Raw genomic sequence first — 72,089 nt, forward strand, 5'->3', positions numbered from 1 at the left:
TGTCTACTTCCTTTTAATGTTATAGAAAATAGGTAGGCATGCTGCAATTAGACTAACACTTAGTTTATAGGTTTCCTAGCTTAAGTAATACTAACAAGATATAATTTTTTTTAAGACTGAATGAAATTATTATTTTTATATGGAATTATATATTTTTATGTCTGAGATAATTACTGACTTTACCCTCTGGGTTGGAAGGGCAGATGGCAGTCGCTTTCGTAAAAATTAGTGCCTACGCCAAATCTTGGGATTAGTTGTCAAGCGGACCCCAGGCTCCCATGAGCCGTGGCAAAATGGCGGGACAACGCGAGGAAGAAGGGGGTCTGAGATAATTACTGACCCCCAGGTATGAAGCGGTCACCGTTGTATATAGACGCTGAGAAAGTCTTTAAATTGCCATTATTTCAAATCATATAAATCATAATAAAAAGACTACATTTACATATCATTTTGACATCAAAATGTATAGTTGAATTGGCCTCTAGCACAAAAATGGTGGAAAACACTAAACAATAAATTCCAATCTAATTTTAATAGACACACATGAGTTACTGAGGGACAAAGACCCTTTTCTACTTAACAAACCGAACATGTTTACAATTTAATTATTTCGGTTAAAGCTTCAAAACAATTTACAGCTTGCCCCGGATAATCCAGTTATTCTGGGCGGAATCGGTTTATGTAATAAATGAAGCTCATTTTACGGTAAAATCAATATGCTAGGGTAGCTATTCACTATACTATCTTCCGAGACCCTGCGTACAAATTTTCGTTCGTATTCCACAATCTATTCTGAACTTTTATGGATTAACTAAGAGTTCCAAATTCAATTTTTTTTATTTTATATATACTACGTCGGTGGCAAACAAGCATAGCCTGATGGTAAGCAGTATCCGTAGCCTATGTAGTATGTACGCCAGCAACTCCAGAGGAGTTACATGCGCGTTGCCGATCCTAAACCCTCGTTGAGCTCTGGCAACCTTACTCACCGGTAGGAACACAGCACTATGAGTAGGGTCTAGTGTTATTTGGCTGCGGTTTTCTGTAAGGTGGAGGTACTTCCCCAGTTGGGCTCTGCTCTAGATTTGGAATGACATCCGCTGTGCTGTGCCCTACCACACAGAGCGAGATGACATTCACAATGCCCATACCTCTCTTGTGGACGTAGTTTAAGGACGTACCCGGGTCCAATTACGTCTGAGTATCAGGAGGCTAAAATAGGTTTGTCTTTTGAATTTTACTTTGACACCACCGGTAAACATTTTATTATAAATTACTTAGTGTCTCGATGTGGCTATAGTTCGTTTTTTTTTAAGATAAACAATCTTGACATGTCTTTTTATTCGAAAACGCTTTTTAAACTACTATTACTTATGAAAGCAAAATAATGTAAATGATCGTATATCATTTATAATTGTTTCATATTTGCCGTAACTTAATTTTTAAGTGTTTTTCAATAAAAAAAAAACACGTCAAAACCTCTTACCTTCTTTCTAATGCTAGAAAAAACCGGGCAAGTGCGAGTCGGACTCGCGCACGAAGGGTTCCGTACCATTATTTATAAATACGGCAAAAAAATTATGTTTGTTGTATTGGAGCCCCCCTTAAATATGTATTTTATTCGGTTTTTAGTATTTGTTGTTATAGCGGCAACAGAAATACATCATCTGTGAAAATTTCAACTGTCTAGCTATCACGGTTCATGAGATACAGCCTGGTGACAGATGGACGGACGGACGGACGGACGGACGGACAGCGAAGTCTCAGTAATAGGGTCCCGTTTGACCCTAAAAAACGGAACCCTAAAAAATGGACTATAGAATTATTACCTTTTCTTTGGCGTGAAGCTATTTCATTGTTGGTAGGTTAGCGGATAAGGTGCTGTTATAGCCAAGGAAACCTTGATGTGTATTGGAGAAAAGCTCACCGACTCTTTATACATACTTTACATGACAATTCCCTTCGTATGTACTTAACCCCCTTACGCATACCTATAATGGTTTCTCATTCGCTATCAACACAACTATGATCCGAACACATTACATTACGATATTTGAATTCTTGAACACGTATTCCACGCACGTATTTAAGCAACATAAACATAAATACGAGCGTGGAACTTTAAGAACACGATAAGTAATCAACGGAACTCCGTGATGAGACTGAGTGTCTTAGCCGTGTCTTAAATTGTTGTTGCAAATTTGAAAGGCAGGCTTAGCAAGTTGTCAGTGTGCAACCACCCTTAGCCTGCAGTTAAAATTACGCTGTAAATTTCATTTTTATTTTCCGTTGCTCGTTTTATTTCCGTTTCGTTATAACAGTAACTCAAGCCTTAGCTTAACAGACAGTAGTAAAAGTCGGAATAATCAGTTTTTTTATGATCTTCATTACTTAGAATCCTGCATCATACCGGAGAAGCTATAACACATCGCATTTTAGTACAAGTACTAGATTTAATAATACCTACTGTTGTTACTTTTAGCTAAGCATCGTTGTCGTACATGGAGTTTATCTTTTATTGATTATATAATAAACACCCCTATAATGGAACAGGCACCAGTAATGGAATGGTATAGAAAAATCCTGTAAAACAAGTATTTACCATCAGTTTTTAATCGCTGGCAACATTTTACCATAAACAAGAGCCAAAGAGCTGCTTAAGTTTAATTTTTCACTGATATTTGTTATTTTGAAATTGAATAGCGCAGTATGGCGCCATTTAACCAAAAAAACACAGTTTTAATTGGTGAATAATATTGAAACCAATTGCTGTAGCTTTCTTTAAATACATAGAAAAGATAAAGGACAGCTTAGCGTAAAGCGGTAGAAATTTTACAGGTGTCGGTTAGATATCAAAAACACTCCAAATTTTCTCTTAAATGTTTTATGATTGGTGCCGTTAACATAACACTACTCAATAAGGGTAACGAGTAAGGGTATATGTAAGTACATTACGATACAAGTTCGAAAAGAAGGAAATTCGCAACGAATGGCAATAAATTAAAACACGACCGAAGGGAGTGTTTCGACACGAGTTGCGAATTGCCTTCTTTTTGCTCACGTTTTGGAGTACATATAGCTCTTTGAAATTTCTATATAGTTACATAATGTGCTAATTATCACACTACTGCAGTAATGTAGCACCACATTTACTGTAAATTATGTTGCGAATCAATGTAAATAATTGTTGGTGAAACCTCTTCTCTTCTTCAACCTGGCGTTTTCCTGGCCTAGCGCCAGGGTCCGCTTTCCTACTCAATCTTCCCAACTTTATACTTTTCTTCCATGAAATATGTTTGCTCATCTGATGAGGAAAGCAGAGTCGCCCAACTGCGATATTTGCGGCTCTGTCAAGGATGTACAGAAGTTCCTAATGGAATGTGTTCGGACTCGAGACAAGACGGCGCAACTATTTGAAAGTAGGAGTTATGCAGTAACTGATATTGGGGTTTTTCACTCGATATTGGTGGAACCCCTGTCTAAAACGGCGAAATTCGTGTACAGTTTTTTTGACAACTCGTAACACATTGAAACTGTAATGTAGAGGTCCAACGGAGCCGACATGTCTCATTGATAAAGGCTCCTTTTAAATATGTAGATAAAAAAAAAACATCTCAACTTTCCCCGGTCTTCGGCATCCTCAGGTGTGAGATTGTTCTCTTCCATATCCACTATCAGCTAACTAACCTAAAAAACCTTGGTCCTTGGAAAACGTTATTTTAAAAAAAAAACTACAGAATAAATGATAGCCTTAGAGCCGAAAGCAATTTATTTTTTCATCGCCACCTATCTCAATACACCTGATAATAATTTGCATACAAATAGTTTTCCGTCAAAAAGTGACAAAACCCTTATTTTATCCTGACAAAGTACACAGGACCCTAGGGACATTATAAATTTTGATTACGAAACCGTTACAAAAGGCTACCCAGTGCTGGTACGTGATAAATATTGGAAGCCAATCAAAATTCTCATTGACAGGATTATACAGTGTGTATTTTTGATATCACCGCAAACTTAAACTAGACGTAGGATGTAGTGTTATTAAACAATTCTGAAAGATTTTTTTTATTTAGTCTTAACTACCAGAACACAATTACTTTAATTTCATTTTTTACAAAACCTGTATAAGTGTGTTCATTGAAGCTTAAACTATTTAACTATGCGTTCCTTCATATATGCATTGCTTCAAAGTTCAAAATTTTTAATGGTATATAAGAATCAGGTTACATTGCAGGTCGAATATACAATTACACATTCCGTTACACTGAAATTTTACCTTTTCAGGTGTACATACATTTGCAACATATATATTTAAATATTTTAAAAAAGAATAAAAATACTTATGAGTAACTTAATTCATCATTATGCGTCTTTGATACGATCATTTAATCAAAGTTTAGCCTTAGAATGCATTGCGATTAATTTCATGCGGTTTCAGACTAATTTATTGCGGTTTAAGTATCATTTCTTGCGGTTTTAGTCTTATTTATTGCGGTTCAAGTCTAATTTCTTGCGGTTTCAGTCTGGCAAGTGCGTGCGCTTAAGCCGCATGCCGTATGTTACACTTTTTGTGGTTCTGAAACTCCCATGTCAAAATTGCAGCATTATAGTACTACTCGTAATTACCACTGGCTGAGACGCGGACGGACAAACAGACAGATAGACGAATAGACGGACAGACGGACGGTCGGACAAATGATGATATATCATTTGTCCGACCGATTTTGCGCGTGTTTCTGGCCGCGTAGCCAACATGCCAATCGTCGAACGAAACGCAACTGTCACTGTTGCACTAATATGGAAGAGAGATAGAGAGAGACTACGCTACGCTACGATTGGCATGTTAGCTACACGGGCAGATCAGAATTATCTGCTAAAGGATTGCCAATCAGGCCAATATAAACGTACATTAACATCAAAATGATATTTGAATCATGTTATTTAGTATGCATTGGCATATCGTATTGGAGCGGGCGAGACGCACGAAAACTATAGTAGATTGTTAACCAAAGGATGAAAGGGACTCATTTCTGTCGAGGTATAGTTTGGCACTCGAACGCAGAATGAGGAGATAAATATCAGAATATTCTTCTTTGCCTAGCCTTTTCCCATGTCATTTGGGGTCGGCTCTCCTCGTCATTCTTCGCCAGGCGTATCTGTTCTGGGTCGTCGAGACATTTGTTTGAGCTTTCTTAAGGTCGTTGTTTATGACGGACATCCAGGTCGTAAGGGGTCTACCTCTGCCCGATCTTTTGGAGCCGACGTTGATGTTCAGGACTTGTCTAGTCAAGTGATCTTCTGGCCTCCTCATGACATGGCCATACCACTTTAAGCGAGATTCAGAAAGCTGATCTTCTATGGGCCGGATCTTAAAACTGCCGCGGATGTGCTCGTTTCTAACCCTATCAAGTAGAGTGACACCTCCTGCCCACCTCAGCATCTTCATTTCTGTTGTGTGCAGTTTTGTGGTATGGGCCTTCTTCAAGGCCAACATTCAGCGCCGTAGGTGAGAGCCGGTCGGATTGCGGATTTGTACACCTTCCCCTTCACACGCACCGGCATTCATTCGTTCGCCATATTGTCATGTTTTGACAGTTTAGTCGAATGCACAGACCTATTCGACGTTCAGCCACAAGTGAAAATTGTGTAAAAATATTTTATACGGCTTCTAAATCAACCAAATTAAATATTTTTAAACATGAACTAAAATACTAAATTATAAACGTTAATAGTTTAAAATTAAAACTCTATTTCGTATAAATTAGTAACAACATAAAAACATAAGCTATAGCCCTAGGGAGTAATAGCCTTTTTGTTTTTACAATCCATAACCGGCGGGAACAATATAGGCATTTGTCCCTAGTGCAGAAACGTATCACTTTTTAGAACAACAACGACCATCTTTTAGAGAATGAGAAATGAAAAATAACATGATTCTAATTTCAATCTCATATCAGTGTACGTTCGAAATCGCATGGATATCTAATTACATTTTACGTAATTAAACCATCACTCTAGTTTCACGATTACGCTGCGAATGACAGTTTCAACCTGATTTCCCAATATCGACCGAACTCAGACAAAGGCGGCATTATCATATTAATTAACATTTATTAATTGAGTCGTGTCAATAAATATCATACAGGCCTCACTTTCAGTGTGGGTAGGACATCATTGTAAACTAATTGTGTGGTAGTTCGAGAGTTGATGTTCATTTTAAAATAATTTAAAGCTTGGAAATAAGTTAAATAGATCTTGTTTTCTGTTTGATGACCGGTCTGGATTAGTGGATAGTGACCCTGCCTATGAAGCCGATGATCCCGGGTTCAAATCCTGGTAAGGGTATTTATTCATGTAATGAGCACGGATATTTGTTCCTGAGTCATGGGTGTTTTCTATGTATATATTATATCCATCTACCGTATATAAGTACCCTCAACACAAGTCTTAGAGCTTACTGTGGGACTGAGTCAATTTGTGTAATAATGTCCTATAATATTTATTTATTTATTCTAAGTATTTCCGTAAGTTTGATTTCACGTCCGAGGAAACATGGTCTTTCCCATCGCGGAATAATGGTGTTTCGGACGTTTGGGAGGCGTGCGCGGAGCCGAAAGCCCGAAACCAACACGAGCCTTTTTGACACTTTAATGAAATATAAGGGGTACAGCGAGTGGATGCTGTCCTTGCCTGTGTCATGGGACACGCAGCACCCGCCTGGGTGTAAATTCTATTGGAAGTTGATAGAATCTAAAATGAACTATGCTATTGAATGAATGCGATGGACTAAGTACTGTGCTACGAGATAAAAAACCGGACGCCTGCTTAATAACCGGTGTGAAGTTAGCGGCCAAAGTTATCGGCCAACGATAACCCGACCAAATTAAAAAGTTAACACCCCACGTTTTTTTCTTCACCTTTGACCTATAAATATCCCACTTAAGCACTTTTTTATGGAAATATACATAGTAAAAGTGTTAACTTCTTCATTTGGTCGGGTTATGGAATAAAGGTTATAAGAACCGCGATTATGGCATAAATATTATAAGAACCGCGATGATGGCATAAAGGTTATAAGAACCTTTACAGTACATATAGTGCTACTTTACCGCACTAGTGCGCAAATTAGCATATTACGATACTGTGTCAAACATTTAAAGGGCCATATGTCTTGTAAAACGTTGTACGATACATGTGCAAATAGATAATTCGCACTTGTATCGTAATGTACTATTATGCCATCATCGCGATATTCAACGGCGTTTCCCGTTAGTGTGGCCACAGCATTTTAACACCGTCTACTCGTATTTAGTTTAGTTTGTGCTTATAGTATAAAGTATAACCACAAACTTTAGTACCCAGCGTACTCCAAGGGTCAAACCCAGTCCCTAAAGCCCCGAGGTCAGCTGAAATCAATGGCTCATCTGACCTCCGAGTTATTCCCTCGTTTTCTTGACCCTAATGCATTGTCATATCTGCTCGGCTGCTATTGTCAACGCTTAGTAAGTTTTGGACAAACCCACTAGTGAAAATTTGATCTCGAAATTCATGCAACTAATTAGCCTTTATACAGATATTTTATAATTTTACATAGCTTGAGTACAGTAACAGTTGCCATCTCTATACAATTTTGCGGTTAAAGAATTGTATGGAGAAAAAAAAATATATAAGCAAAGCTTGTACTATGGGTACAGGTGGATGACAGCAGCTATATTTTTTTACATTTGAAGGAGAACTGTGTCACTTTGTAATATTAAAAAAAAAAGCTTTCTTGGGGTTTGATATGAGCTTATCCTTTTATGAGGTTATCTGGACGAGCCCAAACTTGGTTTGGACAATGATTTGAAAATAATTTTTGTTTTAATTGAAAAAAATGGCTGAAATGTAATGATGTGGTATATTTTTAGAATCGCCTCAATACCTCAATACCGTACGCGATAGGTTACTGTTTTATTTTCCAAACAAAAAAATATGACTACATTTTTTAAGGACTGTCCCAAACAGCTAAACTGTACAGTCAGCATCAAAAGTAGCGGATCAAATAACGTTTCATAAGTATATACCATTCTGTAACGGCTTAACAAAAAGTGATGTCTTTAATATAGAACAACTAAGACTGTAAAATATATACTTTTGAGCGCGAATTTTAGAAATTTATCTATATTTGGAAAAGTTATCCTGAATATCAGATACTTTTGGCGCGTTGTTTCATCCGCTACTTTTGATGTTGACTGTACATCGATTGTTTTTCCTACACCTTCCACTAAAACCATAATTTTACCTTAAGTTTATTTTTTCAAGCAACTATAAATACTATAGCTGGTTTTAGACGGTAAAATATTTGCTTATGCTCTCTAAGCAAAAAGAACACAGTTTCTGACCTCTGAAGCAGGAAGATAACTTTTCTTATAAGATTATTGACGGACGCTGCTGTAACACATTTCGGGCTTGATGTCGCTTGGGACGTATTTTGCTAAGTAAGTTTTAATGTTTGCTGTTTTTTTTTCATAAATGTATCTTATTGCGTGAGTGAATGTTGTTATGTATTTTTCATGTCACTATATGATGTTACTATAAATGTTGTATTGACTTGTAAAAGAGCCCTTGAGGCCTACTTGCAGAATAAATTTTTGAATTTTGAATTTTTTGAGTGGAAATGTTAGGAGTGAAATAATAAAAACATATTTACAGTACATATGGGGCTACTTTATAGCACTAGTGCGAGAAGTAGCATATTACGTTACTGTGTCGAACATTTAAAGGGCCATATGTACTGTAAAACGTTGTACGATACATGTGCGAATAGGTAATTCGCAACTCGTGTCGATTTAAAACACTCCCTTCGGTCGTGTTTTAATTTATCGCCACTCGTTTCGAATTTCCTATTTTTCGCACTTGTATCGTAATGTACTATTTTACTCGTCGACTGTAATGGTTGAATTAAGATTTCGTATACCAAACTAGAATTGCGTACTTTTCATGTATGGGCTCCCACTTTTTTTATACTACGTTGGTAGCAAACAAGCATACGGTCCGCCTGATGGTAAGCAGTCTCCGTAGCCTATATACGCCTGCAACTTCAGATGAGTTACATGCGCGTTGCCGACCCTAAACCCCCCTCGTTGAGCTCTGGCAACCTTACTCACCGGCAGGAACACAACACTATGAGTAGGGTCTAGTGCTATTTGGCTGCGGTTTTCTGTAAGGTGGAGGTACTTCCCCAGTTGGGCTCTGCTCTAGATCTGGAATGACATCCACTAGTTGTGCCCTACCACACAAAGCGAGATGACATTCACAATGCCCATACCTCTCTTGTATCCCACTATTCCCACTCAACTATAAGATTATTTTCGATACACTGTAGTCAACTATAAAAATATTGACCGTGAAAAAAGGCGTGGGGCGCGGGGCGCGGGGCGCGGGGTGCGGGCGCCCGGTGCGGGGCGCGAGGTGCGGGGCGCGAGGTGCGGGGTGCAGGGCGCGCCTTTATGTCTAGGGTAAAGAAGTGTACAGTCGCTAAGATTTTTTCAACGGGCTATAGCACGAAAAGTATAAGTGCCTGAAATATTTTTGTAAGCACAAAGTAGCGATCATTATTATAGTTTTATATGTAGTAAATAGATTTCCAATTTCTTTTACCTTAAAAGTGATAGCGACCTTTTTAAAAAAAAATGGGAATCTAGCCACTGTGTACTACTCACACGTACTGTGTACGTCACATAGGTACACAGTGACTAGTACCCCTAGTACACAGGAATAAAGCCGCTGTGGGGGAGTACACATTGGCTCAGAGAATACCTACGAATTTTAATATACATACAATGACTGTTCTTGTAGGTTTTAAGTGTTTTAACTGACGCTACCCATGCAGAACTTGTCATTATAATGATACGCAGTGGCTATTACACGTTACTTCATAGGGGCGCTGTCATTTTTAGCAAAAATAAGAAACTTATAATATATGTATTTGGATTTTTTTTATTAAAATAATAATTCGTGACAAAAATAGTAAAATTCCAGTAGTTCTAGCAGCGTGCTTAATCCACCACTTAAAACCCTGAAGGGGTTGTTGTACTGGATATGAGCACTAATAGTTATTTGTGTCCCAAGGGAGGAAAAGTAGGAAATTGCGTGCCGCGTGTAAAATTGTTACCCGAGCCAAAGGCCAGGTTGGCAAACACGCGGGATTGAATGTCCTACGTTTCCTCCCGTGGGGCGCATACTATTTTCTGCTCGACGGAAGCGGAAAGCGGCAACTTCGTTTAGCGCAGCGGGAGGAAAGTTGATGCTTTCCGCCCGGAGGGCAGAAAAAGTATTTTTGGCGTAGTTGCTCCACAGTTTGTACAGGTTTTGGTAGTACGTTTTAAATAGTGTAATTTTGACCTCGCGAGAACAGCGTGCAAATTTATAAGGGTTCAATAACCCCGAATGAAACAATTTTTGATAACTACCTATGGTTAGTTAATACAATTTGTTGTTAACAAGTAAACTTCCTAACTTTAAAATGATGCCTTAACACGCTATTATATGAATACAAAGTAACAATTATTAATTATAATTATAAAGACCAGAACACACTGGCCGCGTGTGCATAGACGTGCATGGTCGCGTGGGCTCGAATTATGGAGCCGTGCAAGCACACTTCACGCAAACGATGTACAGTCTCTCATAAGAATCTATACCGGCTCGGCTCTGTAACACGAGCAAATAATGAAAGCATATATTGCACTCCTCAAACAATAAAATTTTAACAAATCTTAAAAATTCTGAAATTTATAGACTTTCTATTTTTCATGCATATTAATTATTTAACATATGTAATTGACTTTGCTTGTCATGCTTTTAACATATTAAATTCGCAATATATTACGCCTTAAAATAAAATTAGAAGCGTACTAAAAATTTAAGACAAGTTATTTTTCAAAAGTCGCTGAACAAATGGTGGTCAGTTTGAGGAGTACCTACAGTCTACAGTTTAATTTATTATACTACCACGCGCACGTGCATCGTGCACATGCACGTCTACCCGTACGCAACCGGTGTGCACAGGCCTTAAGATAAAATATTGGACTGTAAGGTGAGACTACCCAAACAACAATACATAATATTATTAAACAGGGCGACAGAGCTATTTTAAACTTTCCATTAATATCCTCTACTTATTTACTAGTGTATTCTAAATTTAACTTCAAGGGACCCAAAAGTTGTTTTGTATTTAAATTGGAAAACCGTAGTTACTCAATAAGAGTTGGTACAGAATATAATGTAAGGGCGCCCGCTAGCTGGAGCGGGTGCACGGTGCGGGCGCACGCGCGCGTGTGCCATTGTAGGTAAATTCCGACGCATTAGTGCGATTTTATCACGATATTTTGTACCAAAGTTCTATCGACTTAAATGACGTCACCACCAAAAACGTCAAATGATGCGCGAAGCTTCAGCCCAATATCAACCTTCATACATTGCGACAAGGTTCACGATGGCGCGCACAAGATAGGCGTGGCGTTCAAATGATTAAGGAACCAAAAATGAAACACTGTGTGTAAAAAATTGCATGACACATTTTATTCTTAAAAAGACGAGCTTACATATATAATGATTATGTAAAGTAGATGTCTTACTGTCCATTTTTATTTCATTAAAAATTATATGAAGTGAATATTGTTGGCGCCTTTTTTTGATATTTAACAAATTTACCACATATCAGTGAAAGAATAAGGATCAAAGTCAAATGGCGTTCTAAAAGTTTCAATCATGTGTCGAAAGATGGCTGTAAATTTACCGTCACTACAAAATGTTCTTTGACAATTCACCTCTATTTCAAATTATTTTTACTTTGACTAACCCTTAGCGTAGGCCTGTTTTTTCGTACTGCGTAATAGATCAATTCCTAAGTTCTAAGCAGATGTGATGTCCCTCCACGTACTTGAGCAACAAGTCGTACTTTCGCTTCACTTTGCTGTAGTCGGCCGTAATGCGGAACTTTCGGACCAAGTGCACTAGGTTGGTTTTGATTGACATCAATGCGTAGTTCTTTCCTGAAAATATGAAAATAAAATTTAAAAGAATTTATTTATTTATTTATTACATACACGTAACCATCGTTACAGGCTATCCTAATTCGACAGTATGGAATTAGACACAAAAAAGAAAAGAAAAAAAATCATAGGTACAGTCAGCATCAAAAGTAGCGGATCAAACAAGGTTTCAAAAGTATCTACCGTTCTGAAACAGCTTACCAAAATGTGGTGGTTATATATGTAGAACACTTAAGACGGTAAAAGATATACTTTTGAATGTAAATTTTAGAGATTTATATATTTGGAAAAGTTATCCGGAATATCAGATACTTTTGGCGCGTTGTTTCATCCGCTACTATTGATGCTGACTGTACATGGTACATAGATTATTACAAATTACAGTAATACAATACTTATAGCATGGTCATTGTTTGCTATAATTAAATACATATGTATATATTAACATTAGCATTAAGATAAAAATTTACACTAACACATAATAATCCAAGTTGGTCGTGAATAAATAATTTATATTATTATTATATTATATATATTGTGTATTCTTTCAAAGAACAAAAAAACAAATCTAACTCAATCGAGTAGCGATTATGTGTCCGCGCGTAAAGGGGGCCTGGCGAAGAAGTTGTATTCAAGGGCGCGGCTCAAGCGCAATTCCTGGTTTCAAATGCTCAAAATGCTTGGTTCCCCGAAACGGAACTTGATAAATGACAAATGAAATAAAATAACATTTTTGCATGAGTGACAGTAGCATATATATCTCGTATTTTTTATTATTTGATAATTTATATGTCTAAAACTCACCAATACAGTTCCGCCTCCCAAGGCTAAAGGCACCATAGCAGCCAGGGTTCTGAGGCAGCTTGGAGGGGTCCAGCCAGCGCTCTGGCTTGAACTCCATGCGGTCCGAGCCCCAGATTGGAAGGCGGTGGATGCCCCAGAGGGAGACGATGCATCCGCTACCCGCTGGGAGAGTATAGTTCTCTGGAAGAACAAATAAATAACAAGATTAATAATGTATATGGCTTTCTTATGAATAAAAAATATAATATAATAAATATAGTACTGTGCCAGGTATAATATTGCGTTCCTCATACTATTTTTCGTTGACCCGCTCACGCTCCGTGCAACCGCGGCCTAAAATGTAGGGAATGCAAACCGGTTTTAACCGAAACCGAAAAAACCGGTTAAAACCGGTTTTTTGACGGAAACCCAAAACCGGGTTTTTAGAATTTGTAAAAACCGGTTTCGGTTTTATTCGGTTTTTTTTTATTTACCTAAGTTGCATGTTTTATTCATTATAAGGGTATAAATCGGTCCTAAACCGGTTGAATCGACATCAAATCAAATAATGTGGTGTTGTGTTAGTTTGATCATTTGTAACGCTAAATGAATTTTTACGGTACAAAATACACAAATACGAAAGATTTAAATAATATAAAGTACTGGCAGTGGCAGGACATCCGTGCTGGTGTACGAATTGTATAGTAGTACTTTTTAATAAAAATGGGTATAAAAGGTCTTACTTATAATTTATAATTTTATTATGCGATGCACTGTAGAAAAATTCCACGTAATCAATTATATCAATGGCAGCTTTAGAGTCTTTTGTTGGTTCGGTGATAACGACTTACCGAGAACCTTTTTTTGAGATTAATAGTATAAATACTAATTAAAGTTGATTATGGAGTAAAAACAAAGCTTGTTTCATTTATTTCCTACTTTACAAATCCATAATAACTTAGCAAATATTTTATAAAGGAAGGTAGTAACAGTAAACGAATTAACTACTTGAATATATACTAGAAGACAGCGAAAAACTTAGAGCAAGATTTCGGATTGGGCCATTTGATTTAAGACAAATAACATTAAATTATAAATTGATATAGATTTAGATTTAGATTTATTTATTTCACAACATATGATTACAGTACAAATTACATCAATGTCAATTTATAAGAATCTATATTGTGATCGTCAGAAATAAACTTAAATAATAACAAGATAATCCAAATAAATTAATTTCAATAATAATATATATATATGAAAATTTTCACCTGAAAAGGATCGTCAAATAATATGAAGAATAAGCAAACACAATGTCAAATCATTATTCAATTATAAATTATACAGTTATGTCAAAAAATTCACTTATTGAATATAATGGGTTGTCCAGTAAAAAGTTTCTCAATAGACGCTTGAATGTTGTATCGGATGTGTCCATCCTTATTTCTGCAGGTAATCGCTCATAATAAGTCGGACCGATGACACGCGGGTTCTTAGCTGCAAGTGCCATGCGACGTGGAACAGTTCGTAATCGACCTGTAGTTCTAATGTTTATACCAGCTACCTCAACGCGTTTAAACAAAGATAGGTTATTTCTAACATACATAAGGATTTCGAACAAATATAACGAGTAGTGCGTCATTATTTTGTGCGTTACAAAAAGGCCCCTGCATGAATGTCTAGGCTTCGCACCTGCTAGTGTTCTTATTGCCTGTTTTTGCATGATAAACACTCGGTTAGCATGCGTAGAGTTTCCCCAAATGAGTACACCATACGTCATTAGTGAGTGGAAGTGAGCGTAGTAAATCGATTTTAATGTAACATACGAAACAAGGGGTTTCAACTTCCGTAACGCAAAGACTGCACTACTCAATCTATTGCATAGCTGGTCAACATGGCACTTCCAGTTCAGATTCGAATCCAACATAAAGCCAAGGAACTTCGTTTCACTGCACATTGGCATAGGGCAGTCCACTACACATGGGGGCGCAGTAGTCGTGTGTCCTGAGAATAACATGACGTTAGACTTGCTGACGTTAAGAAGTAACCCATTTGCAGTAAACCACCGTTTTAACTGCCTATATGCCTCATTGATATTCTCGCCAAGCTGTTTGTATGTTTGCGCGCTGATTATGACCGTAGTGTCATCTGCAAATAGTACTGACAGCCCGGTTGTGATGGCAGATGGGAGATCATTGACGTAGGCTAGAAACAGAGTGTTTCCAAGGGCTGATCCTTGGGGAATGCCTAACTTGATATGGCCAATGTCAGACTGGAATCGTTTGCCATTTGAGGACAGTTTAACCTGTTGTCTTCGGCCCGACAAAAATGAAGCAATTAAGCGATGCGCCTCACCCGTTACGCCATAACATTTTAACTTATCTAGGAGCATTGTGTGACTTATTACGTCAAATGCTTTAGATAAGTTATTGTCATATATTAAAGAAAAAATGACCTATCCCATCGGTGTCTAACCAACAAACCAAAAAAATAATTAAATTAAATTGGTGTGTTCCTACTCCTAGTTACAAATAACATTAAGTCATTTGACAATTCCCATACAATACAATAAAATAGTCAGATATTCTGTCTTTAATTTCGTGATAAAATCGTGTAACGTGTGTCGGTTTTAACCGGTTTCGGTTTTTTTGTTGGTAAAACCGAAGAAAAAACCGGTTTTGAAAAACCTCCGGTTTTTGCATTCTCTACTAAAATGACCGATTTTATCAAAAAACTGGCCGCGGTAGGTTCCTGGATTTCTCACAGACTAAATTATCTACCTCACAATCTGATCACTCTACCACTCTACCTGAGCTGAAGCATAGAGCCCAATTCAGGAGCTGTGCCCGATTCTCGCCATAATATTGACAGTTACCTACTTACAAGTAACTGTGTGAGCTGTAGACCTTTCAAACCCCTATGGCTCCACCATTTTCAAAAAATCCATCTTAATGAATCGACAAAAAATATATATATTAATTACATCGAACCTGCTCATTGCTGAGACGCAAACATATCGACGCTATCTGGCGCAAGAAAACGGCTTCGCTTTTAAGCAGGGTCAGGGTACGTGGGAACAGTAATAGCATCTTAAATATGACAGCTAATAAGCTTGATTGTCCTTTATTGTGGACACTTTATCAAAGGCCAAAATCTATGTTTGTTATTAAGTACTAGCGTAGGCTAGGATCAACTAACACTGATTGGACCATTTATTGTCTTTAATAGAATAATAATAAATACATAAATAAATTAAATTTCTGAAAAATCGGTTGACAAATGTTTTCTGTAGAGTAGACCAGCCGGAGAACATAATTGTACGAAGGCATTTTTTCCCAATTTGAAACGAAGACGCAACATTCAATTATGAACTTACTGTTGCACACTCTTTGCAGCATCAGGCTTATTTTTCTTATTTGTCTATTATAAATTCAAATTCAAAATTGACTTAAAAAGTATTTGTCATTCGGATTACTTCAGGTTACTTTTTTATACTTATTTTTAATTTATATTTATTAATATTTTATTTTTATATTTATTAAAACAATATCAAAGGTATATTCCTCCCTTTTATTCATACAGTCCACCATACCATCTTTTTTACTTACTAAGTTTGAGTTCCTTCTCAATATCCCTCGCGATGATGGGAGTCACAGGGCTGATGCGCAGCACTTCTTTAACGACCGCCTCCGTGTACACCAGCTTCGCCATGTCTTCTTTGCTCAAGTCTGCACTGGAGCCAAGGACTGCCATAATTCTGTAACAAACAGGGAATATTCAAACCTTAACCAAGGAACCAGGGTATTAAATTTTTTTGCTGTTTGTTTTTTTTTGTTCGTTGCTGTAGGTTTTTTGCGACAGTAAATGAGTTTTTTTATAAGGAGGAGTTTTGGCTGAAAGGTCTCAAGTTACGGCGGTTTCGCGGTCGGCTCCCTGTCATAATTTTTGGACATAGTTTTTAGTTTTGAGATATTTTTTTATAATTCCATGTTAATTTTAAGGTAACTATCTAGTTGCCTGAAATAAAATAAAATAAAACTCCACAGAAAACTGTTCGCGGAGCTCTTCAAATCAAAGGAAGTGGCATAGCTGTGGTTAATATACATCAAATTGTGTAAAAACGTTTCCTGTAATGTCAATATCACTATCCTCTTACCACTATTCTCTTTTTCTTATATCTTTTGACGACCGGTCTGGCCTAGTGGGTAGTGACCCAGCCTATGAAGCCGATGGTCCCGGGTTCAAATCCTGGTAAGGGCATTTATTCGTGTGATGAACATGGATATTTGTTCCTGAGTCATAGGTGTTTTCTATGTATTTAAGTATTTATAAATATTTATATATTATATATATCAGTGGCGGCGCGTCACAAATATTCGTAGGGAACCCGGAGCTACTTTTACTTTCCTTTTCTTCATGACCCGATCGTGAAAGTACTCAACGGTCTGAAATTAGACAAGCCGGTAGGAATCGAGTTCTTTGAACGATCCGCCACTGATATATATCGTTGTCTAAGTACCCTCAACACAAGCCTTATTGAGCTTACTGTGGGACTTAGTCAATTTGTGTAAATAATGTCCTATAATATTTATTATTATTATTTATTATTATTATTATTATTTATTATCCTCTTAATAACAATAATAACTTGATTGCGTGTGGTCACGTAGAAAATTCGCTATTGCTTTGACCCTGCATAATTGAGTCACCTATGTGAATCAGGTTCTACGTTAGATGGGAAGGCATTCGACTTGCCTTTTATGATAATTCGTGACATGATGAACAATCTTAAAAATGAGGATCATTCATTGGTTGGTTATACTGCTAAGTGTAGAAAGTTTGATACTAAAATAGGGGCCTCAAAGGGCCTTATAACCTATTAATGCCTATTTTAAATTTAAACTAGTTATAGTAATCCTCAGCCACGTAGCGAGATACACAGATAAAAAATGGACAAAAGAAGTGACTCTATGGAAAGACCCCGACGTACAAAGAAAATCAGGACGACCACGAAAGCGATGGAGCGACGACATAGTAGCCACGGCCGGTCAAAGATGGCTAAATAAGGCAAACGACAGAAACGAATGGAACAAATTGGAGGAGGCCTTTACCCAATAAAGTGAGGTTCCTATCAACTTTTAGTTTAAAATAAATAAACATAAATTTAAGTTTAAATGTACTAACCAATTAAAATATCTTTAAAAAGGAAACATATATTAGTTAAAATAAACTAACAATATTAATTAATTAATAGTATGTACCTAAATGATACCAAGTGTGTAAGTAGTTGATAAGAAAATAAAGAGGCTTTTTATTTATAGTAATCCTCAAAACATGTTTTACTTTTTTATCAATTTTTGAATAAGTATCGACAAACATGACATATAATAGTACGACATTACGATACAACTGCGAAAAATAGGAAATTCGAAACGAGTGGCGATATATTAAAACACGACCGAAGGGAGTGTTTTAAATCGATACGAGTTGCTAATTACCTATTCGCACATGAATCGTACGTTTTACAGTACATATGGCCCTTTAAATGTTTGACACAGTAACGTAATATGCTAATTTTCGCACTAGTGCGGTAAAGTAGAACCATATGTACTGTAATAATAATTTAAGTAAAACTTTTAAATATTGACAGATCGCTTTAAGATTTATATCCTACTAGTCTTGAATATTGTTTTGTCAATGAACTTATGGTACAAGTAAATATATCTAAATTTTTTACAATGTTATTATCATTAATTACGAAATTGCCAAAATCTGCAGCTTGAGATTGATTCGTAGGTATTATGTCTGGTCGTAGTCATAAATATTTTATATAGTATGAATTGCGAAATATGGCAGCCATGTCACAAGCTGTCGAGAGGCAAGATCGAATCGGGTTTTTAGTAAAACTTAACTTTTTACCGAAGACTATTTAACGGTCTTTTCTGTCCATTATGGGTATTTAGTAAATATACATAGGACATGCCGAATTTCACTTGCCAACCAACTTTTCGCCAACCAACTATGGGGTTGAAAATTAAATGGTTGCGAAATAATTATTTGGTAAAAGATATTCGGCCAAATGAAACGTCTGCGAAAAGTTCGTTGGCAAGTGAAATTCAGCAATACAATTTTCGGCGAAAAGGCAGGATACCGTACGTCTTCAACAACGGGCCTGAAGCAATCTGCAGTTGTCTAAGTCCAAATTGGCCGGGAAAGCGTAATAGTAGCACTTACTCTTCATAAATCTTCTCTTGGACATCCAAATGTGTCCCAGCGAGCACTAGAGTGGAGATGAGAGCTCGAGCCGATGTATCATGTCCTGCTGCGATGAGGGTATCCAGCTCCTGCTGGATCTGATCGTCTGTGAAGGAACCTTCTTCGGCCAGGTCAAGGAGCAGGTCCAGGAAGGCTATGAAGCGGCGAGCTACAAGAAAAAATAATAAGCGTTGTTGCTGTAGCTCTAAGGCCTAACCCCCTTTTTCCCAAAACTTAGCTAACTTAAATGGACCGGGATATGGACCGTGATTACCTTTTGTATTGTTTTTGTGCTCCCGATATTTCGACGCAGTTACATGCATGTAGTGAAACTAACCGTGAATCATTGAAAACTGTAAAAAATGCTTCGTAGAGGCAGAACGACAACGTGTCGTGATTAGCGCTGAATGGGTTAAGGTAATCAATTAGATGATGAAGACCTGTCAGTTCTACCATCTAGTCGTTAATTGTTTATCTCCGGGATCATTTATCTCTCAATAAACCAAGTTTTGTTATAAAATGTGCAAAATTATAGTAAGTTAAACTTAAACCTAATCTATGTAGAGGTCAAGTATCTGTATCAATCATAAATAAATAAAAAAATAGACTCACATGATGTGTTAGCTAGCCTTGCTTCTTGACGCTCCTTTCTTCTTTTATATAGAACCTGAACCGAACATTAATTGTAAATATTAAAATAAATAAATATTGGACATTCTTGCACAAATTAACTGAGCCCTACATTAAGCTCAAAAAGGTTTGTGTTGTGGGTACTTAGACAACGATATATATAACATACTTATAAATACTTGAATACATAGAAAACACCCATGACTCAAGAAGAATTTACTTCCTTCGGTAATGTTTTAATTTTCCGCAACTCGTTGCGAATTTCCTACTTTTCACACTTGTATCGTAATGTACTATTACATCATAGGGCATCTATGACAATTACAAGTACAATTAGTCTTAATGCTATTGTAATTATTACGAAATCCACTATGCTTGAAAATAATATTCATGGCATTTCAAACTGTTTCGTAAAGTCGCCTTTTTTCTATTCCCAAGTTTTTGCAATTTTGAATTAGGTACATTTTCCGCTCTCAAAAATCAGATGTAAACAATCTAGAGGTCACTACAGGTGAACTTGTCATAACACCAACAGACGAGTCATAAATTGCACGGGTGTAAATTATTAAATTTATTTTATTGCTCTGTTGTTGAAAGTTAAGTATGACGCATATGCACAGGCCAGACACAAGTTAATACGAATAATATTGTCATTCGATTCTAATGTTCATATAAAATTCATTACATTCTACTATAGACAATGAGAATTGAGTATAGAGGGCGTATTGTCAAAGTAAATTTTGTAGTCAACTAAATTTACTGCCATCTTTCGACACAGAACTTATGGCCGCGAAACGCACGATCCTGGCATGCACGCCCGACTCCAATCACCAAACATTGGTTAAAACGAGTGTATGGCAGTTGGCGTCAGCGTGCGTGCGCTTCAATGGGATCTTGTTAGGAAGTTGTATTTATTACAACTAACATTCGAAATTCCATAAGCGCGATGTAGAAGATATATGGCGCTTCATAGAAGATTGCAATATTTCTATAGGGAGCGGCTATACTAACGCCATCTGTTAGCATATTGTGGCGCGACGTTGAATGTCAGAGGAGACGCCACAGTTTTTTTACTTACACTTCTCGACATGTTGTGAAGGGTAGCCATAGCATCATCCTCCTTCTGCTTCATCGCCGTGAAGCGGTAGATAAAGTCGGGATGAAGCCAGAAGCTGGCCAGCCTCTGCGCTAGCACGTCGAACGCTGTTTCTACGGCCTTCTTGTATTTGGTGTCGATGACTGATCTGTCGTCCAGCGATATGCCCATTGCTGTTTCTTGAAATATGCAAGGGAGTTATAATAATAATAATTCAGCCTATATACGTCCCACTGCTGGGCACAGGCCTCCTCTCATGTGCGAGAGGGCTCGGGCTATAGTCCCCACGCTAGCCCGATGCGGATTGGGGACTTCACATACACCTTTGAATTTCTTCGCCTATTGCAGGTTTCCTCACGATGTTTTCCTTCACCGAAAAGCTAGTGGTAAATATCAAATGATATTTCGTACATAAGTTCCGAAAAACTCATTGGTACGAGCCAGGATTTGAACCCGCGACCTCCGGATTGAAAGTCGGACGTCATATCCACTCGGCCACCACTGCTTTTATATGCAAGGGAGTTAATAATAAATAAATATTATAGGACAATTTTACACAGATCTACCTAGTCCTACAGTAAGATCAAAAAGGTTTGTTTTTATATAGTCATTGTACTTATATCCTCGTAAATAGAAAACAAAACATCAACATTTAGGAACAAATATTTCTGATAAACACACAAATAAATGCCCCTACCAGAATTCGGACACGGGACCTGGCCTTTCGTATATAAGTTAACTACCAACCAAAGATTTATATAACTCCGTATAAGATAAATAAAGTCTCAGAAAAAAACGTGCATCGAAAAATCAAGAAAACTCATGCTCGCATAGATGGCGACATACCGCTGGCCTATACTCTAGTAGACGGCGACACCGCACATAGGGGTAATTTCACGATCTACGCGGTCAAAATTATATTTGTGTTTTTTGTTTATTTAAAAGTAAGCGGTTACAAATGTCTCTGTTACCTACAGCTTTCTCTTGAAAACTTCCTTGCGAAATCATGTCGATAAGACCGGAGGTGCTTGTTGCACGCTTCTGTGGCTTCTTCAGTCAGTTGTCCAATTGGTAATAACGCATTTTTTTTTATAATAACTGCGCCATGGATAAGAATTTTGTGCACCAATTGTGCAATCAAAGAGAATTTGGAATAGAAGGAGATTGTCAAAGGAAACTTAGTAGCCACAGTAAATTTAAGCCATCTTTCGACACATGACTAAAACTTTTAGAACGCCATTTGACATTTATTATCAAAAAATTTGACACGTTAAATATCAAAAAGTGAAAGAATAAGGATCAAAGTCAAATGGCGTTCAAAAATTTTTAATCATGTGTCGAAAGATGGCAGTAAATTTACTGTGCCTACAAAGTTTTCTTTGACAAACCACCTCTATTTCAATTTCTCTTTGGTATCAATTCTCATATAATTTAGCAGTTTCTTTTGCGTAACTTTCGTATTTTTCTGGTTCGATTTTGTGGCCACTTGAGATAGTCTGCGAAATTACTGTTTATCTATATATCAACTCGTAACTAACTCCAGTTATGTCTAATGTCATTTTTGCATCCTAAAAATATCTTCGGCTTGTGTTGCCATCTTTGGTGTTCCCGAAATTCGTCTTTGGCATATCTACTAAAGTACCAGTCTCGCCTGAATTTAAAAAAGTCCCACCCAGCCAAGAACGATTGTTTTTTTATAAATCTGTCTTCTTTATACTATGCTTTATCGTGAAATGAACGTAATTGCTTTTTAATATTTATATTTGGTCGATGTAGCCTTCACTAGACAAAATGTCGATCTTCCAAGAAACAGTTTTTCCTCCAAAGCAGGCAAATTTTCACTCTTCAAGAAATCCAACATAATATATAAAATGGATCGGGATGACATGTAACGAAAGATTCATTCATTATTTAAGTTTCTTTTGGCGTTTTTTGTAAACGATTATGAAACGAAACGACGAAACCGACCAATAAAAAGACCGGCAGAGGAAAGGACACGAAAGTCATTTGACAAAAAATAATAGGGTCCCGATTGTCACTTTTCGGGTCCGGAAGCTTAGAAATGACAAATTGTGTTATTCATGACACAGATATATTTATATTCTGTATAATTAATGAGGTCCCAACTTTTGTAGGTTGACTTTAATAAATAATTTTTTTTGTGCTTTATTTCTACTTCGCAGCGGTGGTAGCCGAGTGGATCTGACGTCCGACTCAATCCAAAGGTCGCGGGTTCAAACCCATAATAGTTTATGAATCATAAATCATAATTCAATTATCCTGGCTAGTAGCAGGTGCCGAATATCATTTGACCTTTTCGATAAAGGAAAACATCGTGAGTAAAACTTGCATAGGTACATCTGCGAAGAAAATTAAAAGTGTATTTGTCCCACCCCGCATTGGGCCAGCGAAGGACTAACAGGCGTATTCTTATTTTAATTATAGGATATGAATCCGATCTGGATTAGATGTGGATCGGAACTGTCAGTGTCATAAGTAACATTTCTTCAATCAAAAACGCCATCACCGTACCCTTCGTGTTTGAAAAATAGTATAGCAACTTTGCATGAAGAGGAGGAACGGATAGAAAAAACGAAAAGCAATGATAACTGACGGCATACGCTCTCCAAGGTCCTCTCAGTCAGATACTCCGTAGGGTCGAATGGACCTGTGCTAGCTTCAGCTTCCAGGTCTTGAGCCAGCAATGCTGCTTGCCGGTTAAATATGGCTAGGAACCCGTCGAGAACGTGCTGACTGAATGTAGGATTGAGTAGCTTGCGGTTCCGCTTCCACTTTGGCACTGAAAGAAAAATGGTTTTTGAGAAAGAAATAGGGAGCGTGCGTGAACTGTAGGAGGCAGCACAGGAGCCGTCAGATTTTTGGCGCGAGGCGTAAATGTGATGTTTTTTGTTCTGATGTAGCCCACAAGATGGCAGAACTTACTATGCACAAGAAAACACGTGACGTGTACATGTGCATGTTTATGGTTCCGATTCAGGCCACAAGATGGCAGACCCTCCAACGCGCACGGTCCCTATAGTTATTTTCACCACACCGGCTGGTAAAGGCTCTCTTAATACTTCAAACTGATGAGAAAGTTGCATTCTATCCACAAGAGGCGAAGTATTTAGATGCAAATTTTGAGTAGTTTCCTCATTTCGGCTGGTGGAATGGACTTTTCAGTGATGATTTTGGATAATAAATATCAAATTTTTGACCACTCTTTCTCCATTTTTGGAGCATCCCGTGAAATCGTCCCGGGTAAACGCATATTTTCTGAAGATTTGCAGGCACAAGTGTTTCCTTTTCTGTGACTAATGGACAAAAATATCCACAGAAAAATAATCGCCTGCTTTATACGCCGAAAAAAGTCGCAACAAAAAAAAAATGCGTCCATACGGAACAGCCCGTGGAATGCTTTGTTTTATGTCCCACTTTTTCATTGTTTTTAGAAAAAAAATTAACAAAATTCTCAGAACATGCGAAATGAAAAGAAATAATATTACTCACATATGCACGATTTCGCGCCAATCACCAAGATGATAGTCAAGGTCATATCAAAACTCAAACGCATAACAAATTGTGAAATTAGAATCGACAGTTAAATTAGTGTAGACAGCTATCATCAGTAATTCTTACCATCGGCAGTGATGAGGCCCTCTCCGACCCAACTTGCACCCATCTTGTAAATGAAGTTTTTCTCCAAACATGAATTCAGCGCTGTCATCGCATCGTCTGGGTCGTTGATAACTATCAATATCGAAATATTAATGTTACAGTTATTGTTAAATGTAGTAATGCTTAGTGTTTATAGTTGCTCAATTTTACAGTAGATGTCGCTGTTCTATTGGCTACTTCACGCTGTTAAGATTTTTCTGCAGCCCCATATAAGGTAAATTTGATTTCGGGTAAAGAGTAATAGAACCAGAATTCGTTCGGTCCACTCTATTGTCCATGTTAAAACGAATAAATGAGTATTAAGTTGTCAAGTGTACGTTTCATTACAAAAAAGTAGTAAGTGCAGTGCGGTGTAATGTGCGCTGAGGACCCACCGCGAACCACGTTCGACGTGTTGCCTCTCTGTCGCACTTGTAAATTCAAAGTAAGTGTAACAGGGAGGCAACACGTCGAACGTGGTTCGCGGTAGGGCTTCTGGTGGTCTAGCGGTAAGAGCGTGCGACTTTCAGATGGCAGTGAATTTACTATGGCTACAAAATTTTCTTTGACAATCCACCTCTATTTCAAATTCTCTTTGCTATTAGTTAGAGCAGGCATACTGCCCTGTATGGAGATTTTCGTCGATAAGCAAACTGACTTTGAATCCCGTCGACTTAAAAAGTAGATATCAGACGGGATGAGCTGAATGCCCGCCAGCGGCTACTAATTATAATTACGGTAATGCTGCTTTCCTGCGATTTCTGTATCCTGTGAATCCGATACACTGTGATTACAATAGACAGATATAGTGTATTAGATTATTTGCCTATAAGATCGGCTACGCGAGCCACACGCGAGCACTCGAACATATTCAATAACGGAGCTGAAATACCCACTGTAATCGAAAACCGCCGGGAGAGTGTAGTGTACTATAGTAGATAGGATATTTACTGAATGTCACGGTAGGCCCTGCCCAGATTGATATGACACCGCCAGCTTTTTCAGCTGCTATGGTGGCCTGTTGGGCATTCTCCCAGAATCCTGGAACAACCCATTATTATCATAATTCTTATAAGGAAGAAATAAAGCAAATACGTTTGTTTAACTGCTCACTCTGTACACATTATTGTGACAAAATATATCTCTACTGCCCTATCCTATCTGTCTGCCTATTTTAAACGTGGAAGTAACTATGTCTGTCTATAAACTTTTTACACTTTAACAGCCGAACAGCATTTAGTTAAATATGAAGATAGTTTAAATCCCAGGGACTAACAAAGACTAGTTATAACAGAAATTATCACACGACGATAACAACGTTGTGGGCATAAGCTAGTTAGAAATAAAAGAAACCATACTTCGTGTACTTGCGGTATCGTAATATCACTCAAAACAATCCCAATCCGAGCATTTACATTTCTCTTTAATTGGAAGTACATTATGTTTGTCTTATCGACATTCAAAACCATCCCATTAGCTGTAAACCATTCAGATATCCTTTGCATTGTTTTAGTTAGTTTTAGTTCCAGCTTGCGAAATCATCGGCTGCTGTTATTGTGCTCTTGACACAAGTAGTGTAATTTCGTATTAAAATCAAACACTATTAATATTAAATAACTGTTGAAAAACAGAACTTCTAATAATGAAGTCATTCTGGTTAGTAAAGCAAGTAATAAATTATAAGAAATCATAGTTATGGGATCACTTCGGACTTGCAAATGCGTTTTTCTCAGATACCGTTTGACGTAAATAGCTAAAATGTGGAACATAATACGACCGACCGGTTTGGCCTAGTGGGTAGTGACCCTGCCTACGAAGCTGATGGTCCCGGGTTCAAATCCTGGTAAGGGCATGTATTCGTGTGATGACCATGGATATTTGTTCCTGAGTCATGGGTATTTTCTATGTATTTAAGTATTTATAAATATTTATATATTATATATATATCGTTGTCTAAGTACCCTCAACACAAGCCTTATTGAGTTTACTGTGGGACTTAGTCAATTTGTGTTATAATGTCCTATTATTTATTTTTTTTATAATAGCAAGTACCACCACTAGTACCTTGAATAAATCAAGCTATTTCTTATTAAATGTAAATAATGGATAAACTTACGATCACTCCCCCCAATCAGCTTATATGCATGTCCCACTATCGGCAATCTCCCCTCGAACGTCGGCACCAACGCCGCTAGCTGGAAGTACCTCCTTTTCTGCACCACATATAAGGCCATTATGCAACTAGCCAACAGGGCCCCGAGCACAACGTATAACATGTTGAAGTCAGGTTGGATGTTTACTAGATGACTTTAGTGAGTTTTCCTTATATAATGGGTGTGAAATTGAGACCACGATGTTATTTACGTGACGGATCCTGTTTGAATAAAAATGTACCTACAGCTACACATTTTATGGCATGAGCAATATTTATTCAAATCGCACAAAAGGATTTATTAAAATGTGTCCAACAAAGAGTAATTAAATAGCAAAAAAATACACAAACAACGGGACAATCTAACACACACACAGTAAGCTCAATAACTTGACGTGTTGTGAGGACTAGACGAAAATATATACAATACAACAGACAAACTACTAATACTGTAAATTTCTACTAACTACTACTAACTAAATGTAATTTTTAATCGTAATGTAAAGTTTAATAACATGTATCCATAGCATCTTATTGCCAGTTAGTAAGTTACGTAGGTAAGAAATAAATGTTCTTACTGTGTTTTAACTTACCGTATTTACAGGGTTCATACTAGTGTGAACTTAACGTAATGTAATTCTAGAATTAGTGCGATAAGGACAACTGCAGCTATGTCGAAAAACCCTGCGGAAAAATCTCAGAAATCGACGTTTCGTTCTCGACAGTTTCCTTCTCCAAAACTTAACCAGTCGTAACGAAATTTTGGAAACAGAATGAGAAAGAAATTATCTACGTCTGACCGTTTTCATTTTTGCGTTTTTTTTTTATGCAAGACGTTTGTTTACGTCTTTAGCGCTTTTTAAAGTAACCTTGTTCTTATAAACACAGGAATATACACCGTGTTTTTATTGAATTCCGTTTAATTCGGGGTAACGGTAAGAACGTTAAGGGAAACTAAATGGCATAGTTAATTTAAAAAAAAAAAAAATTATTTTTATTTTTTATAAAAAGTAATTAAATGTTACATATAGCGTTGTTGTAACACGGGCATTACATTTAACTCAACCAAAAAAATGAAAACTGTGACATATCAATGTCATTTCGAACATCAATCGTCCGAGATAGTATTTACGTTTAGTAGCAAATGTATTATCTGATCCTAAACACTAATCAATATGTAAACAGGCCCTAAGGCAAGTGTACTCGTTCGTAAGGGCCTTATAAGATAAAAAATAAATATTGCTTATCTCCGAAATGGAGTTAATTAGAATACCGGTGTCTTTGAGAAAGTTATTTAATTTAAGCTCAGGGATGCACATTTGAAATTAACGGAAATCAAAAAAAACACAGTTTATAAAAAAATATATATTCATCTAGGGCCAAAATCTAGAGCGAAAAATGTCGAGAACGATTGTATGGAAAAAAGACCACCATGATCTTATTGATACGCGCGAAATACTCCGCGAGTCGTGTCACAAGGCATCTCGCTCGCACATCGCACATATCGCATCGCATGTAAGAAAAGTATAAACACTAACATATTGTCAAATCAAAACACTACTTCAATAATTTGTTCCCATTCTTCTTCTTCTTATTTGTACAACAGGTTAAATTCAAAATTAGACTTATACCCACTTAGCTATGCTGGTTGTAAGAATATTCTACGACGCGCCCTTCAAAAAATGACACGATGATACAGAGAACTTACTAATAGTCGTAAAATGATTTCTTACTGTACTTTGATATAGAATACTTAAATAAGTTATTTTGTTAAGGTTATCACCCTACCAGATTTTTATTGTGTACTATTTATAATTATAATTAAGTGAATAATTACAAATTAATTAATGTGGTCCTATTTTGCCTGAAACACAGGAACTCCTAGTTCAGGCATTTGTAAACTTTTCCTTATCCTTAATCCTTAGTCTTTAAGTGCTAACACTGTACTTATACTGTTTTCAATAAAATTATTTGTATTTGTATTTATTTGTATTTGTATTCACCTCTCCCTAAATTGCGCAAAAATAAAAACATTTAAAGCGTTCCAAATAAGTGAAGTTCTGGTGGCTTGCATTAAAATAAGGGCCGGCTGGTTTATTTATATGTTAATAGTAACACAAAGAGCATTGTGTCACTATTAAGATATGAATAAACCAGCCGACCCTTGAATACAGTCTCTAACTTCGAACTTAACAAAAGTGTACATCTGGAGCGTAGCATTATACGGTAGCGAACCGTGGACGATGCTTCAACGAGACAGAAAACGCCTTAAAGCTTTTGAAATGTGGTGCTGGCGGCGTATGGAGAAAATAAGCTGGAAAAGATATTATGCATTGAAATAAAGGTTGTCTGGAAGAGATCGCTTCTTAGCGATAAGACCGCCTGTTGTTACCTAACTTTTACGTGTTTTTTCATTTCCTGTCTATTTTTAAATGTATGGTGCACAATAAAGAATATTTACTTACTTACTTAAATAATAAACAACGAAATGTTGCATAAAATGTATTTTTGTGTGATAAATTTCATACACATTACGGGCAAATAATAATATGAATACGTTTCATGACCCTTTTCCTTATTTTATTTATTTGACATTAATTGTAATTCGACACGTATTTACAATTGGCCATATCAGCCATTACTGCATAATGAAGTAATAAATTGAATAAAAGTAATTTCCGCGGTACAAAATGTTTGCATTCCCATTATTTTCACGGCAGATAATTCGATATTGCGCTAGACTTTGAGGCGTATTCAGATTATAAAAAATATGGTATCATCATAACACAAATCTCTGATCACCAATATCGCAATATATAAAGTATTTTTAATCCACAATCAGAAAACAGAACTATACAAGGTGTTTATTTATAGCCACCTGCATGCTGAGCAACTTTTACTATGGATACAAGCCCGAAACATTTTACTCTCCCATAGAAAATGTCAAGGTCGGACAGCCAAAATGTATGAAACACACAATTTTTTTTTTCGCGATTTGGTTGGTTCTACCTATATATTCCCCCGTAAAATATTGCAGATGACAATTTTTTTTTTTTTAATTTATTGTTTATAAAAAAAAAACGAACAACAAGCAAAATTTCGCCAAACTGCATAACAGTTTGTTGGCGGTGCGCTCTTAACATTGTTTTATAGCTATTACGTATTGATTACTGTGCAAATACAACATAAAAAGTTACTTTGACTCATCAAGAAGGTAACTAATTAACACTCCACCTTCGTTGAGCGTAATAATTTTTAGCCGTGATTTCACATAATTTTCTCTTTTCAGATGACCTACTATTATAGTGGTTAACAGATCTCTCAATTTTAAAATCTTTGGTATAGTAACATTCTATGGCATTAAGATATTCTACTTTACATGAAATCGGAAGGGTTTTACAAGCTAAGAACAATTTTTCATAATTAGTTCTACATTAACAACCGTGTATTGACAGATTTTGAGAGAAATATTATTTTTATGAAAGTGTTTTAGTAAAATATTTTTTTTAATGATGATATAATAAATATAATATAAATTAAATTAATGAATCGTCCCTAATCGCATCTGGCTCAAATATCCCCATTACGCTAGCAGTGTTACCGCGCTGAATGGCCAATGAGAACTGTTGGACCAGGTACGATCCGGAACGGGGATCGCACCCCCTGTCCCTCAGCCGCTGACCCAAATCTCTCACAAAGTCCCTGGCCTCCACAGCCCAAGGTCCCGCAGTCTCGACTGTAAGTGGCACAAAGTCGTATACTGGTTCCAAGGCAGAGTACTTGGCATGCTTCATTTTGGCGGCATACTCCGCGGCTGACCCAGCAGACCTGATAGTGAGACTGAAGTGGGACGACGCAAATGTACTCACGGACGTAGCATCCCACAAGAGGCATCAACCCTTCTACCATGGAACCAATGTCAGACCATCAGGCCTCTTGCCATCCGCGCGGCACAATCCTGGAGGCTCCAAAACGCAAGGAATATTGGCCGACATCAAAGCCCTGCGGATAACATCATTGATGGCATGATGCCTGGAAAAACGGCCCGCGCACTTCATGGAGCTAAGGCGAATTGCGAGCGTCTTCTTCAACGCTTTTGGTAAATAAATTAAAGAATTGTAAACAAATTGTAAAATTACGAAATGTTTTCATAAATAAAAAAAATGACGAAATTCCTCTTTCTACTTTACTGTCATTTTGCTCCAAATCCTCACAGTAAACTACAAAGTCGGTATAATATTACGCAAATTCGGATACGCTTCCTGTCGGGCGTCACGGCCCGCCGGATTGGGGACACGACTCCAGTTGCGATTGAAATACGTTGCGCGATTGCTAATTTTGCGGGCTTTGTTAACCCCTCGCTAGTTTTGGTACGAGTATAAAATTGATATTTTATATTTGTATTAAGTACACAATATACGAAAGGTACGGATACGAAAGGTATTACGAATGAATGTGGAGGAATGGAACGGGAGAGGAAAACCTAGGAAAAGGTGGATGGATTGTGTGAGAGATGACATGAAACGAACACGAGTGAATGATGAGATGACGGGTGACAGAAAGATATGGAAGAAAAAGACATGCTGCGCCAACCCCAAATGAATGGGATAAGGGCAAGCGAATGATGATTAAGTACACAATATATTGGGCTAAGGGATGTATGGCGTCTTCTCGGTCTGTCAACGTCGTATCAGAAGATCGGCTACGTCAGTCACTTGCGAGCACACCAGAGACACGGCCCGATTCGAAGAATGATTAAGACACGTTTAAGATCTTGGAAAGATCTTTAAAACCTCGATAACTAAACGACATGTCAAAATTGACGTTTATTTCCATTCCGATGTGCTCCCAATAAGATCTATCTACGATATTTCTAACGTCAAAGTGATATTGGTTGCCCGAATCGAGCTGCTTCTGTCAATTATACGACATACAAACGATATGTAATTGAGAACTTATCTAAACCAGAACTTATCGATATCGTATTTCATTCTTCGGATGGGGCCGACATCGACAGTATTGGAGTTGATAGCGGTCGCCGTAGCCGAATCGGCCGTGGAGTTATTATTATAAAAAGCTCTAACAGTTGGCCTTGGAAGAGCCAAAGCCAAGAGTCTATTTTTTTATTTTTATTTACATTTTAAAAACATGGAGTGTTTCATATCACGAAGTCGGCAATCTTGATCCCTATTATAAGGTGTTAGGGTCTCGGTTCCGCTTATACCCGCCTTCGTGAAATGAGATATTCTAATAAGTGTGACATACATTTAATTATCTTACCTAAGATATGCGGCTTTCAATATTTGTTTACATTTATGTGGGTTGTTACTAATGTTATTATATAAAGTGGTAGTTTGGTAGGATTCTTTTAGTAAAACCATTCTTTCAAAGATTGCTAATTTTTAATTTTTCTTATACTATGGGATGGGATATAGTGGGTCGCTAGGCGGGTCCTCTGTTCGTAGGTGCTTTTCGCTACATACGCGTTTTTCGTCGCTACATGTGCGTAGCTTGCGCTGACACTGACGGCCCGATTCGAAGAATGAGATACGATAACGATAAGTTCTGGTTTAGACACGTTCTCATTTAGATATCGTTTGTATGTCGTATAATTGACAGAAGCAGCTCGATTCGGGCAACCAATGTCACTTTCATAATATGAAACAACCTCGCTACTGCAGTGCTAAGACCATGTTTGCTGATGCGAGAGTACATGATTTTTATGCAATCATGCGGGCTTCGGTCTGGGCAAACGTATGGCAAAACGCGCAGCAAAATGATATTCTGGCGATGTTTCCTGGCAACCCGAGCAATAAGATCCTAAAGCACTGGACAGCTTGCACCTGAACGAAAATGGAGAGTAATTATAATATTCGGGTATAATTTAACAGAGGATCTATTTATAGCATCCGCTTCGTGTATGAGTTTAAAAACTTGAAACAAAGAATAGATTTTTCAAAAAATAGAAAATTTTCGGTTAAAATTTCTACTCGGAAATACTTGAGTAGCCATTATTGTTAATAAAAGATTTCTAAGTAGAAATCATTCAAAACTTGTAAACTTCTGGAAAAAAAAATATTCTTATAAAACCTAAGTACCTACCTATGTTAAATATTCTTACATTATTAATTGGTAATTACTGGCATAATTATTGTATAGTTATATCGTTAATAAATACATTATTTTATACTTCTTACTTAAGTTACTCCTCTGGCGCAGCCACCCAAAGTGTGTCTTGGCCTCCAACACATTATTTTGTCTATTTTTTTTTTTAATTATCGTAAAACGTTCTTAATAACCTGAATTTATAATATCCTGCTCTATCATTACCTACATGGTGGCTCAAAAATATGGTAATGCAACATATTATCATTAAAAATTAAAACTACACTCATTTAACGAAAACGTTTGTTATAATAAACAAAATTATGCCGTAGTAAACACAGTAGTTTTGGACACAATTTTCTTCTTCAAAATCCTAACAAATTAAATTTATTGCCCAAAGCTACAAAATATTATATTTAATGTACCGCATCGCTCCTTACGTCCTTGCAATTTGTTTTATGTGAATTTCGCACGTACTAATTAGTCTAGATATACTTTTTTCAAACGAGTATCATAAACTATAATAAGTATTTCTGTCATCGATCCATGTAGGTATGCACTTTCTTGCTGCTTTCAAAGAACATTACGATATCCAAACTGTTGTTGTTAAAGTAAATTATTATACCTAATGTTTCACCTATCTCCTCTTCGCACAAACGCTTTTGTATCCTTTGATGTTTACATGTTTACCACAATGTTTACGTTTATGAACCTCCAGGTCTGTTTTTATAAGTGACACAGGTGACAGAGGTGACACAGCTCAGGTACGAAAGCACATCAAATATTTTATGAAGGTATTTCATAGCAATGTCTATTCTCATTTCTTTATTCATTTTATTGTCTTTTCCTTTTGTAAGTTTTCGATATGTTTTCTGAAAGAGCTACCTACGTATTTGTATGATATGATCATATATACTTTTTAATCAAATTTCTATTAAGAAAAGTAGTTAAATCTGTTATGTCAATTTGTATAAAAGGTTTGGTAAATAAACGATTTGAATTTGTACCGTATGTAATTACATTATTTCTATAGTACGAGTACATAATCTCAATTGTTTTTGTTTCTTTTTTGATGTATGTTAATTATAAGATGCAATGTTTGAAAAGTTGTGTCCCGCCGAGTTTCTTGCCGGTCCATATTGGGATACCCTTCTCGGGTCAGAGGTGTAGGGTTAGAGCCGGTGTAGCTTTATTTGACGTTCATAAGTGCATTGTAATATGCCTACTTGATTAATAAACTATCTTTATATATTTTAGTAAGTTATATTTCAATTTTTATGTGTGACTGTATGTGTTCTGAATAAGTCAACATATTTTTGGGCGAGCTTGTATTAAAATTAAAGAACAAAAGAAAAGTAAAGGCTTTGTCGTTGCAACACTTGCAACCTACTTTTTATTGCGTGAAAGATTAATTCCTAAGTTCTAAAGAGATGTGATGTCCCTCCACGTACTTGAGCAACAAGTCGTACTTTCGCTTCACTTTGCTGTAGTCGGCCGAAATGCGGAACTTTCGGACCAAGTGCACTAAGTTGGTCTTCACCGACATCAGTGCGTAGTTCTTTCCTGAAAATATGAAGAAATTGAGGTTCATTTCGTTTAACTGTTAATTTGTTGAAATATAGGCATAGAAAATGTGTTAGCAAACCATCATCTCACGATTCATCTTTGTCCCAGCTTTTTACTACTTAAAGGTAAAACGCGCTGGCAGCCTAGCGGTAGGAGTGTACGACTTTCAATTCGATGGTCGTAGGTTTGCACACCGGTTCATACCATTGAGATATAAGTATCGTTTGATTTTTACCAGTCACTTTTCAGATTAGGTCCGATGACAGTAAACGCTTTTGTAAAAACTGATACTGCTCCCATTTCTTGGAATTAGTTCCCGGGACACCGTAAGAAAGATGATGCCTATAAAGTGGAAACTCGACAGATACATAACATTGTCTCACATTTTGAGTGTCAGATATGTTTTATTCTAATTGGGATCATATTCCTAAGGAATCAGTGAATTTCACTGAGTCAAGACCTAAAACTCACCTATGCAATTCCGTCTCCCAAGGCTAAAAGCACCATAGCAGCCAGGGTTCTGAGGCAGCTTGGAGGGGTCCAGCCAGCGCCCTGGCTTGAACTCCATGCGGTCCGGGCCCCATATTGGAAGGCGGTGGATGCCCCAGAAGGAGACGATACATCCGCTGCCCGCTGGGAGGGTGTAGTTCTCTGGAAGAATAAGTAAGTAATTAGGTCGTCTCATACATAAAAGGGAAGCTGATGAAATCTCAAGTGTTTTACTATTTTTAGAGGCAAATAAGCAGTCGCTTGCCGTCAGTTATGGACACCCGCGACACCAGTGTGTGGGGGGGGGGGGGATTACGCTCTTGAAGGTTTAAAGGTCATATCGGTCTGAAAATTCTGAAAGCGACAGTTCATTCCAGAGTGTAGCTGTGCGAGGCAGCAAGTTTCTGGAGAAACACACAGTTGAGGACTGCCAACCATTTAAGTGGTGACGGTGGAAATGTCGCGTAGGGCTTGGGCTAGGGAGCTGCAAAAGTGCGTAAAAACACTTGGAAGCTTATCGCTACGCTACACGCTCGCCACACCGTAGGACGCTCTTTATTGTGTAAAGTAGAAAGAGAAAAAATAAAAAGTTCTTCACAATAGAACCCGATCGCTCTAATATTCAAGAAGCCTGAAGAATCGAACTCAAAAAAAATCATTAACTTACTAAGTTTGAGTTCCTTGTCAATATCCCTCGCGATGATGGGAGTCACAGGGCTGATGCGCAGCACTTCTTTAATGACCGCCTCCGTGTACACCAGCTTCGCCATGTCTTCTTTGCACAAGTCCGCACTGGAGCCAAGGACTGCCATAACTCTGTAACAAAAAAGGAATATTTTGAATTTGGCTCTTTTAAGGTGACATTCTAATAACGAATGCAACGGCAATATTGCAGTGCGCATATTAATATAGCTACTGCAGGAAACGTCAAAAAGCTAATCATTCCACATACTTAGATGAGATCATGGGCAAAAGCTAGTCATATACATTTGATTGAGCGTGAATACTTGAAAATCCACTAATGCCTTGACCTTGCATAATTAGTCACCTGCTGCGTGTATTAGGCGACCAATCTTAAAATGAGGATCATTCATTTATTTATTTATTTAAAATTTGCACAAAAAATACACGATTATGCATAAATTCCGGACTTAATGTCAAAACGGATACCCTACCGGTCAAACATAGGGTCAAACAAAAAAAAGTTGGTGCAAGGAGAAACAAACAATCCAGTAAAAACAACTAACAAATAGGTATTTTAGATTCGATGGTTTTACTACTCCATATATGTACTGAGAATAAATTAAAAATAATATATTTTCAATTGGCCTCATATGAAACGATTTTTTAGACTAAAATAATTCCTTAATTTGTAGACTAAATTCTTTTTATAGCCAGATAAAAGTTTAGCACTTAAAGTGTGAAAATATTATCATATCATCAGAAAGATTTATGTAGTAATAAAGTAGTAAAATACTTTATTATACAAAAATAAACATAAAACAGGAAAAAATACCACATAATTTGTACAAAGGCGAACTTATCCCTTTCTTATTATGTTTAAATGTTGTTGCCGATATGACCTCAACGAGGGGTGGGAGGGGGTTAGGGTCGGCAACGCGCATGTAGCTCCTCTGGAGTTGCAGGCGTACATAAGCTACGGATACTGCTTACCATCAGGCGGGCCGTATGCTTGTTTGCCACCGACATTATATATAAAAAGAAATAATATTTTGTTTAATATGGATTCGGAGTTATGGCGACCATGTCACAAGCTGTCAAGAGGCAACGTCGAACTGCGCTCTAGGGTATTTAACCTATTTACGGTGAACGAGTTATGGTATATCAAGTATCAAGTGTGTCAAGTTTTTGCAATGTTTACATAAATTAACAATTATTTTGATAATAAATCCAGATGGATCCATCATCAAAATAAACAACACGATTATCGTGTTGGTGTTAATAACAAATTCCCAAAATGTCACATTAACGCTTTATAAAAAATATGTTGCTATAAATTTGTATGGATATGATAAATAAAGACATGCAAGGTAAATAATTTGTGGTGTATACAATTTTTTTTTGAGATCTGGCGATTGAGCATGGTTGAATTTTTATCACCTTTCACTTTCGCACTTACATACTTGTCAGAACGTGACAGGCATGGTGACAAATGCGACCTTGCTTAGCCCGCTGGGCCCTATTTCTCAAAAATTATAATTTCTTAAGTCTACTCTGTATTATTAGGCATTTAAATAAAAGTGAACAACCACCTGGATCTGTCACTGAACGACCTGACTTTAATCTAAATCATTTATATATAGGTCTATAATTTGATCATGTAATGTTTTCATCTACCCTCAACGGGATTAAGGAGCCATTTGAGGGTAGATTTTGTTAACTTATATTTAAATACCTTAAGATACAGAGTATATATACTGACATTTAAAACTAAATTTACAGTACATATGGGGCTACTTTATAGCACTAGTGCGAGAAGTAGCATATTATGTTACTGTGTCGAACATTTAAAGGGCCATATGTACTGTAAAACGTTGTACGATACATGTGCGAATAGGTAATTCGCAACTCGTGTCGATTTAAAACACTCCCTTCGGTCGTGTTTTAATTTATCGCCACTCGTTTCGAATTTCCTATTTTTCGCACTTGTATCGTAATGTACTATTGTAATGTAAGGTACTAAAAATGAAGTATGTGCACTATATTGTTAAAAACAAAATATTTTGACTGATGCTGCTGTAGACCTCATTCTTCTTAAGAGAGTTTCTGAGCTTCTTTCTCTAAGAAAATCTACTCTTAGACATCGATGTGTATCCTGCAGGTATTCAGCTGTGGTATCGAGCTTCTCAAATGATCACTTTGTGATTTTAAAGGACTAAGCTATTCTGTTGCTAGCAAAAGGAATTCAAAGCGCTGCCTTTGAGTTCAATTATCTGACTCATGACAATGACCGAAAAAGCTCTTGAGTATGCACAAGGTAGCTCTTGGGGGGACGGTAACACAAAAGATCTCGATAGGTCGAAGTGTATCCGCAAGGGCCAACCGAAATAATAAGGCAACAATAAGCTTCTTACTCTTCGTAAATCTTCTCTTGGGCATCCAGGTGTGTCCCAGCGAGCACTGGAGTTGAGACAGGAGCTCTTTCTGAGGTAACCTGTTGATGGAGCTCCTTAAATGTCACTTTATTGGTTGTAAGAAAGCAACTTACTCTTCATAAATCTTCTCTTGGACATCCAAATATGTCCCAACGAGCACTAGAGTGGAGATAAGAGCGCGGCTTGATGTATCATGTCCTGCTGCGATGAGGGTATCCAGTTCCTGCTGGATCTGATCGTCGGTGAAGGAACCTTCTTCTGCCAGGTCTAAGAGGAGGTCCAGGAAGGCTATGAAGCGGCGAGCTATGTGACAATATATATGTTGCAGATTAGAAATAAGAGACTTTTAAGATCCTTTAGGAAGGTCTCAAGGCGACGAAGGAGGCGAAGGGTTGGAGACACTGTTTTTTTTATATATTAAATACAATATAAACTTAGTACTGGGAGCTTTCCTCAGAAACTACTTTAGTAGCGATACAGTCCCGAGTCGCGATACCGTCGCAGATCATAACCTACAAACGTCATATGCTACTGAATCGCTGCAAAAACTAGCCTTGTGCTACGTTACTTAGCAGTAAAGGATAACTCACGCTAGACTGGCCCACGCCCGGGCCGAGACGTCCGACGCGTCATCTTCTATGACGGCTGATCGGTGATCACGTGGTGCTTTCCGTAGAAGACGAAGCGCCGGAAGATCCGGCCCGGCCCCGACCTGGTCTAGTGCTAGTCATCCGTAAGGTGTGCGACTTTTAAGGCCAATTTCGCGGGTTTGAACCCCTGATCATTTTTTTCACCAACCACCATCATTCTTAGAAGATCACCAACAATTTTCTTAGAAGTTACACGTAATGTTACTCAATATTTACAAATCGCTTTTCGGTGGAAAAATAATGAATTTACTACTAAAGCGACATTTAGTGTAATAAATGACAGGTTTAACTGATACGGCATAATATATTACCAATTTTATTGACGATTGAATTGCTTTTACCTTAATAAAGGATTAACTGATTTCTCCTTGGAAAAGGAAGGGTGGGGATAAGGAAAAAATCGTAAGGAAGCCGGTATAACCCAAAAACGGTTATATGTCTTCTTCTATATACCTAATGTATAAATTCGTCTTATATAAAATTCTATATAGATTTTATACACATGAGGAAATCGAAAGATGGTAACATTTATGTTAATATACCTATACCTAAATGTTTTTCTGTTACTTAGTTAAAAGATAAGGGTAAAATACGTTTTCTGCCAACAAACTGTTTTACAGTTTGGCAGATAGTGGTAAATGTGAATTTAACACGTACTTTATGAATAAAAAAAAAAGTTTATGCCTGATCACATTTACACACTAAAATGTCATATAAAGTTTTCTGGATTTCGCCTAGTTTCAGAGGCACTAGTTTTCAAGAAAGCGTCAAACATAAAACACCCTCTTTTTTGCGTTGGGGATCAAAAACAGACTTACATGATGTGTTCGCTAGCCTTGCCTCTTGTCGTTCCTTTCTTCTTTTGTGTAGAACCTGAAAAGAATACGAGTATTAATTAAATAAATATTTGTAAGGATACTGTTTATTTATATAGATATTTTGTCATTATAATACATTTCCTTCACTTTCATGACATTCCTCATACACGCTCGTCGGTTTAGGGTGCTCTTGACCTGGCCTTTCTTCAGGAAGCGAAAGAGGTATGTCAGGATCGTAGCAAGTGGAAAGCCGTGGTCTCTGCCTACCCCTTCGGGAAATAGGCGTGATTATATGTATATATGTATAACATTATAAATGTATAGTTATAACTAATAAAATTCCTGATTATATAAAGCATACTCCCAGTTCTAACCTACGGGGCACAGACTTGGTCTTTGACTAAAGCTCAGAAGTCCAAACTCGGAGTTTGCCAACGAGCTATGGAGCGTAGCATATTAGGTGTCAAATTGGTGGATCGAGTCCGGAACACCACGCTGCGCTCCAAGACACAAATCATCGATGTAGCTCGGAAAGCGGCCAAGCTAAAATGCGATTGGGCTGGTCACGTCTGCCGAATGCCGATTGAGTTGTGGGGCAAAGTCACTACAGATTAGGAGCCCGAAAACTCGAATCGGGGATCTGGCAGACCTCACCGGCGATGGCGGGATGAACTGGACTCCTTCTTGAAGGAGTGGCCAGACATAGCACTCGACAGAGATCAGTGGGGAGATTGGGGGGAGCAGCTTTTCCCAGCAGTGGGACACGACAGGCTCCAAATAATCATAATAATATATAAAGCTAGAACCCCAGTTGACAGTACTTAAAAATAAATTAATTAAATTCCTTATTGACAAATGTTACTACTCTGTTAAAGATTTTTTAAATGATAATAATTTATAGCCTATAAAAAAAGATATTATATGACATGTAATAATTGACCTATAGTATAAGTTTCTCATTCTTGTAATTATTTTGTTAGTTAATTAAGTAGGTACTATTATTAGCTTTAAGTAATATTGTATGCCCCTACGGGGTGTCATGTTCTGACTTGTTCGTATATATAACATCTTAATTGAAATGTACATGACTTCACAATGAATAAATGAAATGAAATGAAATGTATGTATGTGTATAATACATTTTTCTAGATTAAATAAGCTAAGTATGCTATTAAAAGTATTTGTAACGATCGATCACGTGAAGGGTCACGTAATCGATCCCTCCATCTTAAATATTGAACGAGCATTCGGGAGGTGCCATTCGAACGATGACAGTCGATGCAAATTACAAGTGGTTACGTTGATTGTATTATGAGCAGGTCAGTACGTTTTGTTTTGTTAGAACTCGAGACAATATAATTGCTTGTCTAAGCGTACTACTGTCGTGTGGTTAGTTAGATTAGAAGCGGTTATATTCATTGTGCCAAATAAATGTATTTTGATCACACCTACCGTTGTTTTAATATAATGGTTAGACCCCTTATATATTATAGGGATATTCTTACACAAATTGACTCAGTCCCACGGTAGGCTGAAGAAGACTTGTGTTGTGGGTATGTAATATATAAATACGAGTACTTAAATACATAGAAAATATCCATGAGTGAGGAACAATTGTGCTCATCACACAAACGAATGCCCTTGCCGGGATTCGAACCCAGGACCATCGGCTTCACAGGCAGGGTCAACACCCACTAGGCCAGACAGATTGTCAAATACCTATGTAAAACTTCTTTTCATTTCTCGCACTAATATATTTGTCTACCAATTTGTAGCAAAGAAACTAGTACCAGACAGATAAGTACATGATACCTACTTAAATGTTCATATCAAATTTCGTATTACATATTTAAAAATGTGGTATTAAAATGAGAGCGTAACTTAGATTGTATGGTGCCGCCTAGATTCATGTGACTCTAAAAGTGGTGAAACCATAGCCGAGGAAATTGTGGCTGAGCGCAGCGCTGGTGGCCTAGCGGTAAGAGCGTGCGGCTTTGAATCCGGAGGCCACGGGTTCGGTTCAAACCCCGGCTCGTACCAATGTGTTTTTAGGAACTTAGTTATGTACGAAATATCATTTGATTACCAGTCGCTTTTCGGTGAAGGAATCTTAAGGAAACCGGAATAATCCCAATAAGGTTTAGTTTACCCACTAGGTTGGAAGGTCAGATGGCTTTCGTAAAAACAAGTGCCGACGCCAATTCTTGGGATTAGTTGCTTAGCGGACCCCAGGCTCCTATAAGCCGTGGCTAAAATGCAAGGACAATGCGTGGAAGAAGATTCTCTCATAAAAGAAGCTCAGTCGTGAGCTGTCTAAAATAATTTCGAGCCACGGAAGATTTGCTGTTAATGACACATCGTTACCTAGTCTACGATCTAAAACAAAGTGAGTCTTGTTTCGCTTTTTTCTATAGGATACATTTCAAACCGAGCAAACAAGGAAAAAGATACAATAAACCCAATGGACTTGCGCAAAGATCGTTGCCCTCTATTCGGTTTTATGTGATAGAATAAAGTTGTCTTGCAACTCCGCGAGTGAAAAAATGTGGACGTATTCTGACGTATTTCGGCGACCCGTCTAGACTAGCGTGAATCATCCTTAAGGCATAACTTGAAATTAGGCCCTATTATTCTGATGTTTTCTTTATAGAAGTAGTTTCATCACCTTCCTCCCGCTGTCATGGCTTTCTCCCACTGGTCATGGGAGCCTGGGGTCCGCTTGGCAACTAATCCCAAGAATTGGCGTCAAACATATATCACCCCACAAAACAAGGAAAAAGATACAAAAAACCTAATGGTATTTCGGAAAGATCGTTGCCCTCTATTAGTTTATATGGGACTGTACAAAGTTGTCTTGCAACTTTGTAAGTAAAAAAATAAAGGAAGCGCTGGTGGCCTAGCGGTAAGAGCGTGCGACTTGCAATCCGGAGGTCGCGTGTTCAAACCCCGGCTCGTACCAATGAGTTTTCGGAACTTATGTACGAAATTTCATTTCGACGGTGGAAAGGAGAAAACCCTTAAGCGACATTTTGGGCATAATTGAGTTATAATATTTGATATTTACCAATCGCTTTTCGGTGAAGGAAAACATCGTGAGGAAACCGGATTAATCCCAACAAGGCCTAGTTTACCCTCTGGGTTGGAAGGTCAGATGGCAGTCGCTTTCGTAAAAACTAGTACCTACGCCAAATCTTGGGATTAGTTGTCAAGCGGACCCCAAGCTCCCATGAGCCGTGGCAAAATGCCGGGACAACGCGAGGAAGAAGATTTGTAAGTAAAAAAATCTGGGCGTAGTGACCTTGCCTATGAAGATGTTGGTCTTGCGATCGAATTTCGGTTGGTAATTTATTTGTTTAAACTTAATTTATTTATTATCATTTATTTATTGCACAAAATATATACAACTATGTACAAAAGGCGGACTTAATGCCAAATGGCATTCTCTACCAGTCAACCATTCCATAGATTTAAATGTGATCATGAGCACAGATATTAGTTCCTGGGGCATGGGTGTTTTCCATGTATTTAAGTATTTGTATTTGTCTGAGTACCCGGAAGACACGCCTTATTGTCCCTCCTATGAGCTGTAAGGCTTAGTAAATTTAGTGCTGAAAGCTACAACCTACTTTCAACAGACACTAGTAAAACCACCAAAGGAGAACAAGTTAGCATAACTTCATTTTTGACGAATTTCGGAGCGTTCAATAAAAAACTTTTTCTGCCCTCCGAGCGGAAAGCGTCAACTTTGCTCCCGCTGCGCTACTAAACGAAGTTGCCGCTTTCCGCCTCCGTCGAGCAGAATGTCCTACTTCTTCCTCCCTTGGGACACAAATAACTATTATCGCCTTATACCACACACATGTTAAACAACACTTTTACTCTGCAAAATCACTGGAAACGGTACAGATACGTTATTGATAGCTGGCATCTATATAATGATGGCTTTAAAAAGTGCAAAAAGCTAGGGAACTTGGACTGGACTGAACCTAATTCTTTGAACGCCACGCCTATCGTTCGGGGCTTGTCATCATGAACCTTGTCGGAATGCACGAAGGTATATTCGGTTGTAGCCGGGCGCGTCAGTTGATATTTTTAGCGGTAAAAGGACTAAAAACTACTGAGGTGACCATACGGACGACTAGCGACTGCAATTTTTTTTTTACTTACACTTCTCGACATTATGAAGCGTAGCCATAGCATCATCTTCCTTCTGTTTCATAGCTGTGAAGCGGTAGATGAAGTCGGGATGAAGCCAGAAGCTGTCCAGCTTATGTATCGCTAAGGCTGCTAAGGTGACCATAAGGCCGACTCTTGTTTTTGTAAACTTACACGTCTGGGCAGGTTGTGAAGCGTGAATATATCATCATCTTCCTCCTGCTATGAAGCCGTGAAGTGGTAGATGAAATCTGGATGAAGTCAGAAGCTGGTCAGTTTCTACGCTAGCACGTGGAACGGTGTTTCTACGGCTTACTTATACTTTGGATCGTTAATGCTGCTATGGTGACCGGGAGGCCGACTGTTGTTTTTTTTAAACTTACATTTCTGGACATGTTGTGAAGCGTGGCCATAGCATCATCTTCCTTCTGCTTCATAGCTGTGAAGCGGTAGATGAAGTCAGGATGAAGCCAGAAGCTGGCCAGCCTCTGCGCTAGCACGTCGAACGCTGTTTCTACGGCCTTCTTGTACTTTGCGTCAATGACCGATCTGTCGTCCAGTGATATGCCAACAGCCGTCTCTGAAAATATGCAAAAGTTGTTATTGGATTTTGATTTTAAAGATATTTAAAACTGTAATAGCTGAAAAAGTGACTAAGATATCCAGTATCCAGCGTCCTCTGCATTTGCGGCAGATGCTTAAACCACTCAGCCACCCAAGCCACGGTAGCATGGCTCGCATTGTCTGGAGCAGGATTTTCCAAACTATTGCGACCCAAGTGGTAAGCCAAGTTCTATTGGAACTTATTATACGGTCAATTGACAAGTTAAACTTTACTTCGTTTTTTAGAAAGCATTCCATAGAAAACTTGATTTCTTTATTGAGACTTTTATGCGGTATAATAAAGAAATAATGTCAACAAACAAAACTTTTCGTCTCCACGGTACGTGAACTCATGTCAATAGAAGATCACTGATCTATATTATCATCATTTTATTTCAAAATTTTACCATATAAAGGCACTAATTTAAATTCCTTTTTTAATTCTAAGGAGTTCATATACATAATTATATTGTACTGTACCTAACTGACGCAGCGAATGTGTTAATCTAACTGACCATTTACCCAGTACAAAAAATCTTATTCGTTTTTAATTTCGCTTCAAAGATATTGGGTGTCGTTGTACAAATAGGGTTTTAAAAGCGGCCAGCGATTACAAGTTTTTAGGTAGTAACCTAGAATACGACGACAAAAGGGAAACAATACTCCGTTGATCATGGTAACCTCCAAGCTTCTCTTAGTCTGACACTCCGAAGACAGCCGAAGCTTCTAAATCTTGCCGGTTCAATATGGCCACAGAATTTTAGGTTAAATATCTATTTTAAAAACCCAACTGGCGTGAAGAGGCGCAGGATAGGGCAGAGCGGCGCTCTCTTGTGTTAGAAACCAAGCTCCTGTTTGGGTCACAGAGCCAGTGAACTACTATTAGTAGTAGTAGTAGTAGCCAGCATGACGAGGAAGGGATCAATAAAGACGGAAAGAGCAAAAAATATAACTTACGGCACACGCTCTCCAAGGTTCTTTCAGTCAGGTACTCCGTAGGGTCGAATGGTCCTGTACCAGCTTCAGCTTCTAAATCTTGAGCCAACAATGCCGCTTGCCGATTAAATATGGCCAGGAATCCGTCGAGAACGTGCTGACTGAATGTAGGGTTCAGTAGTTTGCGGTTTCGCTTCCAAGTGGGTACTGAAATGAAAATGGATTTTAAAAATACACGAACAGTGGATGTAGGGTTAATATATATTGTCATTTATATTTTGAATTCTTACAATACACATCGTAGATTTCCACAATGTGAAGTTTTTCATATTAGTGGTCCAACTTTTAGGTTTGAAATATGATACTTATTATTTTAAAGAAAGTTACAATACCTTAGCCCCATGATCACTTTCTAGTTATCGAGGTTCATTTCAATTTCATGAACCACAGACAAAGGAAGTTTTAGCTTGTCTCTGTCCCTTAGGGAGCGTCCACAAATTACGTAACGCAAAATTCCTAATTTTATTCCTAGTTTTTCTTTAAATTATATTTATGTTTATATCTTTAAAAAGCGGCCAAGTGCGAGTCGGACTCGCTCACGAAGGGTTCCGTGCCATTTATGACGTATTAAAAAAACTACTTACTAGATCTCGTTCAAACCAATTTTCGGTGGAAGTTTGCATGGTAATGTATATCATATATTTTTTTTAGATTTTTCATTCTGTTATTTTAGAAGTTACAGGGGGGGGGACACAATTTTTTTCACTTTGGAAGTCTCTCTCGCGCAAACTATTCAGCTTAGAAAAAAATGATATTAGGAACCTAAATATCATTTTTGAAGACCTATCCATAGCCCACACGTATGGGTTTGATAAAAAAAGATTTTTTGAGTTTCAGTTCTAAGTATGGGGAACCCTCAAAATTTATTGTTTTTTTTTTCTATTTTTGTGTAAAAAACCTAATGCGGTTCATAGAATACATCTACTTACCAAGTTTGAACAGTATAGCTCTTATAGTTTCGGAAAAAAGTGGCGGTGACATAATCGGACAGACAGACGGACATGACGAATCTATAAGGGTTCCGTTTTTTGCCATTTGGCTACGGAACCCTAAAAAGGCACCGTAGCGAAACGTCACAATCCGTCGCGAACTTCCCTTGCCAGCTCTGTGGCAGAGTATGCCGCTCTCGCATCGGTCTTTTCAGTCACCAAAAAAGATGATTTTCGGACATTGTACCATAGATCGTCTGAACTAAACGCTGTATGTGTGTGTACTGAATAAAAATAAATCAAAACTACTTATTATAATTACCTTCGAACAATCCGAGCCAGCGCCTGTAGCACGGTTGCATTCGCATCACTTGTCACTATGCCTGTCACTTTCGCACTTACATACTTGTTAGAACGTGACAGGCATGGTGACAGGCGATTAAAATGCGACCGTGCTAGCGCCGCAGGGTTTTTTAAAAGGTCAGCAACGTTTGCAGCAAATTCTGATTTTAAATTATAAATCCAGCTTTAAGTGAAACAGAATATTCGATCCGATATTTAAATAAACCATTTTTTGTAGTCTTAATGTGTTCGACAGATACCTAAGCAAATTACAAAAAAAACCTTTATTTTACACACTGTCGCTGGCAACAAAATAAATATGCTAACATGGGTTTAGATAAATCTACTTTAAATTTGATTCGAAAAATATTTAAACGAGAATAAAAAAAACTGAAATGAAGTGCTCAATTTGATGCCTCAACGCACTCTCAACTCATATTGGTGTGGTAATATGACTGTATCTTTATGGTATATATATTTTGACCAGCTAACTCAACATAAATCGCTTAGCCTTTTCTATTCTTATCGGGAAGTACTTAAATAATAAACAATAGCCTTTAAATCATTAGGACAGCATACAAATATTTTGCTGGCAATAAATAAAAATCGAGCTACAACTCTTGTTCACCAAATAATTCACAAACGGTCGACATTATAACCAATATTGATCTGCTTCTGTTATAATTTATCTGCTTAATAAATAGTTGATCTGCAAAATTATTATTTGGTCAGCAAAATTTAAAAATTATTTTGTAGTAAAAACATGTCTCTAAGCAGTTTAATTGAGATTTATGCATATTAAAGGAATGGTGATCTGATATAATAAGGTGGCTAACGTTTGATTTCAAAAATCGGCAGAGTTGTAGACAGAGCGAAATCAGCTCACGTGACCACACCACCATCCTCAAGGTCACCAAAATCTCAAGGTTGACAAAATGTCAAGGTCATCTAATACCGAATTAGAGCACCCTACTATCCACGTGGTTTTGTCTGTCCTACCGCTAGCGAGCAATTGCGAAATCGGAGGGGCGGAGGCTGGTCGAAGCAAACCGGAGCTGCAGAGCCGAGTACAGTGACCGTGCTTCGTCACGCGAGGGCGGAAGGGCTGCTCTTCCGCAGCGACGGAGCTACCTAGATCCGCAGCTTCATCCTGCCGCAGTTGCGTCTCGGCCCCCTCACCCTTCACCATAGGGGATTCGGACCATAAGTTGTAATCATTCTTACCATCGGCAGTGATGAGGCCATCTCCGACCCAACTGGAGCCCATTTTGTAGAAATAGCTCTTCGCTAAACACGAGTTCAGTGCTGTCATGGCGTCGTCTGGGTCGTTGATAACTACAAATATCGAAATATTAATGTAAGAGTTACGAGTATTTTTTTATATTTATTTATTTAAACTTTACACATAGGTTGCCTACACTAAGACATTTATGTTATGATATAAGGTTTTATAAACTTTTAAGTCTTTGGGCTGATAAAACCGGACAGATTTTAAAGGTGTATGACCGCATTTAGAGACTAAAATGTCATACAAAGTCTTCTGAAATCGGTCTTGTTTTATAAATAGAGATAATGTCAAGTTCTACAAAAAATTGTTTCTGTAATAACTTAGTGAAAAACTCCTTCTTGGCTGCGACGCTGCCACTATGTGACTTGGTTTAGACATATCTACTGACAGACATAAAAGTTTTAAAAGAAACTCGCAATTTATATATGTAAATATAAAACTTTACTTATTCGGTGTAATTGTTTTTTTTTTCGCCTAGATGTTAAAATAAATAACGTGTCGTATGCAGAAAAAGCAACAACTTTTTTCTTTATAAAATTTTTTTTGCCGATTTTGACCAATATAATATATATTTATAATTTTTTGACTCTGTATGACCTCAAGAATGTGTGGTTAAAATCTGTCGGGTTTTACCAGACCACGGTGTATAAATAAATAAATATAATAAAATAAAACAAAAAAGCTTCTTATTTCCTTCATTTTGCACACATGCATCATTCCATATCATAGTTTGGTTAATTTGGTTTACAATATTATAATTTTAATTAATATATCGATGAAATTACTTAATTCTAGTTTAATCCTTTTTAGAGCTATATCGTGAAATTAGTAGAATTATAGAAAATATGGTATAAAATGTAAACAAAAAAATAACTTTGCGATAAACCCGTTACATAACAAATTGAGAATTATATAATCTGCTGAGACAAACATTGACTTTTTTAATCATTGAATTAATGAACACTATAGATAGGACCGTGGGGATTATTAGGCACTTACAGAATATCACGGTAGGCCCTACCCAGAGAGCTATCACGCCACCTGCTTTTTCTGCTGCTATGCTGGCCTGTTTGGCATTCTCCCAGAATCCTGGAACAAATAATTATCATTCTTAATGGGAAAGAAAGAAGAAAACACATTTTTATCGACAAAATCTATATACAACAACACATTAACACATTGCCAGCCAATTTCCAATACAAAAAGACACACCTGGAGTGATCTTGGCAGTAAATGTGTTAATTTGACAACAGTAATCTTAACAGATTACTGACAGACAGACTGTCTTAACAGATAACTCTCACTACCCCTATAGTACGATCAAACTGATCTAATGATCGCCATAAGAACCCTGTAATAATACAACGCAACCTATTGTATTGGGTTTATTAGAATTGTCTCAGTGAGTATGTATTAATTGCTTTAAAAAAAAGGTAAAGCCAGCGCTAAAAGCTAGTAACAAATTTTTTTTGGCAAAAAACAAAAACATACGACGGCGAGGGCACAACCTTAGAAAAAAAACAACACAAAGACGACAAACAGGTTCTAAAATCAAGAACTGATAATATTTACCTAAAATAATGCATATAATTTAGGTAGTTTTGACACAAGTAGTGAGATTTTGTATTAAAATCAAAGGGTAATAAAAGGGTAAGGGGTAAAGGGTAAGGGTAATCTAATGGTTAGTGTAGTAAATAATAAATTACTATTCCACGCATAATAACATATCTCCGCAAATTGACACATACGCGAAATGCCACTGATTATAAACATTATCATATATCGTTCTCCTATAGACTCAAACTTTTTTTTTATGATACAGGAGGCAAACGAGCAGACGGATCACCTGATGGTAAGCGATTACCGGCCTCGTGGACACCTGGAACACCATACTGCATACCTTTCATCGATATCAGTTCAGTGGTTACTTAAAGGGGCAACTAACAAACATACAGCTTAGACAGACAGAGCTACTTTGGCAATTAAAATATTAGTAGGGTTCATACTTTATGTATGTTAAAACTAATTTTTCGGTTTAAGGTCACGTGTTGTTAGTGCTTGGGAAAGGAGACCCAAGCTCTCCGAAACATGTCGCACGAGTGGCTAAAAAGACGTGAGTGTACATTGTAAAATTAGTTTAGTATTAGTATGTCTCACGACAGTTCAAAATCGATATCTGTATGTTAATAAATTAAATAAATAAATATTATACGACATTATTACACAAATTGACTAAGTCCCACGGTAAGCTCAATAAGGCTTGTGTTGAATTTCATCATAATTATTAATTAAAAGACTACAAACAAATTGAGTTACCTACTGTTGCGTTTTTAGCCAGATATATAACACATACACTCGGTCTTTTATATCGCACAAACTGGTAGCAGTCATTGCACATATTTACGTACAGTAACGGCCCGTTTGAAATTTGAACTTTAAGAATATGGAGTGTGGAATTAAGAGGAGTGACATCTCATATAGTAGAACTGTTGCAAAAGTGTCCAGCTGTCAGCTATACATAATAGTTCCAAATCTCTCCAGAGTAGCGCTAGAGTAGCTAAGAACCTAGGCGCTATTGACGGAGTGAAGTGCGCTGTCTATGATTTGATTGTTTTGTTCAAGTATTCTAGGTATTGTAGCGCCACCTATTTAAAGTTTTTTGATGACAATTTTTGGTACATAGAGATTTATTTCCTTACCACCTTCCGTATTTAAGAATACGTTAAAAATTAAGTGTCAAATGTGACGTTTCTTCAAACAAAAACGTAATCTTAAGCTAATTTTTGACGTATTCGTGAGTCGTACAAGATCCACCTTAAATTTTGTCGTACCGACCCACGTCCTTCGATTGACTCGTAGTAAACGATGTATTTACCAATATCAGTCTGAATTTTAATTTTGATTTAGATTTTTATTAACTACATAAATTAAAACATTTTTATTTACAACGAAACACAATTGGGTGGAAACACAATTAAATACTTAAATTCAAAACTTATTAATATTCTATTTTTATTTTTTTTTTGTACATAAATTGGTCATTAGACATTTTCGGAGTAAGTATTAAATACTTGTACCGAATTTGCAAACAAAGCTAAATAAATGTGTGGATACGTCACTGAATTCTCATAATTCTAGAAAAGTATATTTTAAATAGAGAAGTTTACTTATTAGGAAAACATTGTTTGATGTTACCACTTAGATGGTTGGCAGTCCTCAACTGTGCGTTTTTCCAGGAACTTTCTGCCTCGCACAGCTAAACTGTGGCTGAAATAGCTGTTCTGTGGTGGGTCTATGGACAGGCTTGTTTCGGTTATATGTGTAAAATCATTTATTGACAAGGGTTCTACAGCGACTAAACTAAACCAATAACTAGCTTAAACTTAGCAGTTATTTTAATTTACATTGTTAATGTTAGCTTGAATTACATAATACAATGACCTGTGATCAATAACAGTATGTGATAACCACTCTGAAGTTTAAGTTTTAACATACCAAGGTTTCAATATACATACGTATGCAAAAGCGGCTATAGTTATTAATATTTACAATACCTACTAGTTGATGGAGGGTAGATTTAGTTTTTTTCTGCCAACAAACTGTACTGCAGTTTGGCAGATTAGTAGTGTAAGGCTTTTTGTAATCTTCTTTTTTGATTCAAATAAATTAAAAAAAAAAACTGGAATGAACTGTCGCCTGCGGTATCTCCGGACCGATACGACCTTCAAACCTTCAAGAAAAGAGCGTACTCCCATCTAGGGAATGCAATAACCGGGCGTTTTTCATTACCGGTAATTTACCGACGCGCGGTCCCACTAACCGGTTAACCGGTAAATTACCGGTTATACGTTTATGAAATAAAAAACATTGATTTTGCATTATTATTGATTGTGTCCTTATTTTCGTCAGTAACCTTTAAAAGTAATCAACAGCACGTTATAGAAACATCGACAAAACAAAATAATGAAAATAAACTATAAACATTAAACAAGATATATTTACTAATCATATTAAATTAAAAATCAAACATGTATCATTTCAAAGCGAAATGAACTTGTACATTAAATAAGCAACATTAAACTTTTTAAAATTCTTTGAAAATCGCAGTAATCAAAGGGTAACAAAAATTATAACTAAAGAGTGACAGTCGTCATTTAAATGTCATACACGTTTGCATTTACACATCTATCAATATAATATTGTTATTAAAGTGACTAAAACCGTAATCAACATTCATTAAAATCTAGTAAATATAAGAAAAAAAAATTATCAGCAAGATTAGTTTCATATCATTTTAACACTAGTTACTTTAAAATTGCACTTTAAGAGGCCGTTATCGATTTTAGTCGCATAAATGTCAAATTGATAGATTAAGCGCATGAAATTGTACACCTTTTGTTAACTATTAAAAATAACAAGTACTGGTTTCTATTAGCACGTCTTGTTATCTTTCATTATAATTTTTTTTTTTTAAACAGACTCACTCAATTAGTAATGAAATTTTTTTCTGATGGACGTTTAGGTAAACGCGCGAAAAGCAGTGATTTTGTCGATCTTATTTGTAAATTTCGTTAAGTTTGGACTGCTAAAAATGGTAATTTTGGATTACACATCCTGTACTTCAACTTTAATAAACTACATTTTTGTTACTATAAATTTGAAGTAGTGTAAATGAAAGTTAGACGAAATCAATTTTTTCCAGAAATTACTTCAAAACAAGTGACAATTTCTCTGAAAATTTGCTTAATTTCAACGTAATTTTGATACTTAAACAATCTACAACATTTGCTGAAACTGTTCTTATACATCATTTTGTATAATTTACTACCATAATTTATATGAATTTTTAAAAACTATCCCTTCTCGTCACCTATTACCGGGGACGCGCGCTTGCGACCTCATTATTAAAAGGCAAGATGAAAAAACGTGCTGATAGAAACCAATACCTGTTATTTAGATATTACGTAACAAAAGGTGTACAATTCCAATGACTAAATCTTTCAATTTAAAATTTTTGCTCTAAAATCGTTACCGGGCTCTTAAGATAGGAGTTGGAATCAGGAACATGTCATCATCAGATCATTCGGTTAATTATATATAAAATATAGAACGTTGCTTAGACATTCGTGAACGATATCTTGAACACAAGTAACCAGCGGTAGAAAATGTTCTTTCGCATTCCACACTTGTCTGACACTACAGACTAAAACAAAGGACACTGAACATAGTAAGGCGGATCGGGTAGGGGTGGCGAGAAGGGAAAGGACGAGGGATTAGCGACCACTCATTTGTCACAAAACATTGCTTCCTAGTTCCTACTCCGACGAGATCATAAGATGCAGAAAAGTAAGTATTTTAAGTGTCTCTTTGTAATCGTAAACCGTAGTAATTGTTTTTTTTTTGTAAGTACGAAGACATAGATGGGCTAATTCAACAGGTTGTTACATTTTTATTTGCCTATACAACGTTCGGTAAATTCCCGGTTACGGCTGGAAATTACCGGTATTTTACCGGCTGTAATATTGGTCAAATTACCGGGTAACCGGTTAACCGGTTAACCGGTTAGCATTCCCTACTCCCATCTTAAAGGCCGGCAACGCACTTACAACCCCTCTGGTGTTGCAGGTGTCCATGGGCGGCGGTAATCGCTTACCATCAGGTGATCCGTCTGCTCGTGTTATGCTGTGTATAAATATTAAAGTTAATAAATAAATCTTTATAGAATAATATAGCATCCCAGCATACTTAAGACATTTTTTTTAAGATAGATAAACCATTTATTCGCTTGCCACAATACACACAACTAAACAAAAAAAATACAAACAATAGCAACACCAAAATAAAAATTAAATAAATAACAAAAAGCATCAATAAAAGGTAATGTGTGCTGTGTGCGTTGCAGCAAAACAAAAGGGTTCTGGCTCAGTAATACGCTCCACTCTTTAAGATTTATTTACTTTAATTACAAGAACAATATACATAATGGATATATACAGATGATTACTATAACTAGCTTATATCTAAAATAGGCCCTTGAGGCATTGTGCGAAGGATGCTGGCAGCATTTCCTCGTTGTATCGCAATACTTATACGTTGTGCGAGGAAGCTGTCAGCTCTTCAGTCACCAGTTACGTCAACAAGACGTTTCGCGATTTCTCCAAAAAACTTGTGCGCGCTGGGACCCCATGGACCTAGAAAATCTAGGTCCATGGGGTCCCAGACGCCAAATGGTACAAAATGGTATTTATTATAATTTTTAATGAATTAAATTTAGGTTAGTTTTACATTTATTTCAATATTTTTATTTATGAAGCGATATGGACGAATGTAAACCACTTTTTTGTCATAAATGACATTTTGAATACAAGCTTTTTTCGCCGACTGTACTTTTCCCTAACAAGCAACTTTAATACTTATCGAAACAATTCTAACAAAACCCAAAACACATAAGTTTGCATTGTTTTATCACGGAGATCCTAAGTACGGCCACCTCCTGTCTCCATCATCAGATCAGCTTGATGGTACCATAATATTGCATTGTCACATACATATGTATGCGGCCACACAGCGAGCGTGAAGTTCGACTAGGGTTCTGTTTAATTAGTTAAGCTTTAATTAGTTTAGTTTTTAGTTCATTTTAATGTAATTTTTATGTGATATTTCTTGTAAAAAAAAGATACCCCAAAAAGTACTTACCTGTCACAATTCTGTCCTGTTTTTTTTTTTAATAATTTTATTTCAAGAACAAAGCAAAAACTTCCAGGCTTATAAAAAAAATCTAATCTAAACTAATCTATCTGACAGGGTGCATCATGCCTTAGCATCGAAATTTATTTTTTAATAAAGATAATGTAACACTCACTTTCACTTCCCCCAATCAGCTTATACACATGCCCCACAATCGGAAACCTCCCCTCAAACGTCGGCACCAACGCAGCCAGCTCCAAATACCTCCTTCTCCTCTTCTGCACCAGATACAAAATTAACACGCAACATGCCAACAGGGCTCCGAGCACGACTATAGGTAACATGATTAAGGCAAGTTTAAATGTTTACTGGACGGTTTTGGCGAGTTTTCCTTATATATTGATTATGGATGTGAAATTGAGCCGATATGGATTTGCGTAGCAGGTTCTGAGCGAATTAAAAAGTGTCCTCATTTAAAAAAATGTTAATATAATTTTTACAAGCTTTTTTTTAGTTACCGCTTTACCAACAGATAATTAGAACATAGATTTTACTTCCCAAACGGTAATAATTATGTTCAGTAACTCTTAAAAATTATAAAGTCTTTAGACTTCCTCTTTTTTAGGGTTCCGTAGCCAAATGGCAAAAAACGGAACCCTTATAGATTCGTCATGTCCGTCTGTCTGTCCGATTCTGTCACAGCCACTTTTTTCCGAAACTATAAAAGCTATACTGTTCAAACTTGGTAAGTAGATGTATTCTATGAACCGCATTATGATGTTTACACAAAAATAGAAAAAAAAAACAATAAATTTTGGGGGTTCCCCATACTTAGAACTGAAACTCAAAAAATCTTTTTTCATCAAACCCAAACGTGTGGGGTATCTATGGATAGGTCTTTAAAAATGATATTGAGGTTTCTAATATAATTTTTTTCTAAAGTGAATAGTTTGCGCGAGAGACACTTCCAAAGTGGTAAAAAAGTGTGTCCCCCCCCCCGTAACTTCTAAAATAACAGAATGAAAAATCTAAAAAAATATATGATATACATTGCCATGCAAACTTCCACCGAAAATTGGTTCGAACGAGATCTAGTAAGTAGTTTTTTTTTTAATACGCCATAAAAATTTAAAAAAAAATTTTTTTTCATCAAACCCATAGGTGTGGGGTATCTAAGGATAGGTCTTCAAAAATGATATTTAGGTTTCTAATATCATTTTTTTCTAAACTGAATAGTTTGCGCGAGAGACACTTCCAAAGTGAAAAAAAGTGTGTCCCCCCCCCCCCCCCCCTGTAACTTCTAAAATAACGGAATGAAAAATCTAAAAAAAATATATGATATACATTACCATGCAAACTTCCAACGAAAATTGGTTTGAACCAGATCTAGTAAGTAGTTTTTTAAATACGTCATAAATGGTACGGAACCCTTCATGGGCGAGTCCGACTTGCACTTGGCCGCTTTTATACTAATTAATATTATCTTTAATGTACGCCATCATCATTGTAATTGACTTGAATTGACGTTGCTTGTCACGTCTTAAACATAACTAAATTTGCAATACGCGTCTTAGAATAAACTTTAAAGTGTGCTAAAAATCAAAACACAAGTTATTTTTAAAGTCGTTGAACAAACAGTTTGAGGAGTTAAGTACAGACTACAGTTTAATTTTTTAGTCCTGTTACAGGCCCCACCCAGTATGTCTGTAATCAAATCTTGCAACCTAAATTTAGTCCCACTTCCCATATATCCGACTGAGCTGAAACATCACCTACTTGTGTAATATAAAGTAAGGTATTTTTGGCAAATAATTGATGTTATCTTTATTTATCGAGGCTATTACTAAGCCTAATTTAAAAAGAATTTCGTATGGCATCGGTGCAGAATCTAAATAAACCAATTAATTCGGAAGGTACGTCAGAACCTACGAAAATGTCATTTGATATTTAGCAACGTTTTTGTGTAATAGTATGTAGAGTGAAAGAAAACATACACTTGCAAAACATGTATAAGTCGCCACCCGCATCACAGTATAAGGAAGGTATCTTTTTAGACCCAGTAGTCCAACTTCGAACATTTTATCATTCTCGTTCGAAATTCAAAATCTCGGACGCAGGGGTGTGCCATGGCATTTCTTTTTCTTCTTTTTGTCAATTATTTGATTATTTTAATTCCGGTACAAACATAAAATGATAAGTATTATAATGTAGACTTATACTGGGCACCATGATCGCTATACAAGGTGTTCCAAAAATATTACTGACGATATATTTAAGAGAATACTCTATGGCGGCTCTGAATTCGCGTAAAATGGGCAGCGATGCGGGCAGTACTACACTGTTAAATTATCCAGGACTAAATACTTCATATAATCAGGATTGAACTTCACTTCAGGTAAGTTCGTTTAATCCTATCATTATATTTCAACAACGAACAAGTGAATAGAAATATTTTAGCGTTATTTTTTGTATGATAAAGGTCGTCTCTAAAACGAACTCTCCGTACAGTTTTTTTTATGCTCCAAAAATATAACTAACTAATATTTTTTGCTCGTCAGCGACGGTCCGCCCGGGCGTAGACCTCAGCAAGCATGCTTAAACATGCTTAAATCTGTCGCGTCGGCGTCGTCACTTGTTTTTATTTTTACCCGAGATCTGCACATTTTTTTGTTCGAAGTTGGACTACACGTCATAAATCGGAATAACTGTCAAATGTTTTAGGGCTTTTTTTGTACTTTTTAACACATTTTTTAAATTCAGAATTGAACTATTAAGTAATAAAAATACTGGAAAAACCTACTCAAGTATATCCAAAAGCGAATTAGAAGAACTGTGATACGGATCATAATTGGCCGCATCAAGAATAGCGTATGTAAAGTTAGCTGCTGCAGAGATAACTGACCACCCTGTATACGAATTTATTAGCAGGGGGAGTCAATTACCTCTGCAGCTGACTGTACCACTGGATTAGTAAAAAAATATAATGAGAGATCTCACTGTCAACAATGATGTGTGAGCATTGAAGATCACAAATTATAAACCTTTATATTATATCGGTTCATAAAAAGTACATTAAAATGGACTATAAACTAAATTAAATGAATAATAAACTAAACAAGTCTCAAATAAAAATCTAGTCAAATAACTCGTACCGGGCTCCTCCGGACGCAAAGGTGTCCATCACGCGTTGCAACGCTGAATCACGATAGACAGCATCTGCATCAGTAATGACCTGGAACGAGGGTCATTACTGATGCAGAGGCAGGAGGGTCATTACTGATACTGATGCTGATGCAGGAGGAACCTATCTTTGTTAATCAAAATGAATGAATGAATTAATTAATGAATGATTTTTTTTTTTCAGATGATCAATGTTTTCTATGGACTACATAAATAGTCAAAATTTACCGAAATAATAAGCTTATATACTTAACCAAAAGATACGATGTTTATGTTTACAAGTTATATCGCCAGATGGTTCATAAAGCAGCCAGATGGTGCATAAACAGGTAAATTATTATTTTGTTCGTAAAATATTGCGTTTAAGTGGAAAGTGGGCATATAGTTTATTTTCCATTTAAATATACGGACTGTAATATAATTACAATACATATTGGGGAAAACTCACGTGATTCCACAGACATTCCAAAACGCCAATTTTTTTTCATCTTAAAACTGCTGCTAGATAAATAGTTGAGGTTTAAAGTTCGCACTTACTTTTTGTACATTAAATGTTTTCATCGATATATTAAAAAAGGTTCATATAATATCCGAAAACCGGACAGATCCGACATCTAATTTCAAGGTAATCTTAATAATATATTACAGTTAACGGTACAGTAACTTTGTGGGATACCAAAGATTGGATTTTCCTCGTCAGTGCTTTTAGTAACAACAAGTTTGCAATACGTAAGCAAAATATTTACTGTTCTCTCATAAATAACTCGTTCGGTAGCGTACATTTTGTAGGTTTTTAGTAGGCAAATGAGCAAACGACTCGTGTGATGGTAAGCAGTTACACCTGGAACCCAGAGGGGTCGCGAGTGGGTAGCCAGCCTTAAAGACGCTCGAAGGTCGTATCGGTGCGGTGGAAATACTGCGGGCGAGCGTCCATTTCAATTCAATTCAATTCAATTCAATACTTTATTGATAAAATAAAATTTTACATGTCAGGTACCATTGTGCTTATAGCTAAGTCTTATTATTTAATATTGCTCATAGTTGAGAGGCAAGGCTGAGTTAACGAACCAGTTGTTTTGTATGTATATATGTACACATATGTACATAGTTTTACTCACCAGATACAGTGCTAGGTCTCGAAAAAGGCATCGACAGAATAGTATGCATCAGACACCAGTTTAGATTTAAGTTTTTTATTGAAATTTTCGTCGCTCGCAGTTTGTTTTAACTCGAGTAGTATTTTATTATATTTCACAGTAGCATTTGGTTGAAAATTTCTGCGGTAAATGCACAAACTATACACAAATTTCACGACCTGGCCTAGTGTGTAGTAAACCTGCTTATGAAGCCGGTGGTCCTGAACTCGAATCCTGGTAAGGGCATATATTTGTGTGATGAGCGCAGATACATATTTGTTCCTGAGTCATGGATGTTTTCTATCTATTTAAGTATTTGTATATTATATATATCGTTGTCTGAGTACCCACAACACAAGCCTTCTTTAGATTACCGTGGGACTTAGTCAATTTGTGCAAGGATGTTATAATATTTAAAAAAGAAATTTCAAGGAAATTACAATTATATCTCGCGCTTCAACGCTGCAACAGCAACGCTGGCTGGAGCCATCCAGATGCAACCTTAACAACAACAAAACACAGTGTCGTAAAATTATTTTTTTATTCATTATTTTATTATTAAGCTTTTCCTTCCTCGTGTAGACGTCATAGTAACGTAAATTTTAGGCGTGGGCTCGTATGAGGAAAAAGGTGTGACCGAAAACCGGTACATTTCTCTTTAATTTATGCGGAGTTGAGTGATACACGCGGTTATATATAAATATATATAATATGATTATAAAATCTTACATGACATGTTTAAAATAATTGTTTTTCCATAAATATTAGAATAGAATAGAATTTTTTTATTCGTAACACAAATAAGACAAATAACATAATATAATCAAAACCTAGAAAGTATAAAGTGCCACGAAATTGCCTCATCTCAGCATGTTGCTGGTGGCTCTCAGCGCTGATCACCCGATGAGACCATCAAGTGAGAAGAATCACGGAATTCTTGTGTGTTAAACAAGAAGAAGAAAGACATAAAATAACAGTGAACAAATCGCTTAATAGGAAAAAGTGACACAGCAAGAAGATACAACATAACGACTAAATAAAATAAGGAATATTTATATAAATTAAGCATCGTCCACATAACACTGCATCGGTCCGGTCCTATCATACCTTAGCTACGAGTAAACATTACAGCTGCATACGCAACAAGACCAATATCGAGCGTCCATTAAATCAATTTTACGAGATTTGTTTATTATCAAATCAGACGAAGACGAATACTAACATAATAATATTGGTGGGTAGATAGAGTAGTAGTATGTACGTTATAAACATAATTTCACGTACGTCCTAAAAGTTTTCCATTGAATTACGAGCTCCTCAAAGCAGCTACATTTTATCCGAAACTAACAAAAATAATTCGACAAAAAAACGGCCTTTACACGACGGCACCGCTATCCCAAAAAACAGAGTTTTACGTCTGCGTAACTTACTTTCTATACAATACTGCTTGCACTAATATGCGAAGTACGAACGAGATGCATAGAAAGTAAGTTACGCTACACGCTACACGCTAGCGAAAATCTCAGTGTCAAACTTGTGGTAGCCATACTGAACGTCATATCTTCAAATACATTTATGGGGATACTGTCACACTTTATCATTGCAAAGTCTGTACAGGGTCAACTTGCTCCAACTCGATTTATTTCGTTGGTTTCGAGACTTACTTTTGCGAACATTTTAAAACGGTTTCTTCGGTTGCCGCTAAGCCTTCCCAAAGTTATGATATCCCGGAGCTTTTCCTAGATTTTTTTCCTGGGATACCTACACAAAAGCATCATACCAACATGGGCGAACAAAGAATTGTCGGCTCTATGATTATTGCTGTAAGAGTGATTTTAGAAGTGCACCTATGACATAGTAATGGTTATTGGAAGTGTAACGTAAAATACTATTTCGTTAGAAGTGTCAAAGTCGTCAGCTTTATAGTTCGTGTGATCCACGATGACGCGCAGATTTGTCAAATCTAACCTTTAATAACATGACAATAGGAGTCAAGTTACACGCCTTCGTGAATGACACGAACGATCCATAAAATACTAAGCTTTGAAGTTTTATATTTGTTATGTCATCAGATTTTTACAAACTACTATATTTTACAATACCATCGTTTATTTTATCTAACAGAGATGAAGATGAACGAGACGTTGAATTATATCGCGTTGCCATGTATATATCGTGTCATTCACGAAGACGCGTGCCTTCACTCACATTGTCATATTATTAAAGGTTATATTTGACAAATCTGCGCGTCATCGTGAATGACACGAGCTATACATAATACATTATGTATTTTAATATATGTATGTATATGTATTTATATACCTTTTTTATTTATATTCGTATATGATATATTGTTTAGTTTTGTGTTTATTCTGTGCTAGACTTCTTTTATTGCATCTGGAACACCTACTAACATAACATTTTTTTTTTTATTCCGCTACCTAAAGGTTGTCTGGAAGAGATCGCTTTTTAGCGATAAGACCGCCTGTTGTTTACCTCTTCTTTATGTGTTGTATTATTTGTACTGTTTCTGTATTGAGGTGTGCAATAAAGTATATTTGTATTGTATTGTACATTCTGCTAGTAAATGTTACAGATTATAAAATTTATCATCATCATCTTCCTCGCGATATCCTAGCTTTTATACACAGCTCATGGGAGCCTCAGGTTCGCTTGGCAACTAGTTCTACGAAAGCGGCTGCCATCTGATCTTCCAACCCAGAGGGTAAACTAGGCCTTATTGGGATTAGCCCGATTTCCTCAGGATGTTTACTTTCACCATGAAGTGACCCAAATATCAAATGATATTTCGTAGCTACATAAGTTCCGAAAAACTCATTGATACGAGCCGCGACCCCCGGATTGGAAGTCGCATGCTCTTACCACTTATAAATAGGCCACCAGCGCACAGATTATACATATAATTGATATGTGTAAATAGTTAGGCATTTGAGGTAAAACTCATAGAAAAGTGAATAATTTTACCTTACATTATGTCAACATGTACAAATACAATATAGCGCGCTAGCAACATCGAAAACGCTATGCAATAATTCAGCGCATGTCGCGATACATTATGTTTTGAACGACGCCTTTTAGCGTCGTCTCGGGTCAATTTACATGGGCTTTGTACCTTAATGGCGTTTATTAGTTCAGACAGATGATATTAGACGTAGTATAGCTTTGAAAACAGTAGGAGAAACCTTGTACTCTATATTAATTTCAATTGTATTTTTTTATTTAATGCATGTTAATTATAAGTAATGTTTTGAAAAGATATGTCCCGCCGAGTTTCTTGCGGCTAGCTATCTTATCTTATCTTCTTTCTTTATTTGACGTTCATAAGCGTATGTATATTATAATAAGTATGCCTACTTGAAAAATAAATTATCTTTATAATATTTTTCTATTCGTGCATACTCGGAGCGTGTGCATGTTCTGTGGCCGAGGCGTTACAATTACATTTACTAATGATTAGACTTCATGTGGTTGTGGATGATAACCCAAAACCTATATGATATTTTGTTATAAAAAGTCTTACAAACTAATAAACGCACATAATTTAAATGATAAAATAACGGCGGGACGATTATTAGTTAAAGGCGTGCTCGAAAAGAACGAAGCGCCCTGTTTCAGCGTATGCAAAAATGCTTTCTTATGTCGGGCTATTTTCCTCTATGGGTCGTATTTTCAAACCAAACCTCGTGAAATTTTGCAAGTAGTTTCAATAAAATTCTTCATTTTTTCTTAATTAAAAATGACGAAATCGTGGAGGTTTTCGAGGTCACAGAGACCCTATTATGTTCCTATACTGTTTTTAAAGCAATAATACTACAAAAACTTTACCTCACTACACTACTATTGCAAATGCAACTTATTACTGTATAAAAATATTTCTAATGTATAACTAAACACAGCCATCGGGCTCGGCTAGTATTCGGAGGCTTTTTCAAAAGCACCAATAGGAGCGCTCCACAGATTTTGTATCGAGACCAATTAGAGGCACCTTTTAAACCACCTTTTATAGTGATCAAAATCTTGCAAATCACTCTTTCATTTTCCATACAATCAACAACTACTTTCTACATTTAATTTCACACTTCAAAAGTTCACTAAGATTTTTTTTTTATTCGAGTCGTCGTGATTCTGACCTGCATGGCGGCTACAACTAAGACCTTAGTCCTTAGTTATTCGTAGTTTTGGTCTTAGTATTGTTCACTCTTGTTCATGCATTGAAAATGAAAATGATTTATTTCATTAATGTAATGAAGAGGATTTAGAGCACTTCCTAATGGAATGTGTTCGGACTCGAGACAAGAGGACGCATCTATTTGAAGCTAGGGGTTATGCAGTAACTGATATAATATTGGGATGTTTCACTCGATATCGCCAATATCGTCTAAAACTGCGATATTCGTGTACAGTTTTTTTGATAACTATAAACTTTAAAAAAATGCATTAATGTGGTTTATTAGGATACTGTTTCATAAAGCATTACTGTGCGCTGCCAATAGCATTTCTCGTCGGTCTTCGTACATTATTTACTCTAACATTGCTCGTTTTTGCCATTTTATGGACCATTAGAAATGACAGTACCCTTGGCCCATGCAAATGAAACAAGCCCATTTTTAGGGTTTCGTAGCCAAATGGCAAAAAACGGAACCCTTTTGGATTCGTCATGTCTGTCTGACCGTCCGTCCGTATGTCACAGCCACTTTTTCCGAAACTATAAGAACTATACTGTTGAAACTTGGTAAGTAGATGTATTCTGTGAACTGCATTAAGATTTTAACACAAATATAGAAAAGAAACATTTTGGGGGTTCCCCATACTTAGAACTGAAACTCAAAAAATTTTTTTTAATCAAACCCATATGTGTATGGTATCTATGGATAGGTCTTCAAAAATGATATTGAGGTTTCTAGGTAATATAATTTTTTTCTAAACAGAATAGTTTACGCGAGAAACACTTTCAAAGTGGTAAAATGTGTCCCCCCCCCCTGTAACTTCTAAAATAAGAGAATGATAACACTAAAAAATATATTTGATGTACATTACCATGCAAACTTCCACCGAAAATTGGTTTGAACGAGATCTAGTAAGTAGTTTTTTTTAATACGTCATAAATGGTACGGAACCCTTCATGGGCGAGTCCGACTCGCACTTGGCCGCTTTTTTATTTGGACAGTATTAGAACAACCAACCTCCTCAAACTAGCTTACCTTACGCTTAACTCTTCAAACTAAACTAGCATGCATTTAAGAATAGATTTATAGTATTCTAAAATTAGTGTTTTTAAGAAATTATTATTGTATTCAGCATTACTGCTGCAATAATGCGACGCGAAACTGCTGCCGACTACATTGCCGGATTTTTGACATTTGCGGTAGTAACGCGCTGCAATACTGCAGCAGCTGGTTTAGTCTGTATTCGAATGTTACCTTTAGCTAAGGCATAGTCCGTCTTGGCTAACTTTGTACCATCTAATATACTTCTAAGATAGATTGCTCCTCGTGACCCGAAAAGATTAAATTTGTCAGGTAAACGCCCCAGACCGGCACTTAAGGCTTAGGGGTGATTGCGGACACCTGGGGCGAAACGGCACCGTTTAGATTTGTTTATGGGCGTTTGTTGTCCGAATTTCAGGAGGGCTTAGGGTAATGGCCACTATGAACCCTTTAATGGAGGTCAGGACTATTGACGTAGGAGAAAGTAAATAAGTGTTTCGGAGGGCCTAGCGGAGTGATCATCGTTTATATGAAATGCCAAAGGAATCTTAGGTAAATGTTGCATGGAATAGAACTGTTAGAAAATCGAATCTTGTATTAACACCCTTATAATACCAACCATTCTACGCATATGTGTATTCTACGCATATGTGTATTCTACGCATATGTGTATTCTACGCATATGACACTTAACGTAAAAGAGGAAGATCATCCGTAATATACTTTTTTTTTTTTTTTTTTATACTACGTCGGTGGCAAACAAGCATACGGCCTGCCTGATGGTAAGCAGTCTCCGTAGCCTATGTACACCTGCAACTCCAGAGGAGTTACATGCGCGTTGCCGACCCTAACCCCACCCCCCTCGTTGAGCTCTGGCAACCTTACTCACCGGCAGGAACACAACACTATGAGTAGGGTCAAGTGTTATTTGGCTGCGGTTTTCTGTAAGGTGGAGGTACTTCCCCAGTTGGGCTCTGCTCTAGATCTGGAATGACATCTGCTGTGCTGTGCCCTACCACACAAGGCGAGATGACATTCACATTGCCCATACCTCTCTTTTGGACGTAGTTTAAGGACATACCCGGGTCAAATACTGTGCCCCAAACGAAAATCGGACATAATGGAAAGTCCTTAGGAACCGTGGGATTGAAGACCTAGTGGCTGAACTTAACATCATGGAAGAAAGTACTCACCGACTCCATTAGTTGGGCCAACTTAAGAGAATGGATGAAGATCGGAGCGTGTAAAGAGCATACCTGGGTCGCCTAGCAGGAGGACGTGGATCTGCGCGAACTTCGAGTCAACGATTGGCAAGAAGTCGCACAGAACCGAAAAAAAAGTGGAGCTGTCATTTTGGGTCGCTGAGCCAACGTAGTAATTATTAAGTAAATAAAGTACCTGATGGGCGACCGAGCTTTGCTCGGTTATAACTATTTATTGTAATATGGTGGTGTTTAGGTGATAATCTACATAAACTTAAAAAGTAAAATGTGAACTGACAATTATTATTATTTACAATAGATTTCTGTGTAGATCAGGTGTTTGATTTCAATGATCCTAAAAACTGATATGATCACATGAAGGCTTTCCTAACTTTTTTTTATTTAGGCCCTTTTTCAGACTGAAAGGTCAAATATTAAAATATACAAAAAAAATGGGCCACCAAAGTCACACAATACGCTCGGGTCAGAAAAGTGCCCTAAGACTCACAGCTAAACATACCATAGATATTTCTGATAGGTTTTCAAGATGTCGCTTTTCTACATTTGTCTCAGGTCTGGGTGTTTGGGCTACCTTCGTTGTTTCAGCGAAATCGTTAGAGCCGTTTCCGAGATCACAGAAATATATATATAAATATACAAGAATTGCTCGTTTAAAGGTATAAGATAAGATATGTAACTCGTCCTTGCAGTAGGTAACATTATTAATTAAGAAAGAAAGAAATAATTAAGTCAAAATCGAAGCTGTTGTCCGGATTTTTGTCATTTGCAGCAGCAATGCAGTCGGCAGTAATGCAAGACTGCAACACTGCTGCAGTAATGTTGGTGTAGTCTGTACGCTAACGGTACCTTTAGATATACACCCTGTTTTTTTCGTTAATATGAAGGGTGCATTCCTGAGCTTATCTTAAGTAACTTTCTTAAAGACACCGGTATTCTAATTAACTCAATTTCGGAGATAATAAGTAATTTATTTATATCTTCTAAGGCCCCTACGAGCACGTACACTTGCCTTAGCGCCTGTTTATACATTGATTAGTGTTTAGTATGAGTTCATGGAGTTCATACATTTGCTACTAAACGTACGTACTATCATGACATAGATATATGTCTTAATTTTGAACTGCTTGGTTGAGTTAAATGTAATGCCCGTGTTACAACAACGCTATATGCAACATTTATTTAATGTTGATAAAAACAAAAAAAAACAAGCATTTATTTAATTACCTATGCCTTTTCTTTTCCTTAAACGATTTTTGGTTTTTACGAGCTTACGCGCGCTTTACATTTCCCTACATTTGGTCTATACAAGCTTATACGCGCGTATGCACGTATAAAATGCTAGTCTGAAACCACCCATACGCATAACACCTACGCAGGAACAATCAGCTCACATCATTAAGGTACAGCTAGCTGCGGGTTCTTGTTAGCGGAGCGCTGTAGTCTGAATTGATTTTAGAAGGGCGTTTACAAGAAACGAGGACTGTACAAGGATACGGTAGAAAATTTTAAATTTATTACAAAATATACGATATGCCCAAAAGCAACTAGATTACTAGAGTAGAGTCAGACCAAGATAAGTTAGCAGCGATTCTGATAGCTGTCAACTTAGACGGTGCAAGTGTCAAATAAACGTCATATTGACGCTGATGACAGAACAATTGTATCTACGTATATGTTCAACTTACATCAAGAGCAGTGTTGTGACGGCCGGCGATAGATGTATTATTATATTTTTTGGCGATCGGCCGTATGGGTGACGTTTTCGATATTAAATATAACGTTCTAAATAATACAATAATAAACAAAGATATTTATTTCCAACATAAAAACAATTCATTTCAAGTACAATAAAAAATCAGGTAGAATTTACAAATGGTTGTGTAAAATGGATGAGACTCTGCGAGACCGCTGACTTTCAGAATGTGTTAGTTGAATTGATTGATTGTTGTTGATTTTTTGAATATGTTAGTCTAGCTAGTTTACTTTTTATACTACGTCGGTGGCAAACAAGCATACGGCCTGCCTGATGTTAAGCAGTCTCCGTAGCCTATGTACACCTGCAACTCCAGAGGAGTTACATGCGCGTTGCCAACCCTAACCCCACCCCCCTCGTACTTCATTCCAGATAACATAACAGACTCTGGAAGATCACAGAATTATTTACTCTGCCTCTTTAGGTGTTTGTACGACCAGTTTTATTCTATTTTGAACATTGTATTACATTTATATTGTAGTATTTACATATTAGGTAAGCAAAGTTGTTTAAATGATTGGTGGATAAATTGGGTGGAAATATTTTCTTTGGTATTTTATTTAGAAGTAGGTTTGAAGCGTATAATTGTGAAATTATATTGAATGTGAATTATTGAATGATATCCTAAAAATTGCACTATCAATAACCATTTTTCCTACTGTCTAATTACAGTTGTGTGCAACATAATAGCAGTCAATAAGAAAAGGAACATTAGGGTAAAACTATAACTTTAGATCTTTTTATATAATTCTTCTGCATTAAGGTGCGACCACACCGCAGCTTAAAAAACGGTCACGATACGGAATCGCAGTGACGCGTCGTATGCGTACCGTTTTTGACGCATGCTCCCCACACCGCTGCTTAAAATACGCTGACGCACCGTAAATTGATCTGCGTAAAAATCGCCAAAAAATATTACACGGAGATCTTATGGCAGACATCACACCGGTGACGTAAAAGATGCAAAGATTTGCGAACAAAAAAGATTCGCGTGAAGCACGTCACTGCGATTCCGTACCGTCACCGTTTTTTAAGCAGCGGTGTGGGGAGCATGCGTCAAAAACGGTACGCATACGACGCGTCACTGCGATTCCGTATCGTGACCGTTTTTTAACACTGGTCTGGTCGCACCTTTACTTGACATTGTTTCAAAATTAACTGTTACCTTTTTATATAATTCTTCTGCACTACTGAGTCGGTCAAAAATCAACAACAAAGTCCGAATGATGGACCACTTGTACACTCTGCGACGAAGGTCGTCTTATAGAAAAGTTTTTTTCTGGATGGTGGGTTTAGTTAGATGTAAAGCTTTGATTTGAAATAATAGGCAAGATAATAAATAACAATACACAATTGTATATTTTCGTAAGGTTTTACGTTTTTAAAAGAATTTCCGCAAGTTAGTAAAAAAGCCGAATTTCATGATGTTATTTTTTTACTTCCAATATTATTCAAGTAAAGGTTACAGTTAACTTTGAATCAGTGTCAAGTAATGCAGAAGAATTATATAAAAAAATCTAATATAATTGATCTAAAGTTATAATTTAACCCTAATTTTCATTTTCTTATTGACTGCTATTATATTGCACACAACTGTATATCTGGAATGAAGTATAGGGAGCGTGCATGAACTGTAGGAGGCAGCACAGGAGCCGTCAGATTTTTGGCGCGAGGCGTAAATGTGATGTTTCTTGTTCCGATGTAGCCCACAAGATGGCAGAACTTAATATGCACGAGAAAACACGTGACGTGTAAATATACATGTATATGGTTCCGATTCAGGCCACAAGATGGCAGACCCTCCAACGCGCACGGTCCCTATAATCGTGTCGTTATCGTTCCGTATAAAAGTGTGTAATCATACGGGCTGTCCCGACAGCACATTATTCGGTCACGTTTGTCTTGGTTGGAGCTAGATTCTGGAGCTACGTGACGTAACTGATGTGATCGAGTAGGTAGATATAAATCTTCAAATCAGAAGGCATACCGCGAAAATCAGAAATTATGTTATCTGAGAGCCTACCTCCAACGCCCAAATAATTATTTACCTCTCTCTTTTGTAGGGAGGAAAATTATGATTTCCGATTTTCTCTCTCGCTCTAAGCTCTGCCTTTATTAGGTTAGGGTTATGTTTCTTTATTTATTAGTTGATTAGTTACAAAATTAATACCCTGGTGGTCTCACGCGCGTATAATGATAAAAACTAAAGGAAAGTAGCATGATAAAATAAAGCAAATTTCCACCCAGAAAGTCTATAGAATAGAAACAGGTGAAAGAATTTTTGAAATCGGATGAGCAGTTCCGGAGGTCAAACCCTACATACAAACTTACAATACTACAACCTCTACCTCTACTACAGACTCACAAACGATACCTATTTATTATATAAGTATTGAAAGTATACATGAAAACATCGGAAGCTCCCAAAATAACTCCTGGTGTTACTGTAATCATTTGATCAATTTCACCCCGTATAAGTGATCAAAGATACCCCGACTCATGGATTCCCCGGCTACGTGCCCGTGTATGGGTTGTCGAATTCAGGCATTTTTTCTTAAACTCACGAATTAACACTGATGAACGTAAGACACTACAAAATTACATGTATTAATTATTGACAATAGTCAAGGTTTTTTAGATAATAAAATCAGGATGAAAAGCGTACTTTCCATTAATTTTTTTTTTCTAGACGAAATAATACTATTACATGTGCACCCGGTCACTATGCATTGAAGCATCTATCAGTATTGCCAAAAAAGAGCAAATAACTTTTAAGGTGTTATTCAACTCGTTAAAACAGGCACATTAGCAGCGAATGGAAATTGTTATCAAAGTCGACCCGCAAATCAAAGTAACCCCGGTTTACGGTATATATTTTTGATAGATGTAACTAGACTGTTGATACTATTATTATAATAATAAAAAATATATTTATTTCAGACTCATAGAATCCATATCTTGTTAGTCTCATTTAAACTCGGAATCCTATAAACTAAATGTTAGTAAAATAACAAAATTAAATTGTAACACAATCTATTTCCCACTTATTTTGCACTACCCGTTACAATGTTGACCCAATGCCTTAATATAGGGCAGTCGAGGCGTCCGGCTACCATCCTCATCATTGGCCACACCATCTGTTGTAGATGCTTGTTGCGGCGCTTGTGGGTTTAAGTGGCTGGGCATCGCCGTTGGTGGCTATAAAGTCCTATAGCAGCGCGACATTTCTTTCCACATCGATCGCATACGAATCGTGAGTTCGCAGGAGGTGGTAGAGCACGACGAAGACCGCTGTTATTGCTGCCTCTCACTCGTCTCAGCAAAAGAGGCTACCCTATCATTGTCAACAGTCTATTTTATTTCTGTTTTGTTCTGATTTTTGTTCTATAAAGAGTTTTACTACTACTACTATTATCTTTTTGTGTTTTCTTGTCACACTTGTTTGTTATCTTGCTTGGCGTCTACGCGATATTGATCAAGCTTTAGGGGATTCCCTTAATGAAAACAGAGAGGTCCAATATGTTCTTGTTTTCCTCGTTTTACCGCTTTCTTGTTTAGACCCTATGGGGGTCCGCGTGGGTTGGGTAATCTTATCTTATTATTTATGGGAAAATATCTTGCCTTTAACCTTGAAACGTGCTTGCTTAAAGCAACTTTTTATTGCAACGCAATGATTATGAAAATTTATACATAAAGTTCAAAAGAGGGAGTTTTATCACTATAAATCCATCTTTTCTAAACAATTTAAGAATAAAAGACGAACTTATGTAAAAACCGGACAAGTGCGAGTCGGACTCGCCCATCGAGGGTTCCGTACTTTTTAGTATTTGTTGTTATAGCACCACCAGAAATACATCATCTGTGAAAATTTCAACTGTCTAGCTATCACGGTTCATGAGATACAGCCTGGTGACCGTCTGTATTCTGCTTTACGCACACTAGCGTCCCGTTCCCTCCCCCTCACGCACCCCCCTTATTGCATGGGATATGTCCCGTTTGACAGTTTTTTTTATCTTTTCGGAAAAGTAGATATTATAGAAATGAAGTGTCAATGAAAGACAATCCTTATTAAATGTTTAACAAAAAAAGGTAGTATTCATTTTTTTGATATGATGCGCCATTTTCATGTTACATTATATGTATTGTTGCGGGCGAGACGGACGATAACTAAATAATATGATTTAAATACATTCTGATATCAGTATATGTTCAAATTGGCCTGTAAGTTATGTATATTACCTACATAATATATCTACATATGTATATAAAACAGACCCGTTATTTAGATATTAATAGACACCGCATGATAGCAAAGGGTCGGTAACCTCGTCTTTTCACTATTCCACATCAAAGAGGCACATCTGTCGCAGCCAATTGGTTAAATTAGCTATCTAATTAAATGGCTGAGAACAACCAGGCAATTCATTGATAGCAACGTGGCTGTGGTTGAACGTCGTGTATTTAAATTGGACATTGATAAATTTATGATGTTCGGTTAGGTTAGGATAGGTAATTATTTATTTAAAAAAAAAAAAAAAAATTTAGCCTATATACGTCCCACTGCTGGGCACAGGCCTTCTCTCATGTGCGAGAGGGCTTGGGCTATAGTCCCCACGCTAGCCCAATGCGGATTGGGGACTTCACATACACCTTTACTTATTTATTTTATTGTATTTAATTTATTGTTTATTAATTTTATTTTGTGTTATTTAATTTATTTAAATATTTTAGGTTACTTACATTTAAATCACTTTGCTGGGTGAACCAGTCGTTTTTAAATGGCTGAGTTTCAATAAGAACGACAAGTTGTTAAACGTTGACCGACTCTAGTTCAGTTAACCATCAGCCTAGGTGTAACATTTGATACCGGCGTTTAATGAATAGCCTAGGCGACTAATTATCAGGCTAATTAAACCAGATGGCAACGACATATCCTGTATTTCTATACCTCGTGTAATCTACAAATCCTGTAGATTTATTCTGTATTTGGTAGGTAACGTAGGCACGGCTTTAATTTTCCTTTGTTCCTAATTAACGAGTAATATTGTGATTAACCGACAAATTGTACGTTTCATCAAAATTGCTCAGATGTAAAAGACAGGCGCTTCCTTTGTTAAGTGCTTAAAAACTCCAGAACAAGAATTATCCTAGAAGTGTCTATTTCACGTTTTGTGGTGGGTGGTTACAATAATTGCGTATCTTTTTCTTCTT

General features: G+C 36.9%; 2 protein-coding genes across 2 annotated transcripts; both read right to left on the bottom strand.

Moving 5' to 3' along the window:
- Nucleotides 1-11,543: 11,543 nt before the first annotated feature.
- On the bottom strand, nucleotides 11,544-28,190 carry LOC133529744 (cytochrome P450 4C1-like). The gene is made up of 10 exons (XM_061867544.1): nucleotides 26,579-28,190; nucleotides 25,414-25,503; nucleotides 24,445-24,555; nucleotides 23,420-23,605; nucleotides 20,788-20,984; nucleotides 19,692-19,746; nucleotides 19,059-19,248; nucleotides 16,433-16,581; nucleotides 12,843-13,022; nucleotides 11,544-12,038 (listed from the first exon to the last, which is right to left on the bottom strand). Exons 1-10 carry the CDS (start codon nucleotides 26,736-26,738, stop codon nucleotides 11,884-11,886), a joined length of 1,473 nt encoding a protein of 490 aa, XP_061723528.1. The 5' UTR covers nucleotides 26,739-28,190; the 3' UTR covers nucleotides 11,544-11,883.
- Nucleotides 28,191-34,098: 5,908 nt separating this feature from the next.
- LOC133529746 (cytochrome P450 4V2-like) lies at nucleotides 34,099-44,718 on the bottom strand. Its single transcript, XM_061867545.1, has 6 exons — nucleotides 43,897-44,718; nucleotides 39,359-39,413; nucleotides 38,004-38,193; nucleotides 35,442-35,590; nucleotides 34,757-34,936; nucleotides 34,099-34,282 (listed from the first exon to the last, which is right to left on the bottom strand). The coding sequence occupies exons 1-6, from the start codon at nucleotides 43,948-43,950 to the stop codon at nucleotides 34,128-34,130; spliced, it is 783 nt and encodes a 260-aa protein (XP_061723529.1). The 5' UTR covers nucleotides 43,951-44,718; the 3' UTR covers nucleotides 34,099-34,127.
- Nucleotides 44,719-72,089: the final 27,371 nt, after the last annotated feature.

The sequence above is a fragment of the Cydia pomonella genome, chromosome 21, assembly GCF_033807575.1.
Source record: "Cydia pomonella isolate Wapato2018A chromosome 21, ilCydPomo1, whole genome shotgun sequence".
In the NCBI taxonomy this organism is placed as follows: Eukaryota; Metazoa; Arthropoda; class Insecta; order Lepidoptera; family Tortricidae; genus Cydia; species Cydia pomonella.

Coding starts and splice junctions, on each gene's coding strand:
- LOC133529744 (XM_061867544.1), bottom strand. CDS start 26,738: ATGTTATACGTTGTGCTCGGGGCCCTGTTGGCTAGTTGCATAATGGCC. Junction 25,504..26,578: donor GCTGATTGGGGGGAGTGATC/GTAAGTTTATCC, acceptor GGGTTGTTCCAG/GATTCTGGGAGAATGCCCAA. Junction 16,582..19,058: donor CAAGAGAAGATTTATGAAGA/GTAAGTGCTACT, acceptor TGTTTGTTACAG/AATTATGGCAGTCCTTGGCT.
- LOC133529746 (XM_061867545.1), bottom strand. CDS start 43,950: ATGAAGCAGAAGGAAGATGATGCTATGGCCACGCTTCACAACATGTCC. Junction 39,414..43,896: donor TTCACAACATGTCCAGAAAT/GTAAGTTTAAAA, acceptor TATTCTTTTCAG/GTTCTACACAAAAGAAGAAA. Junction 34,283..34,756: donor TGGGAGACGGAATTGCATAG/GTGAGTTTTAGG, acceptor TCATATTTTCAG/GAAAGAACTACGCACTGATG.